Below are 72,089 nucleotides of genomic sequence, written 5' to 3'. Positions count from 1 at the left end.
GTTGTAAGGTGTCATGAACTGGCCTTTTTGATCACTTATACTCCTTGTCTGAGGTCTACTTATGACGTTCACTTAGTTTTTTCATTCAAAAACAAGTAATAGGCTATTTTCTACCCAGGATTTGAGGCTGGCTCAAGAAACGCTCGGCTCTTATGAGCGGGCCGGGCGGCATTGAAGACTTGGAAGCCACTGCTTGACTTGGAAGCCACTGTTATGATTGGATAACAGTTCCAAAAGTCACCAGTGTGCCATGTGATGTACATTTCTGTGTGTCTATTTGACAAGCTACGTGCTTAGTTGGAGCCTTCTGTAAACTTGGTCAGACACGTAGGTTACAGATAATCAGGACATATAAAGCGATCTCTAACAAAGCAAAAGTTACGCATTGACATATATGATTCCAGTCGGATTGGATATTGATGGCACATCATTGCTTTTTAATCTCGGTTTCTCTGCAAATCCAGCATCAACATGTGCCTTGTTCAAGCAAATAAAGACAAGAGGAAAATGAACCTTCAAATGCAAACTGTTTATAAGACCAAATATTCTCAAAATCTGCAACTGACCATTTATTAAGACCTAAGTGCCGAGGCTTTTTGATTGAAGACCAAACAACAAGCATAAAAGCGCTTATTAATAACAAATATGGCAACACAGCAAAAGAGCGCTGTGTGATGCAGCCTTCTGAGCATAAACACAACACGGCGTATAAGAGCAGTTTAGTTTAAACTGACAGACAAAACAAACCTTTAACCAAAACATATGTTGCTATTATTACCAGATTGTCAATCATCACAAATGCGGGAGCGTACTATGTGTGGCTAAAGTCATTCGCGAACCAGTGGGCGGGGCTAGAGTGGAAGAATATCATTTATAAAATTAGGATTATCTATCATATTTCCATACAGTTCTATTTTTAATTTATATTTCTGACTTCACATCCAGAATTTAGGCAAATATTTTGTTGGAGACCTCGAGATGAGTGCGGCCAACCTCATGACAGTTCCAGTTTCCAAACCCTGAGCAGAGCTGATAATGCACCTCGCTTCATTAGGAAACAAAATATCAGCTTTCCACCCCATTAGTGACGTTGTCGTACATGGGACACAGACTCACCTCATCAACAATGCACTGCAATAACTGAAGAGGCTGTGGAAGAGGGGGGTAGAAGAAAAAGAGATTAGACCCCGGATAACGTCCTTACAGTGCAAAAATAAAATCATTAATGCAATAAAACAGGTAGCAATACAGCTTAATCAAATGCACTCTGACTCGGAAAAAGCCATTTGATCTGCAATGTTTTCTTATTTCTAATGGCACCTAATCTGAATACAGGCCGTTAAGACTAAGCGTAATATTGTGTTGTATTAACTTCAGAGGGAAGCAACCAAGCGAGGTGAGGAGAAAACTGCGCGAGGGTTTACGGGAGGGGCCGTCTACATCTCCGAAAATACATGAAAAACACTTACCATTAAGGAGCCCTGGTTCTTTTGAATCTGGAAGGGGAGGAAAAAGAAGAAACGGATTTGGGTGAGAATCAGTGTGGGAGGGTGAGAGCAAAAAACAACAATAGAAAACAGGCTACATGTAATTAGCATGTAATAATCACAAACGTTGCACTTGGACATATTTACGATCACTGGGAGAAGATTATGAAACCCTGTTGGCAAGATACGGGCATGATGTGTTAACATCATTTACATAATGAAAACACAGTTGCTAATAGTCTGATCCTCAATTAGGACAAGCTTCACCAAGCAATGTTTTTTTGTTAATTTTCTATTTCCTGCTTTTTATTTGCCTCCAGGTTTATATGTTTGACTGTACAAGTAGCAACATGATATGCATCTCATAAGACATCACAGTCTAGGAATAAAAGTGTGTTAGTTCTCGATCAGTCAAGCAGTATAACACAACTGGTTTAATAATGATTTTGTTACACTCATGTGAGCACTCATGTCTTACAATTATGTGAAAACACGTTGTGCTTTTCTGTAGCTACGTTTCTATTAGCTCAAACCACTGAATGAGTTCACAAAAGGGAAACCAACACAAAGTATATAAAACTTTCACGCATTTTGAACTTCGTCTATTAAATATTCACAGGTCAAGTGTTAAAGGAACAGTCAGTAAAATGTAGCGACTGAGACAACGTCACGTTTTCGCTTCTTTGATGAAGAACATAACGTAATTACGAAACGTGTTCTGTAGAGCGGTTGGTCAGTTTAGGGCTACTGTAGAAACAACACGATGCAGATAGAAATAGCTAATTCTAAGGTAATACAAACATAACGCTTCATTATGTAAGGTCTTTATACACCTCTAAAGACATGTATATTGTACTGAATTTCTACCATTAGATCCTCCTTAATCTTACAAACTGGTCCTTTGACATTATACCTCAGTATATATAATGATAATAATTCATCAATACTATTATATATAATAACCTTTTCTGTTTTCCAGATCTGTTTTGCATATCTATAAATAAATATTAAAATGCTTAATATGCTGAAACTATGTTTTTTTATCCAGCTAACAGGAGGCCAATGCACATCTTATGTGACCTGGTCCAATCCTCCTGCCTGAAATGCATAGTTTAAACTAACATCTAATGGTGTGAGGCCACTCTTGATGATATATTATGCTGGTCATTGATTCTCTCTCAATTAAACACGGCTCTTCTCTCTAAGTACCTGGAGACTTTGGAGTTTAATGTAGGAACTAAATAACACGCAGCATTGGCTAAAACTGCAAACCCTAGCAATCACATGACAATTAAAGACATCAATATTTGTCGATATGTGTTGTTTTCCAATATAATCAGATGAAATACACTGATGTCACCTCCACGGAACAGTCAAGACCACAACTGATGCCATCTGAAAATGTAACATTCTGATTTTTCCAAAAAAAATGAACCTTTGAAACTAAATGCAAATCAACATTGTTCCCGTAGAGATGTCAATTCTACAAGGCAGTTGTTGATAGAGAATAAATTCTAGCTAGGTGAAATATATAATTCAACACTTTTAACGCACGTCAAAACATCCAGACAAGCATCTCTCACTGAAACGCATTTCAACGTAGTGTTAAATCTCCAGGAGAGCAACATCATATATAGTGTATTCACATGAATATGAGACTCAAAATGAGCTGAAACCAAAACAGCCGGAAAACCGAAAAGGCAACAACAAATCAATCAGGAGGAGAAGCGCTGGAGGCTGTATACACACGCCAGCCAGTCTGCAGTCTTCAAAGATTTTCCGAGCGAGCCATCGGGAGACGCCATTAACTCCTGACAAAGAATGCAAATTAATCCCAACATGGGGTGAGACGAAATTAAAGAGCCTTTTATAATCAATGACAAGATAACATACAAAGAAAACACAGGAATGCACACATACACTAATGTGGAAGCACCCGCTTACAAAAAGCAGCAGATTTAAAGCTCTGGACTAATGTGTGTGGTATGGGGGCAATTCTTAAGATCACCACACACAATGGACAATGACTGCGCCAGCATATGCGTGAGAGAGAGAACAGACAGATGCCTCGGCTGATGTGAGTGACAGGCCAGGCCTGAGGTAGTGTGTGTGCTGGCTGGGTGGTGGCGTGTGTGTGTGTCATGCCTGCAGGTGAAGAGTCTGCGCAGCACCATATGGAGCTGTGAAAATTAACATCAAGAGCAAAAACGCTCTAGCAGTGGGAGGTTGAGCTCTCTCTCCCTCTCTTACTGGCTAACCCCCTCCTTCTTTCTCCTTCATGCCTCTCTCCGTTTTCATTCCATAAGAATTGCACAAACGCAAGAACACGGGGAAAGCAAGATTAGAGGAGGAAGTAATAAATTAATGGGGTGTGTATACATGCAATGCTTCAGTATATTGCGCCTCTGGCTCTACGGGCTGAGAACAAAAGTTTTGCCGTTTTGGTTTCTCGATCAATCACTATCGCTTTATCTGATAATGATGTATGAGGTTCGAGGATGTACTGTGGAAAGAATAATAGACCTGAAAGGATTTTTAAAAGCATGAAAATATAGATTTTTGTCCAATATTTCAAGGACAAGTATGAAGTCTACTGTTCTCAGGGAAAGATCCAGTCGCAGTATCACACAGACAATGTCTGTGTGTGTATGAGGTAGTGTTTGTGAAAAGTGAATACATTAGTTTATGTAATAATACTCTGTGGATTAACATGATAATGGCACTGTTAATAGATAACGCTGGAGAGCAGAGGAAAACAATTTCAAATGAAACAAGCCTGGAGGCCACGGGCTAATGCACACACAGAAAACCGCACGGATACACTAATACACACACCGCCTCATACATGTCTTTCTGTTTTTACCTATCATCTTTTGTATGTTTTCTCAGTTTCTTTAACCGTCTATTATTTTACTGACATATCCGTGCGTGTAACAGAATCTAAAATCTATGATTAATCGTAAAGATCCCAATCACACTCTTCAATTCAATTCAATTTTATTTATATAGCGCTTTTCACAATTTGCATTGTTCAAAAGCAGCTTGACAGGGGGGAAAAACCCAGAAAAACACAAAAAAAGGTAAAACACAGAACATGAACACTCTTCATAGCACCAAATTGTTTTATTGAATTGCACATTAGAAATTCACTGCAAATGTTTTTTTTCGTTGTGTAACTTGGCCAACAGCTTTGCATCAAGCGAGATACAGCACAAAGCACAGAAGTGCCAAGCCCATTCTCTGTGACTGTTCTTCTAAACTCAACGCTCAAGGCAATGGCACTAGACGCAGCCTCAAAATGTTCCTTTCTGACTTCCCCCTGCATGCCCTGAGTGGCTGCTTTGTTTTAATATGCTAATTAACCCAACAGGCATGCTGGGAGTAATTTATTGAGCATTAGTCAACATTTCCCTCATTAAAGGGCCCCTGAAACTCACTGCACTCCAACATGCACAACTTTAACAGCTAGGAGTCTGATTAGAGAAACTGAGGCTTTCAATCAAAGTTAGGTGTAGATGTCTATATGGATGTTAGAAACAAAGTTCAATAAGAACACTGCGCCAAATGTCATGAATTTGAAAAGAAACTGGGATGTTTAAAGGGACAGTTCACCCAAAAATTGTTATTCTGTCATGTACACACACTTGACTTGTTCCAAATCTGTATAAATGTTGTTGTTCCGATTTACACAGAGAAAGATATTTGAAAGAATGCGTGTAACCAAACAGTGTTTGGACCCCCAGTGACTACCATAGTAGGAAAAATGACAATGGTAGTCAAAAGTGCCTCAGAAATGTTTGCTGTCCTACATTCTTCAAAACGTCTTCTTTTGTTTTCAACAGAACTAAAAAATTATAAGTAATTTTTCCTACTATGGTAGTCAATGGGGTCCGAGAAGTGTTTGGTTACAAGCATTCTTCCAAATATCTCTGTGTTCATCAGAACAAAGAAATGTATACACATTAGGAACAACTCGAAAGTGAGTAAATGATGACATCATTTTATTTTTGGTGAACTGTACTTTAAGACAGCTAAACTAGTACAAGATTTGTTGATGTAGACTCACCTGTGGATATGGAAAAGACCCCAGTGCCAACTGTAAATGGAAAAAAAGGAAAAAAATTGAAGTTACTCTATATGTATACATACACAACGGTCAAGTTTAGAATTTCTTTGAAGCTGAAATACCCATCAAACCATTTCAGTTCAGTCCCAATTCAGATGCGAGTTTGCCTTGTTTAAGAAATCAGCCAACAAAACCTACAGGTAAATCACCTGAACTGCTACAACATTCCAGTACCCGAACAAGAATCGATCTCTTTTCGAACAACACAATACAACACAGCACGTTCAATTCTAGCTCATAATAGGATCAATAAACTGTTCATCAACTCATAATAGTGTCAATCCATACGACCCTTGATGTTTCTCGCCCTTAACATCTCAGTGATGATATCAAGCAGTATTGATAAATGCAATCAATGGATTGAGTCCAGGGATACAATAACAATTCATCACAGCCAATGAGAAGCGCTGACAATTACAAAATGAGAATCAATAAAGCTGAAGAGAACTACCAGCACGGCATTTTCAGCACTGGAGTTAAACCACCATATTGAAAACTAATCCACTCATACATTTTATGCTGCTGGTTTCTGCTTATAAAAAACATCCCCTCCACAAAACAAATCTTCCATACCGTACGCACACACCTGTGCTGTGTTCACACACACACCTCTGGGACTGGTGAAGTAGTGGAGGTAAAAAGAACACAGCACTATAATTACTGGACGTTCTGCTGGCTGAGTGATTGATAGCGTTTTGCCACACTGACTCAGAATCCTGTGCTCTCTAACATACACACACTTCCCCTTTCTTTAATGTCTCAATACACATACATTTCTGTTTTTGAAGACAGAAATACACACATACACAATTTATTCCATGTCTTTTTTGATAAACAGAAACCATTGTTCCTGTACAAACAAAGATGAAAAATCTTGTTTCTCAGTCTTATGCTTGCATTAGAACTTTAGAACAGGAAAAAGATGGGTCAAAAAAGACAGCATATAGCATACGAGTGTGTGCTGTGTGTGAGTCAGTGGGAGATCCTGAGTGTGATCCATGCATAGCTGTAGGCCAACATCTGTTTGGACAGGCTGCCGGCAGGGACTATCAGCAGAACTCAGCAGAAACCGTAAGACACCAGTCCACCCAAACTACGAATGCAAGGACGTGTATACAGTATGTTGGTTTTAATGCACCCACAAATTGTATAATATGAATGTTTTACCTCCATGAAAGAGATTCCAACACTCCACACATCTGAGTGAATACCATACTGCTCCCCTGATATCCGCTCTGGCTACAGAACCAAAAACACACAGAGGAAGAATCAATACAAATCAGTGAATAGAAACATAACCTCTGGTTTGAATAGGTACTGAGGGCCAAACATTTGCGCTACCTATTGTGACAACCATATACTGTATGTGTGCGGTCTGATGTGAATTTATGCTTGTAGGTGCTGAAGCATTACTTATTGTGTGAATTACACCATTCACATATGACACAAAGCTTTTTCCCTATTACATGAATGTATTAAGCAGGACTGGCAAAACCAATTTGAAAATAAAAAAGATTCTTCACAGGAATTAATGCCGCTTACTGCCATGTATGCGTTGGTTCCCACATATGTTTTAGCAATGGAGTTCACCAACTGTGGAAGAAAGAAGAGAAAGATAGCCTTACATCTTGGGGTGGGTAAAATATTTCATACATTCTGATGTCTTTGACATTCTGACATGACTTTCCGTTACGTAACAAGGCTTAGTCCCTTATTGGACAATTTTCCAGAAAAGCATGACTCGGCGTGAGAGAAAGAGCAATGTGCTTCGTTTGGGTTACGGAAGTTCAGCTGTGTTTGTTTGTTCACTGCATTTCGGTAAAGGAATGTTATATAAACGGTGGCTATAACGCTGGATTTGGAGATCGTTTGAAATGATGATGGAGCGGTCCCAGTGTTAAAAGATGCCGGACATGAATCGCACGCGGTGAGTGAAACAGAGTCAAATGTCTGTGCTTTGTTGGCAACTGGCACCTAATGTGGCATAATGTTAACAACACAAACTTATAGTGAATCAACAGATATGCAAGAATAATGCAATGATGTATTGTGTGCTCATGCTTTAGTTCCCACTGGATGCCTCTAGGAGCACAACCTTTTTTCGGAAATAATCATACAGCTGTATCTGTTTTTTATAAATGTGATCAAACTGAATACTTTTTGAAGATATGAAGTATGCAGTACAACTCTATAGGTAAGATTAATATGAGATTGGCAGAAACTGTTACTGCCGTTTTAAAAATTATATGAAGTGGACAAATGAGATGAACAAAAACACCAACTTCAGTCTTTCGCAGCTAAACTATTGCCACACTATAGGATTCAATAGTCAAGAGTCATTTACATCTTTAGTATTAATAGACAAGGACAAGTCAAGCACCAAAGTTCAATACTATGGATTATGGCTGCGTTCACATGCCCACCTCTACGTATTAGAAAAAGTGGTCTTTTCTTCGCATATACCACAACTGACAAATATCATAGCTGTAACAGTAAAATTTACTTCCTATGATCAAAGCAAAATAATTATTATATTTGTTTAATCATAAATTCAATACAGATGTAATTGCCATAAGCTAAATGACAAGGCAACAGTTACTGATTGAAATCTCCTGAAAATAATGTGTTATTGAAATGCCAGCCAGGTTTAATTTTAGTCGTTTCTCTCACAGGGGAGAGATGGTGAGATGTGAGCACAATGACACATGTCAGCAATGATAGGACAAACATAATGTGAGCGTTCCCCAGCGGCCTGACGCGTGTCTTTCTCACTGTGTGTAAGTGAATGAAAGATACGCTGGTCCTAAATACAGAATCGCGGTCTGGACGGGAGAACACACGCGCGCGCGCGCGTGCACCTCATCCAGGGGTCAGCTTCAAGTCGAATCTCTACGGGGAATGTGGGTATGAATATTAATTAACAGAGGGGCGCGTGGTGTGATTGGGCTCCATTGTTGGACTCCTGAGTGTATTGGAGGTGGAGAGATGGATGCTGACTTTGTCAGTGTGAACTATTGTCTCCAGCCACAAACGCAGACGCCAGCACACATGCTGAATATCTGGTCAATGTGGTAATTAGAACGATCTGAAAGTGAGAGGAGAGAAGCAATCTAAGGAGTGTCTAGGGAGTTTGGGAGCAAAGACAAGATCTCTCTAGAGGATCGAGACAGGGGAGAGAAGAGAAATTGAGACAGACGGGACAAAGGTTGATATGGCTGTGCTCTCTATATTCTGCACACCCAAATAAGACACATTATAGTATACACTATAATGTATACACATTACTGCAAACAAACACAAACACACAAATAATCTCTTGAAACTGTACCTGTGTGCTGACTCCAAAGTCACACAATTTGACCTGACCTCGAGTGTTCACCAGCATGTTGGAGGGTTTCACATCTGCAAGAATACACAATCAATGCATTAACACAGAGTAAACAACGCAAATTATAGCCAATATTTACTGTAGATATAAAATAGACAGCCACAGGAAAAATTAAGAGGCCATTTCCAAATTATTCTCAGTTTTTCTGAATTTGCTATGCATAGTGTTAAGGTAAAAGTATAGTGTTAAAGTATAATTTCTGTTCAATTCTGTAAACTACAAACAATATTTATCTTAAATTTCAAATAAAAATATGGACTGTAATGGCCACAATACATCTATAAATGCTGATTAAATTACAATTTGGCATGGTCTCTTAATTTTTTCAGTAGCTGTATGTGTGGATGTTTTTTCAATAGATATTGTAAAGTCCCTTCCCCACCTCTGTGTAAAATCTTTAGGCTCCATAGGTATGTTAATCCTTTTACCACCTATACAGACATAATGCATAAAAATGCATTACAACACAAACATACTCATAGTAACAAACATAGACACAAAAGTGTTGTGTGTCTGCTTATCTTTAATTATTCTGAAAAAGGGTTATGAAGAGGTGGTATTAAGGTTTACAGTAAAATGCTGTAAAAATTAACACACACACACACACACATACAGGTCTTTATTGCCAGTATCACTGATTTCCAACTAAACTTCTCTCATATGCACGCAACAAGTCTTATTACTTACAGCTACTGCAATCCTCCCCAAGACGTGTTCAGGAATTTTCCAGTACACATCCAGAGAACCACCTGCACCAATAACAAAAATACTACAATCTGTCGCAATCAAAAACTATAATCACAATCTGTCTATTTATCCCACCACCCCTATCTTTGGTATTTGCAACATTGTGTTTCCTGGTTATGGTCACAAAGACTTCACAGATCTGCTTACTTATAATAGTAAAATCCCACATCTCTTCAAAAATCCTTGAGATGTGAGTGTCAATATAAATGTCAAATATAGTGTAAAATAACAAAATTAGGGGTATATGATTTGAAAGTGAAAAAAGTCATATAACTTTGTAAAATAATAGGAAAGGGATCTTACAAACTTACAAATCTGCCTATGATGATGCACAGTTAAGACAGACCTCTATTACTCCAGAAAAGCATTTATTCTCCAAATAATGGCAATAATATACAATGGGCAAATCCACAGATAATACCTACCATCCATAAACTCAGTGCATATAGATATTCTGTTCTCCACAAAGAATGCACTGTAGAATTGTATTATGTAAGGAGAGTCACACTGTAAACAAAACAATCAAATATATTAAAAGGATGGCAAACAAATTATCAAGCATATGTTTTGCTCTTTATCATAAAAGTATGACCATATAACCAATAATATGCGCTGGTTAATGGTATTACAGTGATGTATAACCCCAGCCTCGCCAGGTGGATGTTTGTTTATACTGTTTGGACTACATACTGTATAGCCTGTAATTCTATAACGGTGGAGTCACTTGATATGTGTCAGTGGAAACTAAATTAAAGGAAACATATCATTGGTTGTTTAGATTAAATTATATTTGTGAGGTAGTTAATAAACATAAGTCAACGTGATAATGCAGGTTAGCATAACCTCGATTATTTTGATTTGTCCGATTGGCCGATTATTCGATACGATTGGTTCATTGAGCAGAAATGGTGATTTGGTAATAAATTAAAGTCTATCTGGCAGCTGTTGTCAGTGTAGGTTACTAGAGTAGATACACTGGACAACATGGGCACTGATCTCTAAATAATTAATGCCACTTCTTTCAAACTTATCACAGTCATACACCTCAAACTTATCTGAAAACTGAAACCACTCTACACCAATGTGTTTGTTTTTTGATAAATAAACTGACTTGCATCCTGATTCCTGAAGCAGTCTGATATCAAATTAGTTAAGTAAGAGGTTTAAACTCAAAGTAATACAGAGAGAACGTCGAGATCCTGATATCACTACAGTACTGAAAAAAGTGCCCACATCAAAACCAGGTCACTTTTCCTAGATTTGAAATGCATTAGAAAAAAGTGATATACATTCAAACTTAGTATTCGTGCAAGGTGAAAAAGAACTTCAGACCTTATAAAGGATCTCAAGTTCGGACATGATCTGCTTCTGCAGCTCCACTGTGATGTCTAGAGGAATAACCTGCGAAAAACAAAACCCCCATTTGAACAGACACACTTACATACAAAGAACACTTGTCTCAAAGCATATCCAACTCTTAAGCAAAAGGTCCTTCAAACACACATGTGCTCATTTGCCTAATTCACAACTGCCTTGAAGGGAATATTTCCCATCCAGTTTATACCGGCAAACATTCGGCACTCATTCAAAAGAGGAACACTGTAATAAAATAAATTGTGATTGATCAGTATGCTTTAAGACTGAAAGTGGATGCTTGACAAGCTACCCAGAAATTTCAATTGGTTTTTGTGAATTAAGAAAATCCACTATTTGCAAAACAATTTTAAACGTCTGGACTTTTAAAAGGATGGTCCAAGGACATACTTTCATTTAATAGTTTTTAAATGTACGCAGTTGCTTAAATGAATGCGCTTCTCTTCTCTACTTTTGTAATGAAGTAGTGACCAGCTAAAATGCTTCTTTAGTTAAGGTTAGATTATCAGCCTCCCACTGAAATAATTGATTACAGGTAAGGCAGTAAGGCAAGGCCACGCAGTTAAAGCTCAGCCGAGATCACTTACAGCCCTAGCCAAAGCCTGATAGCTCTGCTCAAGCAGACCCAGGCTGAGTACAGATGGAAAGATGAGCAGACGAAATGAGAGGAGATAGACGATAAGAGAGAAGAGAGGATGAAAGTAAATCAAATAGTAGCAGTACAGTAGGAGGAGTAGTGAGGTCTTCTTGATCACGTTTAAGTGTCCAAGCCAAGAGTCTTGGATCTGCTCTTCAGTGCCCTTCAATAAACAGAGCACTGTTAACATCTCCAGCAGTTATTCTTCACTTCCTGTCAGAGTTGCGTCCACCTCTTAGCAAGGTGAACAAGAGGAGCAGGACCTCATTGGACCTCTAAGCAGGTTCTTACAAGAGCCATTTACTAAAAAGCAAACTGGCTGTACGAATTTGTTTTCAGTAAATAAGTGGTTGCATTTAAAGGACTGCATGAATTTTCAGAGAATCTAAAAGTTCTAGATGTTCTTAAAATAATAGTTAACCCAAAAATGTAAATTCATCATTTACTCATTTCCAACCTGTATTACTTTCTTTCTTCAGCAGAACACAAAAGTATATATTTTAAAGTAAGTCGGTTAACGAACAACGCTAGCATCCATTCAATTCCGTAGTATGGGCACAAAACCAATGCAAGTCAAAGGGTGCCGGTTAAGAACATTCATCAAAACATCTTCTTTTGTGTATTGCAGAAGAAAGAAAGTCATACAGGTTTACAAGAGGGTATTAAGTATTGTAAATGAAGACAGAATTTTCATTTTTTTCATTTTAAATGTGAGGATTTTGCATTCTTACCTTCACCGCGACAACTCTCTTGCCAAGCAGATGATATGCTCTGTCAGGAAAGAAAGATTTACAGTTAATGCTAATCCAAACCAGCCAATTTGGTAAATGTAATTTACCTGACATTGCATACATTGGCAGTTAAAAACATTTGGACAAAAGAATTCCTAAATTTCACTTCAACATAACAAAATATACAAGTGTAGGCTAACAAAGATGTCAGTTCATATATATAAACATATATATCGGTATAGTTTTTTAAGATGTAAATAACACTGGTCCAGTTTTTTATTATTTATTTTATTTTACTTTACATACACGACTAGGTCTAAAATATGTTTGTTTTACATTTCTATTTAGTTTTTAATGTTCCGTTGGTTGTATTTTGTTTAAGCATGTGTAATGTTGATCTCTTTTTCTCAACAGGTATTGTTCTGGCTTTTGTGGAAACTAGTAACTTAGTCTTAGCTTTTTTGTGAAGAATGATATAATAATAAAAATACTAAGACATTGAAACGTTTCAAATAACTGCCTATGTATTAAAACAGTTGCCAGAAAACTCAAGGGCTGAGGCTCAAGGACAGTTACTATGGCCAGAGTTTTGTTTAAGTCAGAGAAACCTGAGATCTACATCTTTATGTCCATTTAAGACACTCTGGTACTTTTTAAACGTTTGCATTTATTTACAGATTATCAGAGGCTTAATCGCTACCGAAAAGAGCTATGAGGAGGGGTGTCCTCATCCTAAGTGTCAAATGCAGGCGAGGTCAAGCCTGAGTCAGTCACCTGCGAAACCTCAGACATTCTGAGCTGTGGAGCGTTATCAGCTCCGTTCCCATTTCAGCGTAAGCTCTCCCAGACAGGCCTCCTGTTACAGGTCAAATTAACGACAAAGCCGCAATTATTTAATTATGATCCTCGCTCATTCCGAGCACTGGATCTGGTTACTGCAGGAGGTGCTGGAGAGAGATTGGGTTACAATAACCCACGACACGGCCCGTTCCACCAGATAATATACTATAACAACAGACAGCTGTCAAACGAGGGTGGATTTAACACGACAAGAACACTGTGTGCATGTCTGTGTGTGTTTGTCGGTATAAGAGACATGTAAGAAAAGTGATCAGAAAATACTATTTTCATTATGAATGTAAATGAGATATGAGATGTCTGCTGGAACAAATTTCCAATGGTTTGTGACAAGGGGGCTGTGCAGGTGATTTATGGGAAATAGATGGCTGATCTGGTTACAGCTCCAGACACTTCGTAACTCCAGCAAGCCTTTAATTAATGTCGCTCTAAGTGACGCGACGGCTAACTTTCCTCATTTAGGATGGCGACATTCGATCCCATCTCACCTCATTGTCTTGTGTGGGTACACTTACACATTCTGAGCCATATAGGATACACAGTGATACATTTGCACATGCACTAGCTTTCTAGTTTTGGACAATTTATTTAAAGCTACTGAATTTCGGAAAAAAACATTTATCAGTTGTTCCCATGTTCCCTGGAAATCCAACCCACCACCTTTTTGCCTTCTAAAGCAATGCTACAAGAACACTAATGGGAAATGAACAGTTAACATAGCCAAGTGACTTTATAATTTTTAGGCTGGATAAAAGCATGACTTCAATAAACTTCCTACTCAGTAATACCTGCAAACTCAAGTGGTTGCTACAGAACACCTTGATCAATAACGGATCTAACCATGCCCACTTACAAAGTTCACCTAAAGTTTTTGAACTTTGACCACGTTGAGTACTCATCCAGGGATGACTGACAGGCGCACGGTCAGGGTGTGGTGACGTAGAGACGCGTGGTCCTGACCCCCGTAATTGTGTCCCTATACTCTGTTTGTTATTTACACTCCAGAGCCCGGGGTGATGAAAGCCCTGTCATGCAGTATTCATGGACCTCTCGAAGAAAGCCATCCCATGCATGCAGGTTTGCAGACGATACACGCGCACGCAACCACACAAACGGGTTTAGATTACAGCAGCCAATGCAGACCAGACAGCTCTCTCTGTCTCTTTCTCTTTTGCCATCTAACCTGAGATGACCAGTTGATCGTCTCACCTGAAGGAAGGCCACAAAGACACACTAACAAGCCCTGTCTCGGAAACCATCCCAATATGTATTATTTTAATTTTCAAAATGTTCTCATGCAAGCGAGAGACAGGGTTATCAACTCATCATATCTCAACACAGTAACACAACATCAAAAGGTACAGGATTTCCCACAGAAAAAAATATTTCTTAAGGAAAAGCAATTTAGGCAAATACCCCGGGCACCATACTGCATGCCGACTGACAATCACAAAGACGTGTGTTTTGCATAAAGGAGAGCGAGCGAGTGTGGTAGTGGTGATTGAGGACGGTTGTTAAGATGGATGAAAGACTGGCCTAAATGTCCCCTACAAGCAACAGCAGAGATTATATTACATTACATTTCACCTGCCGCTACCCGTATTACACTGCAGCTGTCAGTCTGAACTGGGAACACAATAACGATCATGAACATGAACTAGACACAAAATGAAACAACACCTTTGTAATATCAAGAATGAACGAATCGCACATTTGACATCTTTTGTGCTTTCTGCGGAAAAACTGTGCATTTACTTTTATGAGCATCTTTCATTCAAGCTCTCTGGGTGTTCAGACGATTTTTTTACTTTGTCGCTTACAAAGGTTCGAATTGATAGATAAATGCAAAATTCAGCATTTATTCTGTTTAAGAGGAAAAAAATTATTCCAGGCAAACACATTTAATGCTGAGCTTGTCAGACCAGCAATCTTGTTTAGACTGCATTACTGGCTTTCCAACAATTTCCAACAAACCGAAGGTGGTCCTCCAGTAACAAAAGCATACGGTAAGTGCCTGCATCATCTGCAGAAGCATGCAGACCCTTGTGAAAGTAAATAAAAATGATGATTGTGTTTAATGACCTTGTCCTGTCCTGCGACTGCATCTACTTGGCTGCCGTGCACAACACTACATTATTATTAAATTATTGAATTTTTTCAACTTCCCAAGCTCTGAATGAATGCTGTCCTTTATTCCAATGTCTCCAGACATTTCATAAATCAGAATACTGAGAGAGCGATGAAAGATGTTTGAAAACATGAACACATGTGAGACCCATGTAAAATTAATCACAACATGAGCGCTTGGCTATTCAGTGACATTAATGATTCGATTCTTCTGGCTTCAGTCAAATCCTATACACGCAAAACTTAAGAGTTAAGAAAGGTCTATTGAAAGGGTTGTCCCCAAATGGTCTAATTTAATCTCAAGGTAAAAAGCACGAGAGCAGAACTCACTTGTAAACTGTTCCTCCATTTCCATGGCCAAGCTGCTCCTGGTACTGGAGGTCATGTTCATTTATCTAAAAAAACACAGAAGAGAGAGACAAAAATATTTTTTTCAGATACGGTAGTTATTCAAGGAGACAGACAATTTCTTTATTCCTACTTCTAAATAATCAAAATCATCTTTAAAGGCGTTTGATTTTGTAGTTGTACTTCTTTGTGTGGGTGGGGTGCACACACGCATTCATACCCACCCCCACCCCCACGAGATGTTCTATGTAACCATACTATCACCATTAAAGAGGTTTTATTTCTTCTTCAATAAATGTGTAAATTATGAAGTAAATTAAACTGAACAGATGAACAAATTGAGAAAGATGAAAAAACTGAAAGAGCATGGAAACGCCAAGTGGAGGAAAAGCATAAAGAACTCTGAGACTCCACTAAAAAGTCATTTGAAGTTCAGTAACGGACAGAGAGGAGGATCAATACAACATTTGCCGTCTAATTTATAAAAGGACAACAGCAGAGAAGAGAGTGATGGAAAGTTTAATGACGATTTGTTTGCCTGCACTGTCTTGTTCGACTTTGATAAAAGCTGTCAAAATGGTAATACAATACAGGCCCTTGTGACACGAAGAGGCCAGAGGGACCAGTTTGTTTTCTTGTGCTGTCACTACGATGCACATCAGAACAGTCTCTCTCTCTCTCGTCCACACTTTTCACTACTTGACTGAATGTTTGAATACTATACACTGCTATAGGCTTTACTCATCTTGACTCTCTGACCTTTAGTTTTTTCAACATGCGAGTGAGGAAGATTACTCAATTAGATGAATTTCCTCTTGAGAGATTGAAGGAGACAGTGAAAGATCATCTTCTGACCTGGCCTGTAAATGCAGTTTCTTACTGTAGACTAGAATTTAAGTTGCAACTTTGAACTTCGCAATGAACACATAGTTGAGATGTATCCTTTACTTTTGAATCACTGTCAGCAATGAAACACCAAAAAGGTCAAATATGATTTTACCACAGTAAGCAGAAAACAATAATCCCACACAGCAATTACAGTTGCATATGAAGAGTTTATTTGATAAAAGATATATCTGTTCATTTTAAATATCGTGCATTTCAAGTAATATCAATCAGGCTAGAGTTGGGTTGTTTTGATTCTTAATAATAACTCAAAAAAATACAGATTACCAACACAATGATGATGCCATGATTGCATAAAAAACATTATTTTTCTTTGTCAAAAATGTATAATTTATTTATTTTATAAATTATTTTAGAATTTTAATCGCAAATAAAGTATCCATATACTGCTCTGGAAAGACATCAGTCCAAAGTTATTTTTTTTGTTGCATTCTGAAAACAAGTAATGACATTTTTCATAATCAAAATATTGTTTTTATTTGCAGAAAATGAAAACTGGACAGGCTGGTGAAAATAAGACCTTAAATACTGAAAATAAAACATTCTTACAACACAATCCTAGTGTTTTACTAAATTTGTATTTGATGGAATAAGTCAAATGCTCTCGGTCCTTCACATTACTGTTGGGTCATTCCTTAAGTTTCAACTTCTACAAACACTGGAATGAAATATCCACCATACATGTAAAACTGCTAAATCAATGCTATAAGTGGTCTATTCATTTCCTCCAGAGCTGTAATTCAGCTGTTTTATAAAGACTTCAACTGAGATTTAAATCAATTGATTGTGGTAAGCTAAGTTTTGATTTAGCTTTTGTCATGGCAAATGCGAATTGTTAAGCGTCAATATTCACATCTGTTATTATAGGGTAAGTGTTTCCCCTCGCGAACTGGAGCTGATGTGAAGTCAATGCTCTACTGACAGGCCTCAGCCTGACTGCAAGGGCCCAATACAGGTCCTTTGATTAGACTAAATTGTGGGAGAAAGACATCTTGTGTATGTTTGCATTACAATGTGCCTGTTTGACAGAGAGAGAGATGCAATGAATGTGTGTGTGAGGGAGGCTGCTGGGGCTCCATTAACTGTGCATGTTACAGGTGTCACAGGGGACGTGACTCCCTTAATTGTCTATCTGACACACTTTGGTCGACAAACTGGCCTGCTGGAGGCCTGTGGAGGGGGGTGAACAACAAAAGGACACCCAGATACATCTCTGATCGCTCAAGATAAAGATCTCAACCATACCGTAGGGAAAGGGTCATTGAACAGCCCTTTAGGAGCAATCAATAGACATTTTCTCAGATTCACACACAGACACATAAAACGGGCTAAGTGCTATGAAGCGTCAGATGGTTAAATTATAACAGCATTACTAACAAGATGATCAGTTTAGCCACTTTGACAGAAGCAAAGGAATTTTGACAACATAAACATTGAACCAGAAATCTGTTGAAATGTGGGAAGAAAGGGGGAGACTCTACCTGTCCGTTTGTCAAAATCTTCTTTAGCTCAGCTGAAGACTTCTTTAAACTGATGAACAGAAAATGCAAAGAAAAAAGTTTAAGCTTTATTAACTGACTTTTATAAATTTAATATGAGACAATACAGATATTTATTTCTTCTTTTTTGCTTCAGACTTTAGCCTTCAGACTGCAGGTTTTTGTCCTGTGCTTAGCTGTACCAAGGGTTTTCACCTCTTAAACTAAATCCAATTAAAACTGCCAAAATGTTATACTCTAAAGGCGAAAATGCAGTATTGCAGGGATATATCAGACCACCTTAAGAATAAGCAGCTGGGCTACAAAAAACCCAGCCGTGGTGCTTTAAAACTGCGCGTGTAAACGTTCTCAATGAAGACAAATGTGATCTGGGCTCACTCACCTATCATTGGACAGGGAATCAGCCGCAGATGAGCCCCTGCCACTTGAGGATTCGGGCCGCGTGTTCACCTGCGGGCAAACAAAGACAATCAGATCCCTGTGCTAATTAACCTGTGATTCAACAGCAAACTGCCTGGTCTGGCCGCAAGGTTAATTGGCTTTTGTGGGGGAAACAGAGAGAAATAAAGAGAGAGGCTTGAGGAGAGAGGTCACTTCATCTATCAGGCAAAATTAAATATAACTCTGCGAACATCCTTAGGTTAAAAAGAAAAAGAAAATAATGAATCAACATTGTCCTATATTTGTCATTAAAGAGGATTCATTAGATTCCTTACTGTCAAATCCCCACCAACGGATCGCAGAGGGAGAATGAAGGAAAAGCGCTCAAAGAGAGGCTCTATATAAATAAGTAGATTAATTGAGGTCTGTAGGTCGAATAGTGTGGTGCAGTAAAGCAGCGATTCTCTCTTTAATTAGTCTCTATGAAGACCTAATTTACAGCGGTTTATCATTCCCCCTTTTCAAGCCAAATTAATTCTAAATGAAAACAAAACAACAAGAACAAGATCACCGTGGTCATACTGCTTAAGTAAACAAACAGAAAATGTTTGAAAACATTTGAAAAGATAATTACTCGTTAATTTAGCATTTTCTTATCCGAGTCACCTACAAATGGTTTCAGCAGATTAAGAATTCAATGAATTGCAGTGAGGGGATAGCAAAGGAGAGACAGCCAGGAAGAATCTTGACTTCAATTGACATTTCAATAAGTGGTACGCTGCATAACCGATGCTGAAACAATCATTGAGACACATACCTTCAGGCCATGTATGTTCCGGATCCCTGGGGTCTTACCGGCTGGAAAACAAATTGACTAGATTGTAGATCATGTGAAGCCAGGAAAGAGTGAAGCAGAATGCTTGAAATTTATCAAACGTGACCCTGGATCATATACCCAGTCTTAAGTAGCACAGAAATTTTTTTGTAAAAGCCAGAAATAGATTGTATGTATTTTATTATAAAATTGTATTTTATGCCGAAAATCATTAAAGATTATGTTGCATGAAGACATTTTGTACATTTCCTAACCTAAATATATACAAACTGTATTTTTGTGAGTGGATGGCCTCTTACAGTGCCACTTATAAACCACAAAAAGGCAATTTTCTCAATATTTTGATTCTTTTGCATCTTCACATTCCAGAGTTTTAAACGGCCATACCTTCGACAGATATTGTCATATTATAATAACCCACATGTCAATAGAACGCTTAATTATTCTGCTTTTAGATTATGTAAAATCTCAATTTCTAAAAAAGACGCACAAGACTGTTTTTGTTGTCAAGAGTCACAAATGAGAGTATAAGTCTCTATGTAACATTAAAAGACCTTCAGGGTATTAAGAACTGTCATGTGTGTGCATAGTGAATCTCACTCAACTAACTTCCTTTTACAGAAGCCATGTAGGGTAAAGTAAAGTAAAATGTTCTAACAATGTGGCTTTGCTGAGTATGGGATTAAGTTGTGATCTTGGATCAAGGTAGGCCTCAGGCAGGTTCACTGTTGCAGTGGTAAACTGTAATTCAGACGGACACACATACACACATCACAAACCTCGGGGAAAAATCTGTAAAGGATCAGGTAACAATCCATTGATGCGCTGCTCCATCACCGTGTTGCAGTACTGCAGAGAATGAAGTACAACAATACATTAGAAACTCTGGAGAGACGTAAAGAAATATATATATTACACACAGAATCAATATAACTCAAAGTTGTACAGATAACAGTCTCAAGAACTACATAAAAGCAATTTGACATCTCTCTTTCTATTAGAGTCAATTGCAATGAGCAAAAAGGAATACGCTAAATGAATCGGACACCCTGCTCAGGTAATTTTTCTGAAACTCCAGTCACTCTCTGTATCAATTCATCTGTTGTAATGGCTGCCTGGAGACTGGAAGAGCAGTCTCATTTCAGCCTGACGTGAATGCAATCTGCCAGTAATGGCTGCCTATTCATTAATTACAATACATAATAGGCTGAAATAGAGTCTATAAACACTTTTATATTCTTATTTTATTAATGTGATCTTCTATTTATGTTTCATATTTAATCTTATTAAATTTAACATTATTTAAATTAACATTATTCAAATTAATACCTTAATGCTATTAAAAAAATGAAACCATTAAAACCACAAGAATTGTATAAAAACTGATTATTATTTACTTCAGCCTATACAACAAATCATCCCTAGCAAAACAGTCTTATGGACAGCAAGTACAAAGACCTTCCAATTATATAAAAAACACATGCCACTTTTGCAGATTCTGTCATAGAAATATTCCACCGTGCTCGCTTTCACACGCACAAGAGCTGATCTCCTGTCTCCTGCCAAAGGAACATTCAATAGATGTTTCCGTTACCAGAACCATCTGGTTGCCCGTCCCCTCCTCTCAGTCCAGCACAGGACCTTTGTGCCTAAACACAGGGCCCCAATCACACACAATAAAGCCATTACAAACCACAGAACCAGATGGACAAGTGAGGAGGGGACAATGTCAGTGTTTTAGAGTGAGCGAGAGAGTGAGAGACAAAGCCTGAACAAGACAAAGGTCAAAAGCAAGCGTAACTGAGGGGCCAGCGGTACAGTGCTGTCCCTCCAACGCATGTGAATGTCTGATGAATACGCCAGGGCACACATGAGGACATGCAGAGGAAGCAGTGTTAGAGCAGCTGTTATTAAATACCCTATTTATCACTGTCACCTCCCTGCACTGCCTGCAGGCACTGAAACCATGTAGCTCAACCAAAACACACACACCTTTAATTTTCCACTCGGTTGCGCTATCGATTAGGGCTGCAATTACCTAACTAATCTGTAACAGTGTATTAAAAGAAACCGCCCTTTGTTGGACAATAACTAAAGGCAGTTTGATCACAGGAAGGCAGCTTGAGAGCTGGAAGGGACAGAGGAGTCGGACCTCCGCTCTGTTGGACCCCAATCATTAACGGCGGCTCCGTAATTAGCCGGCCCAGCCTGGGAGATTTGTGTGTGTGTGTGTGTGTGTGGATGTGTGTGTTAGCCAATCACGAGGTGACATCTGACACGGGTAAGTCTTTAACTTTGAACTAACATCCTTTTCCTTCATACTGGAAGGGCTGATGGTAAAAACAATCCTTGAGGGTTCACTGGGGATGCAGAACATCTCCGAGACCTCAAAGTCATGATTTGCTTGCAAACTGCTGAAAAACTATTCAGTCAGTTTGAAGGTCAGATTCCACAAGAGAGCCCTGTGAATTAGCTTATGCACCTGTAAAGCAAGAAGTCATCTCCTAATTCCTATTAAGTCTACATAGCGCTAGATCATGTGGAATTAATTGAAGCAAATTCATAAAGGTCCCGACAGACACCAAAGAACCACGGAGGCAAAGGGCATATGCTTAAAATACTTCCACAATGATGGGTTAAAAGTACGTCCGACCCCCCCATACATGTTAGACGCATATTAAATTCCACCTTTCTCAGCAGCCTGCGCTCTCCCCAGAGGACCAAACGGCATCATGGGAGGAAAAACTCATTTTCAGAAAAAGTGGACTCAGTAGCGCTGATAACCAAAATACCACGGAGAGGCAATCTGCAATGCACGGTAATATTCACTGTCAGAGAAACACAACCTCAACGAATGCCTTCATGATGCGTGACACCACCACGTTCCTTAAGTGGCAAACTCTGCGCTTAAGTATTAACGCTGGTGGCCGAAATAACAAATGAGAACGCTCACATTTCCTCAAATTTCTCCAATGTCAAAATCTGCATTTCAAACATCAGCACAACCAACACAGAATTAATCAAGGCAGAAAGAAAGTTGAATTACACTCTGGCACTCCAGGACACCCCCGAGACATGATTGTCAGTGTGTCACCTTCTGGCCTAAATCTGGCTAATGACTGCAATGGCCTTGAGAGGTACAACATTGATAAAGCATCTCTGAAATAAATAAATATCACATTTAAGTGATTTCATTTCCTGCAGAAGAAGAAGAAGCAGTGGTTTTTGAAGCCCATGGCTACTGTAGAGTCATTGAGAGCTGATGGGGGGTAAAAGACAACACCAGCTGAAAGTGGATTTTGAAAAATTCCTCTACCCAGGAGGCCCTTGCTTCTAATGAGGCGAAACTTTAAGTATTGAATAATAAATAATAAAAGTTGATAGTTCATTTAACTTCCACTGTACTTCACAGAGGGAAAAAAACTATTACGAGTCATTACACTTGGTGTCCACAATGTAAGCAGTAAGTATTGAGAAACAGTTCTAAGGCGGTCTCAAGTGAACACGGAACAGAAAAATAGAAATATGTAAGATTATCTAAATAAAACTTTCAAACAGTTATCACAGATAGCTGCAGAATTGCAATCTTTTTTTAAACAATCAGAATTGTTTTAAACAATTTGCAAACAGAATTTGTGAATGTTTTTGTTAATTTCTTCCTGATGCACAGGGGAATGCAATGCCTGAATAAACAAAACAAAATATGAATTCCAAATATAAATAAACAACAATTTATTATTCTTGCTTGGTTAACACCTGTATCATTTAAAATTCAGTTGCAAGCTAGAGAACAAATGTTGCCATGGAAACATCAAGCGGTATTGCCAAAAAAGGAACAAGTACAGAAAAGTGACAAATGTATCTACATGTCATTTCCCAAATGGTGAACATATCTAGGAAAACTAGGATTTTTAATAGCTTTTTCTGTCCAGCAAAAACACCTCTAGGACTCTAGGACTAAAGGTACAGTATTACAATAGACTGTAAATCAGACCTAAGCGGTTTAGGGTGAGTAGCTATAATTCTTCAAACAAAAAAACTGTCATAAACATAAAATGTTATGCATATTTTTAAGCTTTGCATATATTTCTGTAAAATACTTTCTGTAACAATACAAACTTATTTTTTACTTTTTACTCACATAGGACAGCATGGCTTTGAGCTCCTCATCACTTCGAACTGTAATTCGGTCACCGACTTCATCCTCATCTGAAAACAAAGAATACACACACGAATCATCTTAAGGTTAAACAATTCTTTAAAATGTAAAAAATCATTTTAGTACTCCTTATGCAAACTATTAGTTTCTGTTACATGACTACAGACATTTTTATTAAACAAAGTATTCATCATTTAATAAAATTTATGATTAAATGATTACCAGTTCTAATAAACCAAATTAAAGAAGTGCAAGAATGTCATCGGTCTAAGCTAAAGTAAATATTTATAATCACAGCTGCTTACATTCAAAAGCTGTGATTGTAGCTTCAGGCATGACATCTCTGATCGCCGCCTGTCACACAAGAGAATCATTGAATAATCACACATGTGAATGACAGCTGTCAATCAGCACCACCACTAGAAACCCAATTCACTTCGGGGAATGACTCTACAAACGGGTTCTTCCTCTTAAATATACCGAGATATGAACCTTAACACACTGTAAACCATCTCACCAGTAAATCATTGAAGTTCAGATGTGATGGACAGTCCACTGATGAGTCCATGTCCCCCATGGGTGTCTTTATCCGAATGACTATTCCTTCTGCTTCCATGCTGCACATGTTAGTCAAAACAAGTAAAAGCATACCAAAAGAAAAGAGAGAAACATAATCTTGACGTTTTGCGGAGAGTCCCAGACACACAGCAGCTGTTTAGTAGGCTAGGCGGCTAGCTGCTAACAGTAAGTGATAGAAACATGACGCATTTTTGCCATAAAGCTAACGCGACAGCAGCTCCGTTTACATACGAACCTAATATCATCGTATATGTATACTAAATACAGAGGAACAGGGGTTTTAATCATACAGTTTAAGCAGTTAACTGACTGTCAACAAAGAAAATAAAGTAGAGGAAGTTTAGCGGAAATGTTCCGACATTTACCCGGAAGCAGTAGATACTCGTGACGGCTAAAAAATAGAATAGAAGCCTCAATGATTCAGATTAACCTTAACCTTATCATAAATGGTACTGCGATTTTAATTCGTGAAGGGTATTTTTATGTAATTAATTGTTTTTGTTTTTACTGTTTATTTTGTCCTTGTTTATTTTATATTATTTATTACATCCATACGTGTAACAAGCCAGGTGTCTCTTTTAGAAAAGTTAGAAAGTAGAAAAGTTTATTGTATAGAACTTAAATGTTTTTTTATTTTTTCTGAAAACAAAATGGTTAGATGTTAGTCAACCGTCTTGCCTTTTGCATTGCTACCTCTAGTGTCTGTATCTAATTGTTTTTTAAAAGCCAAAGGCTTATTTCAAAAGTTGGTAATTGGCTTTAATTTTTAATTAATTGAGAGGTACCTTAATATTTATAATATTATAATTAACTTATAATAATAGTTTGCCTCATTACATCTTTATTTTATTTGTTTAACACGTTTTCATGGGTTATTTATTTCACCATTGCTGTATATTAGCCTACATTAGATTGTTTAATATTTTATAGGTTTTCCTCTTTTTGTGCTTTACTTACAAACAATTTAAATAGCATTAGTATTTAAAGATTTCCACTTTGCACAACTCATTAGTGTGTAATTGAATGTACAACACAGAACATTAAGTGCCTTGTTGATTACAGCCTTATCTTAGGGGATGGCTCACTCGCTCAATCATGGTCACAGCCTGATTGCAAAAGCCTCAACAGACATTGATCCTTTGGTAAAGAAGAGTTTTGTTTCTTCCGACCTCAGAGTCCTGCTAATGCAGTCTGGAAACCGCAGGCAGGATTTAGGTGTAATGATAAACAGCTATGAAAGCTATCTCTGATCTGAACTCCACAATGATATGATCACTGCTTTCCAAACAGGATCAGGTTTTACATCAAACATAGTGTCTCTAGCCTATCAATGCCCTTACCTATTGTCGGTCCTAAAGCTGCCCTGTCAATGAAACAAAATTGTAGTCGGAAAGAGTAGAAGAATACCACCTTAAATGTTTTCATGTGCTCATTTTGTACGAGAACAAAAGCTAAAAGCTTAAATACGCATTAAGACCATTCTTCTCTGATAATACAGTTTAAACAGTCAGCTTTGAAAACTTACTAAGAGCTCTCTGTTTAATGATCAGATTGTATTACCCATATTACAATTACCAACAGGGGAAAAAGAAGTAGGGGATTTTATCATTTCGATAGCCTTAACATTTAAAAATACTGTTTGTATGTACAGCTGAATACACATCCGTATGCACGTGGCTCATAAACACACAATCAAATCTAATGAGTGCTTAACCCTCCATGATCTGAGGTCTTCCACACAAAGTCATCATCTGCTCTGCGTGACATTGATTGTGTGTCAAACCACACAATAAGTAATGGCTGAGTTTCATTGTTGCATGTTTAGGGATGGAATTGTAAGCAAAAATGGAGTACAAGAGTCAATGCATCTAGTAAAGTGCTGATTAGAGGAGAGCTGTAAATGGAGGTTTGTCAAACTGTCCCTCTGTGGGCCTGCTGTTAGATCCGTCTGCTTGTGTAGTATTAAAGAAAAAACATGCCAAATCAGCAAGCCCAATTATCAGAAATCAAAGTCTGGACCAGGCTGTACAGAGGTCCATAGAAGGGAAGGGCTGGCCTGAAATTCAGTGTTTGGTTATTAAAAACATTTAATCAACCCAAATGGTCTTTTCTTTATCGCTTTTCTTTGACAAGCTGCTTATCAGAGATGGAGCTCTTTGAGTTGCTGGCATTTAACTCTCTGCACTGAGAGAAAGACGATATATAAACAAGCATTAATCCTTCAAGACAGACAGATTCAGATTTCCTCGTCCGGACTATTTAAAATGAATTATACCTAAGCTTAAACCAGTTTCCCAAATTGTTCTGTAACAAAAACACTTCTAAAGGCAGTTGTTTTCTCTTGTTTGCCTATATTAATTCTCAACCCAACAATTCCAAAATATGTATAGTTAAAAACATACAATAATCTAGAAATATAGACCACTTTATAAAACGTCTTGCAGATGACTTCTGGTTTCAGTTTTTAATAATTTATAATTCGTATTTAAATATAACATATATAATAAAATATATTTGTTTAACATTTTTAATTTGATACAAATGAATGGTTGTATTTCGAACGTTTGTGTAGTGAAACAGCAAGTTTTTCTAGACAAGCGTTAAACACAAATGACTATAAATATATATAAACACTAAAGTAATTTTTTTTGTCTTATTGGGAAAAGTTGAACATCTATTGTTTTTCAGTTAGAACACTAAAGATGATTTCATTCATATTTGCCATATATATTTGTTTCTGTATTTTAAATAGTGCAAAGGCTCTTTAGATCCATTGAATTTGTTTTGAAAGGTGGCCACATGTATGCTCATGAAAACATTTTTTATTGAGAATTTAAACAATTTCTGATAAAGGTCTTTCTAGTATTTGAAATGTTGATGCTGAAAAATATGATTTTATGATTTAATTTTTTAACTATGATAACCAACATGTGTTTAATCTATAAACTTTCATTATATTTCCCATATTGTTCTTTTCTTTAAAGCACTTGTTCCTCAGTTTGGAAAGAATCATTGCATTCATTATTGAATATAACACCACTTACCACCTGATCCACTGGAGTTAGAAAGAGTCAAGCATCACTCGGATTGTAATGGCTAAAGTGTGAGAAATATGTAAATGAGATCCTCCTTGCATCCATAAAGTAGTGATGCACATGCATAATAAATTGGCTTGTGAATATTTTATTACCCGTTTATTTGGCTCATCTATCACCATAGTGGCAGGGTCTACTCTGTTTGCATATTATAAATACATTTTTCTCTTTCAATCTGATAATTGACAAAAGATGAGTGTATCAATTCTGAAAGTGTTTTACAAAGGTTTTATTCAAGTAAAATAGTTTGTTTGTTCTATTTATCATTCAGCAATACCTCACAGTTCACTCTGATCTAACTGGAATTAAATACTGAAAATAATTCTACTTAAGATATTGTTGAACCATGCAGTGACTGACAAAGGCCATCGCTGTCTTGTTAAGTGCCTACTGCCTAACCCGAATGTTAAGGCTTGGCTGTGTAACATCTGTTTGGTAAATGGGATCATTATAAGCATATTAAGAGGTCCTTGGGATCAAGGTTTTGTGTTTAAACTAGTACATTTTCACAGTCATATCAGAGCAGAAACACAGTGAGAGGGAGCTGATAAATCGAGCCTGAGGGGGTCTGGTAATAGCTCTGAGCCAGGTAGCGCAGACCTCAGAGTTTATCCTATTTGTCACCTTAAACGTTCTGCCAGTGTGTATGCTAATGTACTCACACCACTGCCTCTACATCTGACCTTTGCTAAAGACAGTTCAAGCATTTGGCTTTTTTTTACACACCCAATGTAGACCTACTGTAATACTTGCAGTAATAGTCTAGAACACAAGGACACAATTTGTACTTCAAGTATGTACTTCATTGCAATTTCTTTATCAGTTTGGTCAGTACAATAAGGTTGTATTTGTTAACATTTAGTTGAAACATTTATTTATCTTAGATCATGTTGATTTCAGCATACACTAATACATTATTAAGTGTTAACATTATTTAATGCATCATGAACAAGCATGAATAATTCATTAAAATTCACTCTTCATTACAGACCCATAAATAAGGTTGTTTTTGTATCACATACTGTATGCTAGACTATTTTTATTTACTGTACTGTAAATAGTGTGCACAGATCAATGGTATTTCTGTTGTATACAGTATACATCACCACAAATGGATTCTCCTATTCCAGCATCACAGTCCCAGTTATATTTAAAGACAGACTAAAAGGGCAGAATTACACACGTATATATGTTTGCACTTATTGAAGGTATCAGAGTGGGGGAGCCCAGCCCAGTATCGATCCTAAAGCAGGTCCCGTCTGCTTAATCCTGCAGCCTGTGTGATGACCATGCTCAAGAGGGTCATTTACAGTGTCTGTTAGAATCCAAGCACACCGCCTCGTTGTAAAATGTAACAAAAGCAATTGAAATACAATCCCGGACTGTACCTGTGCTCTATAGCGTCACTTTTTCATTAAAAACCACAATCCTGCAGCTGAGCCTCGGGCGAAGCCACAATGCAGCAGCCCTATAACACAAGGGCAAACAAACGAGACCTGATGCTAGCCTTCAAATAATAAAAAAGCAGTAAATAAATAGATAAATTGAGATGGGCTTTCACAAAAAGGCTTGAATGTAAATGGAGCATTGATTTGAGCTGGGTTTGTCCACAAATCTCGGCCAACATCGAATTAATGAATGAGGCATTTATATAGCGCTTTATTGTGTATTGCTGTACACCCAAAGCGCTTTACAATCATATGAGGGGGGTCTCTCCTCAACCACCACCAGTGTGGAGCATCCACTTGGATGATGCGACGGAAGCCACAGTAGAACGGCGTCAGTGCGCTCACCTGGCTCACCACACACCAGCTATAAGTGGATTGGATAGGTGGATTTCCTGAGCTTCATGTCTCTGGGTTTCTTTAATGTTTTAAAAGAGTCTAGCTGTCTTCTGTGCTGAAAGCTAATTCAGTTCACTGTGAATGCTACCACTCATTAGCAGCTAACATTACACTCCGAAGCCACCATGTAAATGTCACACAGAGTGTATAAACGTCTATAAACGCCACATTAAACAGATGTTTGTCTGTTGACTGAGCTGCAGTGTTTAGTGATTTGGGATGTGTTGTGTGTAGCAGTAGTTTGCAGGAGTCTTTACAGTAATTACAGAGAAAACGTTCAGACCATTCAAATCTTTAATGACTTTAAGAATGGTTAATGCATTTGGATGTAACTTCTCATTTACAGGGCTCATTTAAAAGTATATATATCAAAATAAAAAATCTGAGATTATTTATTCACCTATTATTTCATTAAAACAGATATATGCCAGCATGTCTTTCTTCTGAACCAAAAGAAGATATTTTGCAAAAAGACTCAACGGAGCCGTTGTTGTTTGGTTACCAACATTCTTCAAAATATCTTCTTTTGTATTCTACAGAAAAGAAAAATCATACAGGTTTGAAATAACATGAGGGTGAGTAAATCATGAAAATAATTTCCATTTTTGCTTTTTAATAGAATTTGGTCATGATATATTTTTGTTGTAAATTGTGCTGTATTAATAAACGATGAGACATTGTGTTATTTTTAGTTTTTAAACACGACTTTCAAAGTAATTTGTAGTGCAAGGAAGCTACATTCGCTAACTAAAGGAAAGGAAAAGGAGGGACGCTGATTAATGTTCCCGTTCTTTCCATATACCAGCGCCCTCTGGTGGCCAACGCACTGGCACAGAGATTTAACAAAAACATACTGAAGCACAAAAAGGAAACAATCTGCTAAGAATCTGCAAGTATTGTATAAACACAAAACAGCATCATGACAAACAAAGCCATATCAAGATAACCGCATTCCACGATTCTGTGTGGAAGTAAAGTGAGATGGCTCATTAGGTGTGCTGAGTTTGTAGCAGGGGATCCATCTGTAAAACACGAAGCACATGAGGAAACAGGAAGGAACTTTGTGATTGTTAGGATCAATGTGTGAGACATATTCTGTGTTGACACATCCTCAGCACGGATACAATCTCACCCGCTCTCACTCTTTCTCTCCATGTCTCTTATTTTCCCATAGAGTTCCCAGGAGATTCTCTCCTGTCACAGTCCCGGATGGTGCAGCCACTAAAGGTCAGAGGTTAAATCCTAAAAGAGAAATTAGTTTATTGACATAAAAAGACCTGGCAGTTTATTTGATGTTCCATCGCCCCATGTTCCCTCCCTATTCTTGTCTTCTTCTCAATTCCACAGATCCCATGGGACAACCAGAAGCAATATTAATGAGAAATCTATCACAGCGGTTACATCACGTTTGATGTCCCTCGAGGTTCTTGTACTTTAGATCGGATTAAACGGACAAACCCGAAATAAAAAAATTGGTAAACTCAGTTTTAAATTCAGTTTTGATGGCAAAAAATGTATTATAGAAAAAGCACTTTATAGTTTGTAACATGTAACAGTTATGCAGTCATACAAATATGTATGTATTTTGTTGCATATATTCTAGTTTTTTTTGTTTGGCTTGGGAAAGGAACACATCTGCAGTCATTACGTTTTGGAGCACTGATTGGAAAGCGCTTAACCCTTGCTGTACATCGCGTCTGTTCAATCAGATGAGCAAACATTGCAAAGATGAAGTTCCTCATGACAGTTTTTGATTTGATTGATTTAAAATTTGAGATTCAGCTATTGTACAGTAGATGTAAGATCACTCACTGACAGTATATACAAATGTATCCTGAGCACAAAAGGTGATTATAAGAGTTCTGATCATACACAATAGTTTTTTTAACGTGAAAATGAATTTCAGCATCTTGCCATAAATACGAGAATATTGTTTCTCTCTCTTGAAAGCTCTCTTTCTGTTCTGGAGAGGGTGATAAATACCTGTGCAATCGAGTCAATCAGACGATCAATCAGAGGCCAGTCGTCCCTCATCTGGTCAATGGCTCTCTTGTTTCTGCTGGGGGAGAATGACACAATGACACGATGACTTTAGCACTTATGTTGTTAATTGCTTCTGCGGGGGGTCCCTCGGGTTACTAATTGAGGGTGGTCGCACCTGCAGATAGGCACGCTGCATTTATTCACAATTCAATAACTTGAGGCGAGCGATAATGATCATCTGTTTCAGCCTGCCTTAAAGAGCTTTTGCCCTCACTGTTAACCTGCATTCACAGAAAATATTGGTATTCCCTGCTTGGATGAGTAAAGCAACATGATTTTTTAAGATTTGATAACTTTGAAAAATGTTGATTAAGATGTTATTTACAATCCTTTTTCAAGTATTGTTAAAACTCAATTTGACTGCATTCCAAACTACAGGTAATGGGAACATACTGGAAAATAAAATGCAAAATTCTAAATAATACATTTCCATATTACATATATAGTAGAACCAAGTGCTTATATTTTTGAATACATGAAAAATACATACGTACTGTATTATTCAATATTTGGTAATATAATAATGCACGATATCATATATATTTGCATATGGGAACTCAGAGCACATGGTCGAAAAGAAACTGTAGAAAGACGGAGAAAGTTCACATACATTTAGTACTCATTGGTCAGATAATGGCTTTATATTATTACATGGCTCTCTTAATTTGTTTAAAAGAAAATTGGCAATAATTCAACAGCTGAATTTGAGTCAGTAATACATATAAAAAATAATTTAATTATTAGAAAACGTTCAGTTCATCAAATCAATATTAAAACACTCCAAACTGCTATTTGTGATCCATGTGTCCTGAGACCCGTGAGGATGTACTCCTTGGCACGTACTAAGTTTAATAGACAACAGCCAAAATCTTTCCAGATCAACTAAACACATTCGAAGGAAAAAATCAGGTCAAATAAGATGCAAACATTTCTCCATCTGCTCATGCTATTTAGAGTCAGTGTGTGATGAAAATAATTGAGGATACAGCTGCCCACTGCATGTAGTCCTCTAAAGTCAGTGCTATAGCCATAAGTCAGCTCTGTTAAAAGGCCCTGAGGTTGAAACACACACACACTTCAGTTAACACCTTTCCTCAGGCTATTAACCTAACTATCCCCTAATACAGCCAATTCAACCACGGGCCCATTTTACAGGCTCTCCAGTAAAGAAAAAAACATGCGGTTTGATTACCTCTCTTTGTACAAAGGAATTAACCCTACACTCATCGTAGTAAGTTTCAGTGTCTTCCCTCCTGTGGTGTTCCCAGAACAGCCAATAATTAAACAATATGCACACAGGCTGGTGAATAGCAGGGGTCTCTCTCAGCATAGGGCATAACTGGGGCAGGGGAGGCCTAGCTGTGTCTACAGCTGGGACTGTAGCAGTTAACACTCTCAATGCGCCATTAACACAAACTATAACATTTGACTGAACCTACCACGCATTTCTACACACACACATACATACGCTCCATCACACTGGCTGCCCCATTAACACAAACTATAACATTACAATGAGAGACACAAAGCCACTATTACACACAGTATACCATTAGCACGAGCCATAACATTAGGCCTCACCAGCCTTAATGACTGCACTAAACCAACAGTGGAGAATGAACATGCTGAACTGGGACGTGGCTGTTAATACTGGCTGTTTGACTCTGTATAACCTGTGTTCAGATAAAAGCTGACACACAACATTTGTAATGGATTGAATCGCTCTCTGTAGACTTCAGTCTGTATGGATGTACGGAATCGTTGCAGAGAATTGCATTTTTAGCATGGCATATAAGATACGTATTTGTTTTGATGCTTTCATGAAAAAATAGGCGTTTACATTTTCATTTCACTAGGACTTTAACCGGCACCTATTCACTTGCATTGGTTTTGTGTCCATACAATAGAAGTGATCGGGTACCGCCGTTATTCAGTTACCAACATTTTCAAAACAGAACTGCAGAAGAAAGAAAGAAAGTCATAAAGGTTTAAAATGACAAGAGGATGAGTAAATTATGACTTTGAATGATTTTTGAGTGAACTATCAGTTAAATTGAATGCATAAAGAGTTATAACACAGTTATATAGCCAGTTATATATAGTATATAACACAGTTATATACTATGTACAGTTATTATACATATACTCATGTATTTTAGTAAAGAGTGGAAAATAAACATATAACTTTCCCTTCTTAACATTAGCTTGATATTATTTTTGGTTATTGCATATTTCTCACAAAAGCAGTTTGAGTTTAGACAATAATTAGCAGATTTCTGTGCAGTAACCACACGGGACCCCCAGGGGTGACAGACCCCATGCTGAAAACCCCTGATCTAATGTATTCCTCAAATGTAACACATTACAGTAAATAATACACAATATTGATTCGTGCCTATGGGACAAAAACAGACAAACTCACACAAAGGTCCATTTACCAAACAAGATTAAAGAAGTCAAACACAAAAGTTAAAGAAACAAAAGCCAGAGGAAAAAGTCCACTAACACGCAGTGCAATAACCTCTGTTCTCTGTGTCCTGTGAACAGGCTTGCCATTGATTAAAACAGCAAGGTGTGCAATAAAGCGCAGGCGAAGTGCTGGCTCCATATGGCCTCAGACCCGGAGGCTGTGAGCGTGCTCTTAAGCCTCCCCCTGCTCCCCTGTTCCCCACTCTCCTCTAGCTCTACAGATGGTAAAAACACAATTCAAGGCATCAACACAATTGGTCCTTGGCAGCAGTTCAACCATTTACTTCAGTAATTAACATTGCAGATACCCCAACCATTATGGGATGGATACTAACTATGTCACCCTGAGAATTAGAGTGAGCAAACAGACAGTAGAAAATTGCATGCGCATAGGAAACGCTTTCGTAACGTATAGAAAAGATGATGATAAACAAGATGGTTGCAGTACACCATCATTACCTAATAATTAGTTTACAAAAGCTTCCCATCTAGTGGTAAAAAGCAGTAATTAAACCACGCAGAAAATCAAAAGCTGCTTTGTGAGTGCAAGAATAATTTACATCTCAGGCCGTTGTGTACTGATTACATATGAAATCAATGCGCCGCTAAGCACAAATAAACCATTCACTGAAGAGGCTGTTATTGTAGCAGAATGTAGGGCTTGCCTCACTTTCCTTCACTGTGGACAGAATGACATTAACAAAGGATTTTAATATCCATTCCCAATCTTGTTTGCATTGTCCATTTACAATCAATTTCCTGTAATCGCTAGATATAGATCAAAGTTATGATCCCGATTATTACACCATTCAAATGATCCCACATATAATCTTCTAATTCTCATAAGGATGCTCAATTTATGTTACATGTCTGAAAGGTTTTTTTTATCTGGACACTAATAAGGTATCGAGCACTCTTTGTGAGATAAACACATACAATACGTTGCAAACACAGGTGTTGAACCACTTGAGCCCACATATTACATTATATCTTATCCTGATTGTTGGTCTATTATGCAAATTAAAGGGATAGTACACCCAAAAATGACAATTTTGTCATAATTTACTGACCCTCAAGTTGCTTTAAACCTGCTGCATAAATGTTATTGTTAACACTGTACACGAAAGAAGATATTTGGAAGAATGTTTGTTAACTAACAGTTCTGGGGCATTAATGACTAGTACGAAATGAAATTGCAACTGCAGTCAATAGTGTCCCAAAACTATTTGGCTTCCCACATGCTTCAAAATAATTTTAGACATAAATTATGTCTAAATTCTTATTCCAGCAGATTTTATTCGATATGACCAGTGCTGGAGATTCACGTGGAAGACTAAAAGGGGGCATAGCATTTGGAGGCTATCATATAGATAATCCACTCCCTGGACTCATTCTGTGATCCCTCTATTTCCAGCCCTATTTCTGACACCACAATGCATTATGAACAAAATTATTCTGTCATGGATGCAAATCCACACAAATGCACAATTTCACCCCCCTGACAATGTGCAGCCATTAGTCAAGGTAAACAATCAAGTGGCTATATGTGCATGCAGGCTTACCGTAATCCTATTAAAAAGTTAATAATGACTGTATCCAACTTTATTGTGAAGACTGGCATAATAGGCTGTCAAACACCACTGCACACTTTACAGCCTGTTATACAGCTACATTTTGGTTAATGCCGTTCTGTCCTATGGAATGCATCTATGCCCGATGGAAAAGGCACATTACACAAGACCATATGCTGCCAAAGTTCCAACAGGGACTGCATTACCGTCTAATTTTGCATTGCAGGAAATGAAGGAATCAGCACTGGCATTGAGTCTGATTAACTCTGCATGACTCCATCAATACCCCAGTGAGCTGGTCTGCTTCTGTCTCCACAGGTGAGCTTCGTGTTCCTGTTCCCCGCAAAAAAACATGCACACATCTATACTAAGTGTCCATTTGTCTCCAGAGGTGAGAAGGAATTGTGAGATCTGCAAATGATGATGTGAGATTATGTTCTGCATGAATAATAAATATAATTGTGTGTGATGTCAGAGAAAGAGGCCGCGGCTGTATGGCAAACATACTGTTATTTGTCAGGCTGACATTAAGACAATAGAGACTCCTCGGATTACGGAATAAATGTAATCAAATGATCAAATTAGCACTAATTAACATTAGGGCGCTGAGTCTGACTATTAAAGCACACAAACGTAGACTGGAGAAAAAACAACAGCTCAACTAAACTTCTTAATTATTCGTGTGCATGCAGCACTTCCAAGACTCGTGCGCCCTAAGTGCAGATAAAGACACCATCTGCTGGTAATTAGAGCTAAATAATATCAGACATCGTAGCTAATCATTTTGACTGCAAATTTGATTAAAACTTGCATATTATTCTCGCTCGGTTTTGTTTCCGGCGCCAAAGCCGCACGTGTCACAAAACCACGGTGGAGAAAAAAGCAACACATTAAAAGCAACTGATTTTGCTTTTCCATAAACCTTGGGAAACATATAAACATAAAAAGAATAACACGCACGGTCCTAATCTTTTATAGCTCATTTCCACTAAATGAGAAGGAATTACTGTGTATCGCTATGGCCTGCTACAACAGCGAGGCGTTGGCCTTAATGTCTTTTTATTAGCTTAATCTCCAAATTAAATGGTGTTTGAAGCCGAAGATGCTCTCTCTTCTCCACTGTTATTACCCCCATCATCATGAACCCATTTTCCTGCCGAGACCAATTTGAATAAGACGAGAAGGCTGCCTCAAATCCGCAACGGCTGACCGTGCATGCGTGCAAGCGAGTGTGTGTGTGATGGACCTGGAAGCGAGAGACAGAGAGAGAGACCCATAATGAGGGATGCTGGGGAATTGCCCTGCTGAAAGACCTGATGTGTTTCCAGTTGGCTGCCAGCTGCCGGAAATCAAGACAAACACTGAACATTGACAGGGGGATTAACACAAAAAACACCTGAACACGCATACAATGTGAGATGCTTTAACGGGAATGCTTAAAGCAAAAACTGCATTAATTTAATTCATTACAGGCATACAGACTTCTTTGGCTCATATATTCAATTACTCATATAGCAATATGGTGTAGCTAGCAGGAGGACATAATGGATGTAATTAACAACGTATTAATGTTTAAATTAGATAAAACTCTCCAACACTCATGCCTTAAAGACATAAGCCCATACCACTACATAAATAAAAGAATGTGTTTAACCTTAAAAATGTCCCTTTCCAAAGTTAGATAGTTAGTTAGTGGGTAAAAGTTTAGTTAAACCAGAGTTTTACTTCATAGTAACCATGTTTTTACTGGAGTAAAACAATATTTTATTTGTTTAGAAATGCTGTGATTTATTGTACGTATTAAAGCATTTTATTAAAGCTTTAAAAAAAGAATATGAATAAAATTGAATGCATGTTTCACACTAATAAAAACATATTATGTCAAAGGTGCTTAATCTCAAAATCAAGATGATAACCTGAGTTTATTCCATATGCGAACTATTTCGCAAATCCCTCTGCAACATAATTAAATTTAGACTGAAATCTAATTATGACACCACCTGTGTTTTAGAAAACCACAAATCTTCAGGTCATTTGTCCTTCTAAAGGAATATAGGAATGTAAAACGTCTGTGTTATAGTGACAAGGGGACAACATTACATGACATCACAGCTACACTGTAAGAACATCACCCCCTCGGTGCTTCATTATCCAAATGCTGTTTCTCTCCTGCTTGGTTTGACACAGAGGTACCACAAAAAATGATTGAACAAATTGGCTCGAGACTTTCCTGTCAACATTTCGTTAAGTTGATAACAGTGATTCAGAAATGATTTTGTCTTTGGTAATAAATTGCATTGACAATAAAATGGCTAATTTAGAAATACAAGGTTTTGGAAGGACAACAACAATGTCGAAATGAAATACATCACAATATTTATGTTATAATACGGTAGAAGTTTTACAGATCTGTCTGCTGTTTTAGAGCACAGCTCAACAAGCTTGGGACTTTGTGTTCTTGTGGTGCCTTAATTCAGCCAATAAGCATTTTTATTATATCTTATAGAGTGTTACGAACCCCTTTTAGGTCTAGGACTAATATGAGTTTGTAACAAAGTAAAAAAAAATAATAATAAACTGACGGTCACTCAATCCCCTGATTCCGAAGTCACCAAACAAGACACATGCTTGTGCAAAATATATGGTTTTTATTTTGCAACCAGGAGCAATGAGTAGGAAGAATTCCTTCAGGAGAGGGCAAGGCCAACACAAAAAACAAAACAATCTAACTTCCAAAGTAAGACTTAAATAACCTGCATCCAAAAGAAAAAATAAATAAACAACAAAGACTAACCTTCCTCCTTGACTAAACAAAAAACATTGACAAAAATAAGATTTAAACAAAAGGGCACCCTCTCCCTACCTCTTTCCACAATCATAACAAATATAGTATTCACATAAGTTGAACATATACGCAAAGAAATACAAAGAAATAATACTTTATTAGCTCACAATTCTAGTCACTGCTAAAGATTGTTGACTCCTTTCACCATCTTGAGAGACATAACCACACTTGGCTGCGTGCGCACACAAACTCTACACAAGCTAATTGTTCGGAATCAGGACAAAGAGTGAAGCGTGTTATCCATCAGCTCCTCAGCATTTCTTCTTCTCCACTTATAAAGGCTTCAGTCCTCCAATGAGCATCAGCTGGTGTACAATCAGCCGTCCCAAACTGAATGAGAAGATCCAAAATAAACAGCAACCACACAATACATCCACTGGGTGAAACCAGTCCCCAATATATATACACACAGTCTAAATACATCCACAGGACGTAACATAGAGCTAAGGAATCAGTCACATTGCATTCACAATTTAAAATCCTGCAAATAAAACTTTTAAGTATTATACTGAACACAGCATTTAGATTTGACTGACAGGTATTTAAAAATACTGTTGAGAAAAGATGAATTATGTAAGGGATAATCGCTATAGCTAGCCATGCGTTAAAGTGTGGATTATCCCGCTTATACCATCACTCAAAAGAAAATGGTGCTAAAAGTGGTTCTTTGCTCGTAATCATGGGGGAACCACTTTTAATACCATATAGCACCATATCTTGGGGCTTCAGTGGTTCGTCAGAAGTTCTTTGGTGTGATTGAGGTGCTATATAGCAGGGGTTCCCAAATTTTTCAGCCCGCGACCCCCAGAATAACAGTACCAGGAACTCCAATTATCCTCTGAGGTAGCTAAAGTATACAAACATTGTGCGCAGATGTGCACATGTGCTAATTTGGTCCATCCAAACACAAAAGAACACAGTCTAACATAATATGACTTTATAGTTATTTACTCATTATTTGACTAGATCAATACATACATAAACCATGAAGTATTAAGTCGAATTTCACCAAACTGATTCGAGTTCTGGTGGATGTCATCTTTATGCATATGCCGGCCTCTTTTCGTACCTGAGGACTATGGCCTTTCTGTCTGCAGAGCTTATGGGAATGTTTAACGTGGTGCTGTAAATTGACTTGCACCTAACCTAATGCGGTTGCCAATGTGATGTAATCACCTCAGGGGTCACAATCGTGGGGGAGCAAATTCCAAAGGCTGATGGCTTTTTATTTGCATGTATTTATTTTTAACTTAACTACTACTTTTGTGGTTCATTACAACTATTGATTAAATACGCTATTCTTCATAATAAAATAATAATTTCATCGGGGGTCCCGACCCCTATTTGGGAACCCCTGCTGTATAACACCGTTTCCGAAGAACCTGTGAAGCACCAAAATATGGTTCTATACAGCACTAAGAGTGGTTCCCCTATGATTACGAGCCAAGAACCACTTTTAGTGCTATATAGCATTACAGCAATAAGCTCCAAGAAGCAGTGGGTTCAATAAGCCCCAAGCCCACAACGCCCCTTAGCTGTTATAAAATGCAATGTGACGCACTGCTTCGCGGGGCTTATTGCTTTTATAAAATGGTTATTACATATACGTAGCAAGGTTTCATAAAATAAAGTAAATAAAATAATTTTTATCTAATTCAATCAGCCGTTATAAATCAGGGTATTTTATAACGGCTTAAAACTCGGCTCAGCCAATCAGAATCAAGGACCAGAACTGACCGTTTTACAATCTTAAATAATCAAAGATCACAATATGAGAGCATTGATAGTCAAACCTATGTGTACAGTAAGTGTATGTACTGTAGATCTGAGTTGTATTGAGACAAAACCTAAATGTGATCTCAGTTTGGGTACAATCAAATAAATTATTAAAGTCATTGTATACAGTGCACACGGTGGTCACGCTGAAAGGTTAAATTATGAACCTGTTCTCTTGCCTCACATACGCTTCACACAGTAAGCACTAGTGGTCTGTGCGCTCAATAGATTGCTCAAGTAGAATGTTATTAGTAATGGGTCGCTGTCTTGATTTCTGTCCCACTCAAATGGATACTCTTCATTGGGCAGACATTGAGCAGCCATTAATCAGGAGCCTGGCAGCTGGTGGACTAAAACTAAAGCTGTTTGATTTGCAGTGTGTGTAAAGGGGAAACTAGTCAATATGCCTTTTTCGCAAGCGGTGTGACATCACATCCGGATCTAAACGCAGGGTAGGCACATTTCAACCTGCGTGTGTAACAGATTTGATAAATCAGTTAAAATAATTCAGCTGAATGTGACAATATTTGTCGCAAGAGATAAACTTGTTGACAGATTTCCACAGTCTAAGAGTAAAGCAGAAATTATTTCTGTAAGATGCCCTCAATTTAACCGTGCTAAGTTTCTTTTAACAGTAAATATGCCTCCATCTAACAAGCGTAGCCTATTTCACGTGCCGCTAATTTTTTGCCATTTTGAGGCTCAGCTCTCCAGAGACCAAGACATGAGGCCTTAAGTAGAACAGGTGTTCACATTTTTAAGGCAAGCGAAAGACTCTATCTTTGTCGCGGACAGAAGGCCTGCGCAGGTCCGGATGGGCAGAGATCCAGTGCTCGGCAGTTGTCCGGAGACAGCTGTGACGCAGTAGCGCGTGGCACGAGTCACCTGAGCGGAATGCTGATGGCGGGAGAATGCGACAGCATCCGCAGCGCTCATCACCACACACTGCCAAGCGTTACAACAAAGGGCGACCTTTAAGAAGATTAATTTGTTTACCAACAGAGGTGGTGTCTGTCACCGGCTAGGTGACTGTCATGATGCTGTCAGGAGAAGAGTTTAATAGTCATCTGTTAGGTTACTTTTTCTGTCAGGCTTTCATCAAAAGCTACAGTATAAAGACATGTGATGTAATGTTAAAACATTAATCTACATTTAGACTGTTTTACAGCAGCCTACACAGAAATAACAGTTTTACTGGAAGCAGTTTGCCAGTAACTTACTGTAGATTTACATTTATGTAATTTACCGGCAACAGTTTGTTCAAAGATAAATGATCATTAAACACTAACAGATCTTTATCCTTGCAGAAAAAACTGTAAATAACAGCCTCATGCAGAGCATTCTGGGAACCAAAATTAGAAAAAAAACTGAAACAGGTTTATGTAGATTTCTGGTTCCCAGAATGCTTTCCATGAGGCTGTTGTTTTATCATTTTTTCTGTAACTATAAAGACTTCATGCTTAATGTTAATTTATTTTTTAACAAACTTTTGCCAATAAATTATATATATATATATAAATCTACAGTAAGTTACTGTCAACTAGCTGCATAACTACAGCAAAACATTTTACAGTGTAGGCCTACTTATGATTACAATACACTTTTACTCTTACTTTTTAAAATGTTATTTTTTCCATTTATTTAAATTATAAATAATATTACAAAAATGTATAATATTATGTAGCTATATGGTACATTGTCACTGAATTTGAACTCTTACGAAAAATAACCATGGTTAAAAACATGGTTGAGTTTCTAATATGCCCGGAACTGTGACTGTTGTTAAAAAAGTAAACTTTAACGGAAGGAACCAGATTGGCTGACCTGCTCACTTGGAGGGACGAACTGTCAGGATTACGTTACCTCCAGTTAAATGGTCTGACATCTACACATATCCCATAGAGAAAGACGGCAAGTGCGTATAGTCAAACGAACCGAGAGAGAATAATGTTACATCTTTAGATGCCTATATGTACTAACAATGGCAAATGTCAGCAAACAGACACACAACATGACCCTTCTCAACGTCCCTCTCCCGGGTTTCTACTTTTACACTTATGAATACTGTAGAATTAACGATGACAAACAGTTTCCTTTTTGTTTAATCTCTGATAGTTGGCTTACTGCTATAGTTGTTCAACAAACAAAGTTAGCTTATATGTGCACTTAAAAAGAGGTTACTGTTACGCTACAAATAACTTAAAGTAATATTTCACTACCAAATCTAAATTTCCCCATGTTTAACTCACTCTCAAGGTATCCTAACTGAATATGGATTTCTTCTGGAAGAATAATCCAGTCGAGAGTTATAATACCACGAATGTGAGTGAACGGGTGTTGATTTTTTGAAGCTCCAAAAAGTGCATCCCTCGATCAAGGCACTACTCGACACAGCGCCGTGGTCTTAACAAAGGTCTTCTGAAGAGAATCGATGCATTTGATGTTCACAGCAACGGCAGTTCACAGATCCTGTCTCTCAATGGCACTGGTTGGAGGCAGGGTGGGCAAAGCTTCTGATAGGGTGGTCAACAGGAAAGACCAGGTGTAACATTTTTGGTTGAATATAAATCAAGAGAGATGTTTAAACGAACAGTGAACAGCGCAAAAGAAGCTGCAGGTTAGACACATTCATCTCCTGTCTGACTGCTGCTTGAATAAACACACCCATGCAGTAACATGACATGACAGAGGACGCAATGCTTGTGTGTGTTATGCATTACTCTCTTGTGCCCACAGAGGCCGCCACAGCGAGATAAATAATTCACCACAGAGCATTACCTAAAATTCATGAAACAAAACCTAGAAGGGAACTCAAATTCAGCAGCCTCACAAATCTGAGACAGCCTTTTTGAGACAGTAGCGCTGCAGCAGCACACACTCGAGAAGCTGTAAATTAATGATTCATAGAGCTCAGCGTTAGTAGGTTTTGACGGTCCGAGCTCATCTTTAATATTTCAGCAGCTGGGTTAAGAGTTTGCGCTAATCTTCCAGTCTGCTTTCTGTCTACGGTGTCTGATCCACCAGACGCCTAGATACGCTATATTGTACAGCAACTTTGTATTGAATGATCCATTTAATACCTTGTTATTAAGCTTTATTCATGATTATTTACAGTTGAAGTGATTTGCACACTGAGAGTGTTTGAAGAAAGATCAATGACTAAGCATTGAAGCTTACCATAAAGTATATGCGCACACATCATTTACCTGTTTAAGTCACCAAACACCTGGACTTCCTACCTGTGAGCAAGTCTCTCCACCCTTTTATCTGTAATACCAACAAACAAACAGTTGAATAAGTGTGTGTATATGTGGTTTGAAGACTTACAGTGCCTCCCTGCCCTTAGGGTCCATTGAACAAAGAAAGCTTTCATATTTCAGCAAGAAAGAAGTGTGTTCTGTAGGTCGCAAGGCAGGGTGGTGTTACTTGTATCCTAACAATGCACATGTAATGGGGGAACCTGACTGATTTTACAGCATTGTCAAAAGTTTGACAATATGAGACAGGAAAAGTAGGCCACACTCAGATGTCGTTTCATGTATAGGTTTATTATAAATTCAACAAACAATGATTTTTATTTTCTCCTGGCAAAACTTTAAGGATGAAGAGAAATGATTATATACTTGTACAAATAAGAAATCTAACAAGAGACAAGCACAACAATCATCACTAAGCCACAGAAAGTCACAGAACGTGAGAGGTTACACAAGCACAATAAATGCACATTACTTAAAATATATTCAACAATTTGTTGAGAAAAAGAAAATTGATTTTTCCTCTTAAAGAAAACAGTTAAATGTTTGCTTACATGGACAATAGATTATTTTCTGAATAATATCAGTACCTTCTTTTTTTCTTTGCCAGATGACACAAAGATGCTATAAATACATTTTGAGGAATCCTAGTAATACATACTGACTCTATTGAAGTCTCAGAGCATCTATATCACACAACACAGTATAGACTTATACTGTATGCAAACATGTCGTATATCTAATGTCAAGTACACATGAGGTACCTAAACACTAAATTCTGAACTTCATGATTCCTTTGAAATAAAACATCAGAACATCTTTCCCCATTTCAAAAAGGCATGCAAGTGCTTGCAACCCATCGCAAACACATCAAACAGAACTAACCAAAAGTACTGTACAATATCAAATTTCACAAAGCCCATTGTAGGTAAACATTTCCCTTCTCGAAGCCCTTCTCCATATCCTATGAGAATCTGATGTATAAAAAATACAATAACCTTAAAAGAACCTGCCAGCAGTACCGCTCCCTTTCAGTGGTTGCAAACACAGAGGTAAGAGCATTTGCTTTCCCATCCCGCTTCTGAAAAAATATTTGGTAGCAAAATAGATTTTAACATTACAAACGGCATGAGTTTCAGAAAATAGGCATGCATTATCAATTTTTCAGACATATTTACAAGTGCAGCTGAAAACCGATCTTAACCCTGAGCAGTCCAACGCTGGACCACCCATGTACTGATCAATATGAATAACTGGCTGTGTAGATGTCTCTAATATACTATATACAGATGACAAACTCTTGATGTAAAGGCACACTCAATTCAGAGTTATCCTGGATAACTTAAGGAGAACATGAGGAGAACATTAGAACCTGCAGACATGAATGCATATGCACAAATGTATACAAAGATTAATGGGTATTTGCCAATTTCAACATATATCAAGGAATAAAATGTATAATGCCAGAAAGCGTGAATTTTGGAGTACACTAAATTTTGTAATGCCCATTAATGTTTTTTGTAAATCCACCAAAACAAAGATTTATTTTCCAAAGCTAAAAGCCACATTTGTCCAAACCTTGAACAACTTCTCAACCACTCGCCCAAGACAACAGGGCATCAATAAGGAAAAAGCTCAAACACATTGATATTCAATCATTCCAAACATATAGAAGCCCAGTGTCACAGTGGACAGCCGTTTCACTGCAGACTGAATTCAACTTTGAGTAGATAGTACAAAGACAAACAGTCATGGTACGGCTGATGCACAGTTTACAACCTTTCGGAACATGCATGCTTAACATACTGTAAGTCCTGCTTTGACACCTGAACAATGACAAAAGCCACTTGCGTATCAACAAATATAGCTCCAAAAAATATCCAACACATAAACAATTATGTGTACATATGTAGACAAGGTTTCCTATATTCTGAGCAGTGAATTGCAACTATGTGTTATTTAATAGCTTAAGTATGATTCTGAATGTATCATGCATGGGGTAGGTAAACCTGACTAACAACAGTAATTGATTTGTCAGTGTTTGAACACACTGCTAAAAGAAGTCAGAGACATCAAAAGCTTTAATATGGGTTGACACTGGGGAATCAAGCATGTCACACGTTGATATGCTTAATACAACATATGAGGCCCATATGTTTGCAGTTATTGTGCCAAAACAAAAAGATGATCAAAAATAGTTTAACTGATATCCTGAAAACGTCATATCTTAACTTTACATAAAAAGCACTTTTTTCATGTTTCTAAAAATCAAGTCAATCTAATACCCCAGTTATAGTAAACATTTACCTAAAAGAATAACAAAAGACAAGAGAGATCTTACATACACTAATGCTATAAAACACAATATATCATAAATGACAAATTTTACAAAAAAAGTATTTACACATTGATAATACGCTCCTCCAAAGTGAGACAAATGTAAAAGTGCTACAGAGTCTGAAAATGGCTGTGGAACCCACCAGTGGGCGAGTATGAATGTCTTCAGCCTTTGATTCCTGAAGGAACTTGTTTCCAGATTTCTTGGTTTGTACATGTTGTGTTTGTACAGAGAGAGTTTTTCCTATGACACACTGGAGCAGCGGATGGAAGGCGATCCCATCTGAGTGAGCACTTTGTCCAGCCACTGCAAAGGACCATTCAGGTGCAGTTCTATCCAGCAGGGGGTGCTAGTCACTGTCTGCCGCCTTAACAGAAATAAAGAAAAGAGAGGTGAGAGAAAGGGTGATTCTCACAAAACTCTGGTATCCAAGACGTCAAACACATTCTTTTGTATGCATTGAAATCAAGATCTGACCTGTATTTGAGATCGACATGATTAGAAACATACAATAGTGCCAAAAGTATCCAGACACATAAGTATCTATTAGAACTGCATTAGAATGCAAAACAGCAAATCAATGGCATCTACCTCAAATGATGTCAGGCCACTTTATTTATTTATACCACTTTATTTATCACGCATAAAATTTGGTTCGTTTCAAACCAAAAGTTTATTGATTTCCTTTCTAGAATCCTGAAAAATGTGTCCATTATTGTCGTTTACTGCACTGACATAAGTGCATATGAGCTCTGTGTGTAAACTCTGCTCTGCTGTTATTCCCAGTTCATATGTATCAGATCCACAATCACACTTACATTCCATAATGCTTACACAACTCCGGTCTCAGTCCCCCTCGCATGTGCTTACACACACACGTGAGCTAGACGAGTCCCGGAACCCTCACGACACCTCATACTTTTCACTTTTCACGTTTCACTCCTCACTGACAAATCCACAAATCTTTTCCTCCCACACACACACATGCCAGTTTTTTCTTCAGTCACTACAGCACATGGAAAATCACATTGAAAAAAGAGTTACACCATATATGAGGGCAGTGTTGAATTTGATATACTTTCATCACAGCTTTATTAAAAATGACGTCCTTGCCTTCTGTTCTTCTCTAATAGCTGCAAAGTTTGTCTGTCTCTCGCTTTTTGACATGAATTTCTCAATGAATCTTTCAGCTGTCTGTGAACAGACTCTTTACGAGCCTGTGCTGATTCTGAAATATAGCTTTAACGCTGACCGCAATCTCCATTGGTTTACAGAGTTGGGCAGGGAGGAAAACAGATTAAGAGTAGTGGAAAGTTAAAAAGTGGAGTAAGTAAAGAAGTGAAAGAGGAACACTCTTCCAAAACACGAGCTTTACCTCGTCCATTCAGGTTACTGTATTCAGATGACCATATTTAAATGTCAGGATTTGAATGCCAGACAACGGAGACGATTGAAAGAATATGAAGCTGTTGCGCTCTCCTACGTCATGTTTGCTGTCTGGATTGTGATGTCTGCTGAAAGGACACAATCTAATAAACTGCTCAACTGGGACAACAGAGAGTTTGTTTAAGCACTTACAGAGAGAAAGTTAGACATGGAGGGGTGTGAGAGAGAAAGAGAGAGAGGGATAAAAAGAGTGAGTGGGTGTCTGCTGAAACCTGACACAGCTCAGATTGTGCCTTCACGGGCCAAGCTGTCTGGAAAGCACAGTCCCACACTCCTTTCCACTCTGTGGATGTCCCTGGTCAAAACGCACAACTGCTTCTGATTAGGGTCTAGGTTCCTCGGGCTCAGACAATGAAGTTACTTACGTGAGCGGGAGGGGTACAGAGCAAAATAGAGACCAGGAAACTCTGACATGTGAAGCACACCATATGTGTGTGTTCAGTGTGGCATTATTTGCCAGCGCAGACCTAACAGTTTATATGACGGACACGCTGAGCTGGTGGACACCGGGTAATCATGCTACGTCAAAGCTCAAGACCACAGCGTGCCAGACCAGGCTGTACACTGTTACAAAACGCAATGGTTTGCAATAATGTGAATTGAATTACAAAATTTTTGAAAAGTTAAAGAAACAGTTTAGCCATAAAATTTGCTACATTTGCTGAACCTCAAGTTTGGTCCAAATCTATATAATTCAATTTGTTCTGATGAACACAGAGAAAGATATTTGGAAGAATGCTTGTAACCAAACAGTTCTTGGCCACCACTGACCACCATAGTAGGAAAAATTACTTTATAAATGTTTTGTTGTATTGATCACAAAAGAAGATATTTTAAAGAATGCAGGAAAGCAAACAGTTCTGGGGAACTTTTGACTACCATTGTCATTTTTCCTACTATGGTAGTCTATGGAGGCCAAAAAATGTTGGGCTTAAGGAATTCTTCCAAATATCTTTCTCTGTGTTCATCACAGCTTTGGAACAATCTGAGGGTGAGTAAATGATGACACAATTAAAATTTTTGGATGAACGGTCCCATAACAGTGTAATTTTTGATCAGACTTTTTATTTAAATTTCAAATGTTGATCAAACTGACTGTACCTGCATTTAATGCACACCTTCCAGCCAATCAGAATCGAGTATTCAGACAGACTATGGTATAAAGCACGTAATTGCATAGCACATTTTTCTTTAAAAATTGTGCAGCCCTACAGAACACTTATCTCAGCCAATCAGATTCTGCCATGCTGCCACAGGTCTGTCGGAACTAAAACAATTCCTCATTTAGCATTTCGCTTACAGCGACTCCTGTTATTGTACACAGCAGCGAAAATATCGTTATGAATTTGTTCAAACAACTGTTATTGTCGCTGTCCATTTGTTTATTCAAAACAATAGCGCTGAACAACTACCTTGCTTGCTCCTTAAATGTACAAATGTACGTGTAAATGTACAGAAAGGCAAATCAAACAAACGAAAACAATCCTGCTTGTACACATGAAATCTTACTTGATACCTTTGACAACCATTTAAACTTTTTAACTGTGGTAGTCAATTATGTCCCAGAATTGAGAACTTTCTTCCAAATATCTTCCTTTTGTGTTCAGCAGAACAAAGAAATGTATACAGGTTTAAAACATCCTGAGGGTGAATAAAAGATGACATCATTTTCCTTTAAACTGGAAGCGTTATGGCTTCTGTGGCTTCGGGTAACAACAACACTTCATAGGTGATGCAAAACTCTTTGTACTAGTCAAAACAAGGCCACATTCCAAGAGTGGCAGTCGAGATGAGAGATACAGTGGAAAGGGTTGTTGTAGTACCTGTACTCCGCTCCCCAACCCTTCACAAAGCTCATGCGAATGGTGCACATGCGAGTGAGCTGGTAAACCGCCTCAAATCCCTGATTCACAGACTGAGCCAAGAGAGCTGCAAACTCCTGATTATTGAAGATCTTCAGATTACAGCCTGAGTGGACACAAAAAATTCATTTAATAAAAAAGGAGCAAAATACTGTTACAAAACTGAATGTCATGGTATTCAGATCAGAAAGGGAGGTCTGCTTACTGTACCTGGTGGGATCTTGCAAACGGTGGCAGGATGCCAGCCATAACGCTGGTTACAGTTGGGACTCTGAACAAAGATGGCGCTGTCACTTAGACACTCTGCAAACACCTCACCACCAATGTAGTACAAACGCACACCCCGGCCTGCCAGAAAAACATACATCAAAACACGATCTCTAAAAAGTTTAAATAAAATATTTGAATTAATATTTGACACCTACAGTTAATCCAGGTGATGAACACAACAGTACTTGTTCAAAGCTACATTACATGCACATTTCACATATAGGCCTACATGTACTCTTGGATGAAAGGCAGAAACAGCGCAACCTTTCGCTAATGTTGTCTTATGAATGAGTGATGGAGGCAGATGTGTGTACCGATGTGTCTGCGCGTGAGCTCCACAGCAGCGTTCCGGTTAACGTTGGACAGCAGGCCCAGGCAGAAGCGCTCCGAGTTGGATGGGTCTGTGAAGCCGTCCACTGTTAAAGAAGGCTGTGAGGCATGGAAAGTCTCACCGACTCTCTGGTTCAGCTCATAATATGATATAGAGCACCAGAAAGCTGGTTCACAGTATGTCACTGGCTGGAGATCTGAAGTACAGAGAGAACAGAACAATGAAATTTGAGAATCCCAGCACAGGCACGGTCATACACATCAAGAGGCGGTGGAAAAGAAACGCGAGTAGGAAAAAGTCAGGAAAAGAAAGACAAACAAATGGGTGGGGATACGGAATACCTAAAAAGACAGCACGCATGAGGGCTGGGAACTGACGACACTGTGATGTCAAGAGCAAACAGCAATTCCCAGAAATAAAGGCTGAAACTCGGAAATCCCATCATCTCTTGGAATCAAAACGACAAGAAAATGACAGCCTTACATCACAAGCCTTTTTTCTCGGACACACACGCACATCACTGCTTTGGAGAAGAGAAATCGCTTAGGGATCTGGGCTGCGTCTGCAAACGCACAATCCGATAAACAGTGAACTGTCGGCCCCCTCCCTTGCTAAGTTGGTAACTGACAGGATGTTTTTCTGAATGTTTACTGTGGGCGGTTTGTCTAAGATGTTTTGGGAACACACAAACAATCCATTTCCTACAAGAGCCTGAAAAACACATTTCCAGAAATACTTCAAAGCAAGACGTGCATATTCTCAGACGTTATTAAGGGTTGAATAAGGTGGTATGGTAGTGTTGGGACGATCGGACGATAGCTACAGTGAAACATCACAATGGGCGATGACATTGCGTTATAAAGGCGTGTCTGGCAAGAGCTGCGCAGAGACACATCTTCAGTGCGAAATGGGCCGTTATAAATTCAGGTGTGTCATCTGTACAGAGCGAGCCTCACAGTTAGTGAGGGTAGATTGTATTCTTGTTCTGAAATAACATTCAGTAAAAGTATTATAAGCGAGGCGCGTCTTCTTTAAACAACCCGAGCTGCGCAGATACGAGTCTTCTTTATACAACTCAAGTTGCGCAGATTAGCGTCTTCTTTATTCAATACGGGCCAACGCAGACACCCATCTTCTTTATAAGGTACAGTTATAAAGTCAAATGGGTCTGCGCATCCTCTTTAAACAGTGTGAGCTTCAAAGTAATAAAGTCAGGCAAGTCTGATCTGTACAGCACAGAGCAGTGAGCATCACGTGACAAAAGTGAAACATTTGTTGGAATCACGATGCTGGCTTAACATCGTCATGTCTATCAGCCATCGGCGATGGCATAGTCTGTCGGCTGTATAGTTAAATATACAAAACAAAAATAAAAGTTTCAGTTAATAAAATTGTGTTATTATCACAACCAAATTGGTCTCAACATGTATCTTTAACCACTCATTGTTATATGAAAAACCAGCCTCACAAGACTGAAGTACTTAAACCACAGTTCTCAAGTCTCATCTGGAGTCCAGATGAAAAGTAATGACCAGCAATACAGTGAATAAGTCAAAAACTGATTTAATCTGCGAGTGCATCAATACAAAGCTTCAAAACGATAACTCACTAGACTTTTTGGCCAAAGGCACATAGAAGTCGTACATTCGTGAGTCATACTACACCGCTCATGATGCACATTTATTTGTTATTGCATGCTTTATTTGATCCTCTCGTGGTGCCTAGACTTTCTCATCACATTAAATACTGACAAGCACAATTAAGCTACAATACATGAATTCATGCTATTTAAATTTTAGAATGTTTGTGCAATGCTCTAACCGAATCAGAGAAATAGATTTGATGAAAATCATTCATTTTAAATAAATCAAACTGGTTCCCCTTTCCATATAACATATTAAACTTCCATGAAATGATGACTGATGGTGAGAATTACCTAAATTATTGTGGACAGGAGACACAGGGTTTGGTGAAAGGTTTGGAGAACCTGAAAAAAAGAAATCAGAGCAATGATGAATAAATGTACAACGATCCAACATAATCTTTCCTTTGTTTATACAAAATCCAGAGCGAATATTTCATACAATTTGCAACTTCAAATATTTTGGGTTTTCTACCATAAAAAGCTCTTATGTTTAAAACTACTAACATTCATCTGAAATGGTTGACATTTTGTACAAATTTAGGGCAAACTTGGGACAATGTTGTAAACAAAAATAGAACTACTTTATAGACCGTTTCATCAGACGCGTGCGCACATTACCTCTATTTTACTTCCGTTTTGTGTTTGGCTAGTGTCTAATAATATTACTATTTAAATAAATGTGTGTTCATGTTAATTTGTATTATTATTTTACTGTATAATCCTTTTACATAATAGTTTGTTTATGTTGTTAAGATGAAACCGTCTGCAGCTGTACAGTTAAAAAATTAACACTTAAAATGTATGTCAACCAATAAGAATCAAGAATTCAACCATGTTGTGGTGTAAACTGGATATACGCAGAATCACCTGTGTCCATGCTGCGGTTCATCTGATGGTCACTTGTCTCTCCATCCTCACTGATGTAACCTGGAGGGGGCGTCTCTGCAACACACACAAACACACAAATGATACACACCCATAATACAGTAACCCAGCTGATGGATAAAAGATTAGGAACAAATGCAAACACATCTGGCAAAATCCAGCAGGTGCAACTAAGACAATAAGTCACAAGGTTTTTACTTTTCTACCCTGAGATTAAGACACCTGATTTACAAAGCTGTGGTCAGCTCACATTAAGCCCAGGGATGTGGAACAACACATCGTCCTATTACAGTAACAGACAGCCTCTCGAAATCAAATACCATTCGGATGGAAATATCCCAGCCAAAGCCACTCCGAACAGAATCAAAGCGACAACTTCGGGTAAATACCTCTTGATTAGACCTACAAACAACAAGAATATTATCTATTTTTTCATTCTGTTGTTTACTAGTAAAAAAAAAAGACCTATGTGGGGAGTTACAAGTTACTTTGTGCAAGTTACTTTGGATAAGATGCAAAAATGTTTCATTGAAAAATATAAAAAACGTCCAGTAGAGACACTCTCTGTCATGCTGCACTGTCCCTTTACTGTGCTCTGTCTGTTAAGAGGCCGGTGCACTGGACACTTCCATGTGTATGTTTGGTTTGCCGAGTTCCGGCTATTTCTTGCCAACTGAGAGATCCACCCGCAGACCAAGGCAACTGGAGCTACAGACTAAACTTGTTCTTTTAAAGGGATAGTTCACCCCTAAAATGAAAATTCTGTCATCATTTACTCAACTTCGAGTTGTTCAAAATCTGTATAAATGTCTTTGTTCTGACAAACACAGAAATATATTTGGAAGAATGCTTATAACCAGACAAAGTTTGCCCCCATTGAGTAGGAAAAAATACAATGGTAGTTAAAAGTACCCCAGAACTGTTTGCTGTCCTAAATCCTTCCTAAATGTCTTCTTTGTTTTCAACAGAAAAACATTGAATAAAAGTAATTTATCCTACAATGGTCGTCAAGGGGGGCAAGATCTGTTTGGTTATAAGCATTCTTCTAAATATCTTTCCGTGAGTTTATCAGTGATTTATAGTGGCTACAAAATCCCTCACAACTTCCCTCTCTTAACACTACAAAGACAGCTCACCTATCAAAGTAAACCACATAACATGAAGAATGAAGGAGTATCACGTCTGGAGCACCGGGAGTCATCCCTGGTCCGCTGCTAATGTGAACTGCCTCTGGACCGCGATCGCAAAAAAGGGGATGATCAAAAGTTCAGACACTATGCCCATGATAAACAATGTAAAACTTGCTTCACTACTGACTAGTTGCTGGCCGTAATGATTGCTTTTTTCTTTTACCACTGTAAAGTGACTTTTACTTGTGATACTTTACAGTTGTGCTGTATTTTCATCACCTAACTTTAAACCTGTTTTCTTCCAAATTCCGGTCCTGAAAATCATAGCGCGCAGCCGACTTTAGATAGCCATAATTTGTATTACATACAAGGTATGTGCAAATAAAAAACTGATTTGGAAAGGACCAGAACCCAGCTCTCTTATGGTATCAAAAACGGGAATATGTACATTTTCACCATGTGTTGGGTTTTCCCACATGCATCCCAACATGCATCACATGTTGATTTTGTCCCTGACGTCAAAAGTCCCTTGTGGTGCAGTTTCTAACGTTACTGCTTTGTTTTTCAAACCTTGTTCACTTTCAACATACCGTACATTTTCATGATAATTAACTCACCCCTGTTTTCATCCAAGATGTATATGTATTTTTTTCTTTAGTCGAAAAGTAATTAAGGTTTTTGATGAAAACATTCCATAATTATTCTCCATATAGTGGACGTCAATGGACTCCAAACAGTTGAAGGTCAAAATTACAGTTTCAGTGCAGCTTCAAAGGGCTTTAAACGATACCAGCCGATGAATAAGGGTCTTGTCTAGCGAAACGAACGGCCATTTAAAAAAAATGATATGCTTTATAAACAAAAATGCTTGCCTTGCTCTGTTCTGTGCGATCACAACTTCACGTAAAACTTACTTACGTTGAAAACGTCACGCTTGACATAGGCAGTACAGAGTCAGTGTTTACAAATGTGGAGAAGGAGGACCGTTCAAAAGTTGTTGAATGTTCAATGACACATTCAATTGTCTTTGTGTCAAATTTTTGTTTAAAATAGTAATTTTGTGTGCCTAACATGGATTCCGCCTATGTCAAGCGCGACCTGTTCAACGTAACAACATAATGCACTGAAACTGTAATTTTGACCTTCAACCGTTTGGAGTCCATTGAAGTCCACTATATGGAGAATAATCCTGCAATTTTTTCATCAAAAACCTTAATTTATTTTCGACTAAAGAAAAAAATGATGGCAATGTCTTAGATGACAACAGCGGTGAGGAAATTATCATGAAAATGTATGCTGAAAGTGAACAATTCCTTTAAATTTTTTAATTCTCCATCAACATTCACAGCGTCAATGATTTGTAGCAACTTTCTTTGTCTTCTACCTGGTATGTAGTTGCTCTGGGGCTCGATGCCAGCAGGAAAGATGGTGTTTTCTGGGATGGAGTGACTGTAGTCATCCAGTGGAGGAAACTCACTGGGGATTTCAGTGTGCCGAGGAACCAGGACCGGAGGAAGAACTACATAGAGAGAGTTGACATACAGTAAAGAGACAAAAGAAGAATCAGAATTTCCATTATGTCCAAACTCATGTTTTAATGATTAACAACACAGCTCATTTAATTTACATTGATATTATGAACTTATTGAATATATATTCAAACATGTTTGGCAGTAAGCATTACCTGGTGTCTCAACGCGCTGGTAGTGGTAGGGATTGACGCACACCTCATCCTTTTTCATGTGAAATGCAAACTCACAGAGTTCAATGGCTCTGAGCTCATGGTGAGACTGTAGATCAGGCCAGCGCCATAGGCGACAGTAGATCACATGAGGAAGTCCTTTCCTATGAGATACCTGCAACCGACCGTCCAGCGACCTGGTAGAAAAAGAACACAACACTAGATTTAGGCACACAATGCAGACATATTGCAGGGTTGCAGTAAAAAACTGGAGAAAATGACTACAACACAAACACTAAAGATGCAAAGATATAATGCGGGACCGCAGATAGAGGAAAAATGGCTCAATTTCCTGTTAATGTGGTGCTTTCGGTTACACACCACACGTGATATGAAGAAAAAGAAAGAGGAAGTCTTAAAAAAAGGTTTCAGAAGTGTGAGTAGGCTTGGTGAGAGTTTTTAACTAGCTATTATTAACTTTATTTCAGAAATGCAAAGAAACCAACAGTAAAATCAGTAACATAAGATTTTTAGGCACATCTGTCAGAGAGTGAAAAGCTAGGGCACCCCCAAACCCCTCCTTTTTTACACCGCACGGCAGACAGCAGCACGGGTCACGTCTGCTCAAGGCCTCTGTAGTTCCCCAGCAGCTAAATATGCTTTTAATTTTTCATAAGAGAGCTTTCGCTTCACAGGCTGATTGGGAGAAAAAAGATATAATGTAAAATCCAGACGCCATGCCCCATGGAGAGAGTGTGCGTTTCAATGTGTACAAAAAATGAAGACAAAACAAAAAGACAAAAACATAATAAAAAAACTGAATTCTGAGTGTATTTAGGTGTGAGACTATGGCCGTTTCCGTCTTGCGCCTCGGAAGAACGGACTTGGATGGACGCGCCGCAGTGACTTCAAGCGAGTTCCTTTCATGCGCAAGGCTGTATTCGATGCATGGTTGATATCGAGAACACATCTGGGTAATTTCATACATTCTCTGTCCTTGTGTTCATGAGTATTGGAACCGGACTTTGACGGTTATTGATGAAGTAGAGCGAGAACACGAGGACACAAGACCACTGAAGAATGCATATTGAGGAACGGCCTGAGAGAGAAGGAAGAGAGAGACAGAGAGAGACGGAGAGAGAGAGAGAGAGAGAGAGACAGAGAGAGAGAGAGAGAGAGAGAGAGAGAGAGAGAGAGAGAGAGAGAGAGAGAGAGAGAGAGACAGAGAGAGAGAGAGAGAGAGAGAGAGAGAGAGAGACAGAGAGAGAGAGAGAGAGAGAGAGAGAGACAGAGAGACAGAGAGAGAAATGAAGAGCTGGGAGAAAAAGATGCTGCACTACTCAAATATTTATTATGAATAAATTAGATATTATATATGCACAAGTGAATGCACGTGTGAACTTAAGGGGATAACCTCTATGTCCATCCAGTCCTATATGGGTTTCTTTTTGTCACAGCACAAAAGAAGATATTTTGAAGAATGTTGGTAACCAAACAACATTGGCCACAACTTACTTCCAGTGTATGGAGACCAAACCACAAAGGCATTCCTCATTAATGTCAATTAGACAATTCTGTTTTGCTTCTCAGAAGAGAGAAATATATACTGGTTTTGAAAAACATGAGGGTGAATAAATGATGCCAGATTTTTTTGCTGAATGATCCATTATTTAGGTACTTCAGTACATCCCTTAGTTATGTACTTAGAATAGTTATATTTCAATATTCAATGTTGCAATAACAACATGCTGTTTGTAATGCAATATCCTAAACCGACTTAAACACTGAACATGAATAAGTCTTTGAGTCATTAAAGCAGCAAGATTTCACATTTTAACTGCTGTTAATTTGACATAAAAATGTTATACTGTCATGGTGAGTGAATATTGTAGAAAGTTTCCACACTAGTATTATATACGTAGGTTAGTAAGTCCCACAAAATGATGCTGTTTATAAAGAGGTGGCAATCATGATGAATGGAAGGAATCAGGATGCATGACAGTTGCAGTCAAAATACCTGATTTAATTTTAATTGTGCAGATTTCGCAAACAACTTGTAACTACACAATGTAAACAATCCCCTTCCCCTATAATAACTGATATGTTCAGACTTCTGAAATAAAAAGATCTTCATAAAAAAGGCTGAAATTAGATATGTGAGAGGAAAGTAGATGACAATAGTGCCGTGGCATAGAAAGACGCATTCTGCGTGAATGGCCGGTCACAATGCAACAGTGAAATCAGACCCTGCTGAAACAATATCGCACTGCGATCGATATTGAGTTCGGCACATTGTTTAAGCGACATACACCGGTATTGTGGTATATTAAAAATACATATCATAACAAAAATACACACCGGTATTTGTTATGAACCGGTTTACCGCCCCGCACTAGTCATTATTACAACCAAGTTTAGTAAGTTAAGTCCGCTAAGTTATTTAAAATGAATAAATGGCAACATAAAGAGGACATATCTCTCAAAAGACAAAAGCTAAATAACCGATTATACAAATAACAAAAACATTCCACTAGGCATTTGTTTGCTGTTTACCCACTTCTCATAATTTTCTGCAGGCACATCAGGCAGACCTTTTATGTTAATGGCCTAATTTTGAAAAGGGGCATAATCATGTGTTAGAATGTGGTAAAGGCCTCAGGCAGAAACAACCACACGGTAAACTTCTCGTGTGTTATTCACAGACTCAGAAAAGATGCCTGTTCAAGTCTGCAGACACAATCGAGCGCACAAACATATCAAAACTCATATTCACGTTAACCTCATTCTGCACACCTACACTGTTTATCTACACATTCACATGCATTTGAGCGTCCAAAACATTTTCATGATGCCTATCAGGGTAACAATTCCTACAACGTCACGGTCAAGATCAGACAGGCCTCAGAGATTCTAATACACCGGAGGGCTGCACGCACTAGTGGCGTGCTGAAACACACCCGTACAGTTCTGTCACAACCTCTCGCAGTGCTCTATTATACATGATAGATCTACTGCATGTTTGAAATATGCAACAGTGCTGGGGGGATTGGGGTGTGGGCACAAGTTCAGCAAACCTCTCCAACCCTTAAAGAATCCAGGCCAACGATACCATTCATTGCATGCTTTTCATCCACAACAGACAATACACAAAAAGTTGACATATGAAAGTAAATGAAAGAGGTGAGATGTTTTCTTCCAGAATATAGATGCTTAAAATTCACACATAATAATGTATGAGTTTCATTACGTTAGGTAGCACAATATCAAACTGATTGGCATATGCAGATAATATTACTTATAACCAAGAAGCCTTAAGTCAGTACTCTAACACCGGTGTCCTGGAGAATAGCCAAAATAAACACGTATTTTAACGCTTCCGGTTCCTTTGCCCCAAAGTCCACAGGTTTTTGAATGGGTTTTTGTTAAAGCGCCTGAAATAACATCTGTGGTTAACAAAACCTCTAAATATTTTCACGTTTCAATCTAACTCTCTTCCAGGTTTTGCCCACAAAAATACGTCATCTCTGAGGTACTCTAATGCAATAGATTATCTTTTTATACTAGGTAGGAAGATCACACATTTTCATAACATGTATATTTTTGTTCCGATATAATCTAGGACATAAACAGATTAAATAAATCATGGCAAAGTCTGCTCAGTCCTGGTGGCTTGGACTGCGTCAAATGTATAATTCTGAAAGTATTGTATTCAATGTCAGTTCTTCACTTTTCCATTACATTCCACCGCTCAATGATGAGCGTCTGTGTCCGCTGCCACGTGGGCAGACATCATGTGAAAAGGAGATACTGAATAACTATTGATTGAGCTGCAGAGGGCAAAATTAGGTCAGTAGTGAGACAGATAGAACCGACTAAAATGTGCATATATACACACACACCCACCCACCCTAGAGGGTGGGTCAAGCCCGCTCTCCCCCTCCTCCACATGCCGGCTGTCACTTGAGTAGAGACGGGTGAGATCTGGACAGGGAGGGGTTGAGGAAGAGAAAGAGAGCAGACAGGGTGAACTGGAGGGATGGAGGGGTCTCTTACAGGCTGAGCCATGCTGGGTTGCATTATTCTAGAGGTTGAAAAACACAGACGCCGTGGGCTGTACATTGTGTGATTTGTGAATCAGTCCAGGCATCCCCAACTTGATCATGGCACACACCCTTCCAATGAGCACAAACGTACTCAACTTTCTGCTGATTAAAAAGGCATTAGGTTTATTTTTAACAGGTTAACTTTGTTTCATAGAACAACATAAACATGCACACAACTTCAGTATTTCTAAGAAAGAAACTTAAATCAATGTTTTTGTAACTTTTGTTACACCTGCTGAACGTATGTGTTCAAACTCTAAGCAAGTTCAACAAAAAATTGACTTAGTAAATTGTTGCATGCAAATTTGATGCAAAGTGAGAGCAGAGGACAAAAGCAACTTTGACGTCATACCGTCTGTGGGACCACTGCACCCAATGAAATATACGCCAACCCAGCCCCCACAGCCCCCCTTTTAAAAGACTTTAAGACCACTGCTATTCCCCCTCCCCCAAGCTAAACCCAGACAGTTCGCAACAGTACAACAGACTTGTGGAATTGTTCACTTTCAATATACATTTTCATGATAATTTACTCACCCCTGTTGTCATCCAAGATGTTTTGGGTATTTTTTTCTTTAGTCGAAAATAAATTAAGGTTTTTGATGAAAACATTCCAGGATTATTCTCCATATAGTGGACCATATAGTTTGGATCAATGGACTCCAAACGGTTGAAGGTCAAATTACAGTTTGTATGTTGAAAATTCCTTTAAAGTGCACATTACCTGGGTGTCCTAAAATTGTCTTTATTGCCACATGTGACATAGCTTTCCTTCAATGTAAACAATCTGCAAAGTTGTTAATCAAAAAGTCCATGATAAGAAAAGATACTGTCTCCCAAAATAAAGAGTCGACTGCCCGACCACCCCAACGAGGCGATTCGTTTTCGTATTTTTTGAGGATAATTTCCAGACGTCATATCTGCATAATCCCCGCCTGCCCGCGAAACCCAAACACACTGACCTGCCCGCAAACAGTTCTGATAGTTTGTGTGTTACATCCTGTCGAGAAGATGCTGTGTTCTGCGCAGCAAAATAAAACACGTAGTTGTTTTCACTTCCAAATCCGAAGGATGATGATGTAAAGAACCAGAGGATACAAATATTTTCCCTACGATTGCACAGCAGTATAATGAAAACTTTAGTTATTTACCTGTCATTTTACTGACTGTTTCTCCAACCTTGGCGTGTTTATTGTGGCATTTGCTAAACGCTTATCCAGGAGAGTTGGGTCAGCACGACTTTATTTCGACCAATAAACATCTCTGAATCACAACCTGTAAGTGTGATTAATAAGCCATGTGCATTATGTTTTATTGAATGTATAATGATGCATGGATGCATTTAAACTGTTGTTGGGGACTCCAATACAATATTAGGACACTTAAAAATATAAAATACTGTGCACTTTAATACTTTACAAGATAGTGATACACCGTGGCGGACATATACCTGCTTATTAAAGAAATTATTATCTTGATGACCTTGAGTTTCTTTTTACATTTGAATTTTTCCATGAATACAAGCATATAATCAACAGTGGACTGACTGGTTTACATGACAAAACCAGCTGCCAGATAAAAGTATAAAACCTGATAGGAAAAACATCTAAATAAATGTTGTCTTCAAGAAACTCAATTCACATGGAAACTCTAGCCTCTAGGCTCCATTTGGTGTAATGCTTATTTAAATTCAATTTTATATCAATAGACCTGCTTTTCCTATCATAATGTGAGTGCGGGTAAAAATGTCAACTAGTATTATTTTTTGAAAAACTTTGGTTTTCCTTTCTCTGCTGAAGTCATTGGCCCCCCGCTTATGTAAACAGAGCCCTGTGGGGGTCCATGTGCAGGTGGTTGGATGTGGATACAGGGGCCCGTTCTCTGCAGGGGAGCAGAAAACACTGCAATCATCACAAAAATGTAAATATGTGCAAAACACTTGTAAAATGTGAGTAAAGTTTGGAAATTAAGTAGTGATTTAATAACCGGTTTAGGCTCGGTTTAAACGGCAGTATAAAAACAATAGTCTAATCTTGTTAGAATATTGTTTTTATGTCACATAAACCAATCTCAAATAAATATATGACCTACTGAAGACATAAGACAAATTTTTGATTTCTGTCCATAATCAGTTGATTAGGCAGAGTCTGTAAGATTGTTCCACCAGCAAGGAACAGTGAAAGTAAATAAAAACGTTGAGATTTTCCACATATATACCACATATAATATGATTGTGGCGGTGGGGAAAAAAATACAATGGCTCCAAAATGAACTTAGACATACATATATTTCATTTCTGGCTAACATTCATGGGGTTCTGCAAATAGAATAGAGTTAGGTATCGAGAACCGGTTCCTGCGCTTGTTTTAGATTACTTTTTGTCTTTTTCTTTATGACGCAATATGACAGGAACTTCCTTTGTAGTTCCAGTTCCAGAATCATTTGGCAGAAGTACCCATTTTATGTTGTGTTCACCACTGGGCATAATTTTTTAACCAAGGAACAAAGTCACCTCTATCTCCAAATGGTGCTGTGCCGAGCCACGCTCATGTGGAAACTGTAACCATTTCAGACCGGGCTTAGAAAGGTTCGGCACGATGGTGGAAAAGTGCTCTTTGTTACTTTAGAGCATTTTGGTTACTGTAGTAACACTGCCTATATCACCACCAACTACAAAGAATTGTTGTGTTCTTCTTATAAAACCTGAATCAAAATTTGCTGTCTAATAAAATTGCAGAAACTGGCATCGTCTGAATTCTTATTCTTATATTGAAATGTATATTGCAATACGAACACTAAATAAACATTTTATATTTAAATGTTTAACTTTCACTGTCAAGTTAGAATCAAAATGGGATTCGATAGGATTGGGAATCAATAAGCAGAATCAAGGTCATAAAGACAGACACAGAGACGTCCTCTGTCTTTCCAAGTTTTGTTTATTTGGGTTACACATGTGATCACAGATGAATACATAAAATGCTCATTTCATAAATCACATAGATCTAACACATGCATTTTCAGTCTACTGTGATCCAAGCCCATTGAGCCGTCTCATTAAAACTCAGCCCATAAAGCGCCGTTTAAGCAGGTCTTCTAAAACTCCCAGACAAACTTCAAAACATTCTGCACAAAGTCTATACTAGCGCTCTTCAACACACACAAAGCTCCCGACTGAAGAAGGGCTATTTTCTCACGGTGGTCAGAAGCAGTCTGAGGGTCAGCGGTTGTGTTCGTGATGACAGACTATCACAAAGCAGTCTTGTTGTCTGTTGTACAGAGTGTCTATTATTCCAGCAGATACGGAGGCGGCACAGAGCTTTTCTAAACCTTCAACCCCGGCAGGAACCACAAACCCAGAAGCGGCCCACGCCCTCCCCTGGGCAGACGGAGCATTCCTGAGTGCTGACTAACCACCTCAAACATTACACACACAGGAGAGATGCACACATGAGACTTACACTCAAATACCTGCTTTCAATGCAAAGACACGTTAAGATAAAACAACCATGTCTGTACATACATAAATAACACGGTGCACTTCCACAGCACAGAGAATAAAACAAATCAGACACACAATCTCACAAACGACAAACTGTTTCACTAATCCTCACCACAACCGCAGTCAGACTTGGCACACTCGCTCTACTCCATCAATTGGGTGCTTCAGGCCTACTCTACTGCCCTCAGCGAATCCACAAACACCCACAGACACACTATCAGTCAAACAGGACAAAAACACAAACACAGTTTTTGTGGGTCGACACATACAGTTTGTGCTGAACACGCAACAGCCCTCTCTGGAAAGTTTTTATAAAGAACAGCCACGGGTGCCGCACACACTCAAACCGGCATCTTTGGGCACTGTTTTTTATGTTTACTATGAAAGTTGTGCTTTTTTAGCAGCATGTAAAAACAGTTAAAAAAATATCCAGTTCTGTTGAAACAACATGGCAAAGTCCATGCAAGGGGACCCGTGGTGTATGCACAGAAATAGATTATAATGTAATAAAAACATAACGATTAATTATGTAAGGTCTTTATACACCTCTGAAGACACAGTTATGTGTATTGCATTGCATTTCTGTCAAATATAAAATCCAAAAAATTACACACAGCACCTTTAGGACTAGTCAGGCGACAAGTTGTTCATCCTATGTAATGACTAGTGAATCTTAAAAATATGCCGTTCGTACATCCCCCACACAGAACAATCGCCCCTAAACAAACAGATATATCCGCAGATTGCTCCAGGGCTGTCACTCTAACTAGAGCACTGTAAGTCACTATAAAGATAAAAGCGTCAGTTAAAAGACTACGACAGTTCTGAAACCAGTGTTGCCTGTCAGTCTAATACTGTCTTAACTGTCAGTTTCTGCCATTACTTCAAAGGGTTGTGAAATTCTGTCATGCCGTCTTTCACTCTCTTACCATCAGCTGCCACACGAAAACCGTGAATCATCAGACAGACTCGCTTCCCTCAGTTGCATGGAGCTTTTGAAGGCATTACCCTTGTCAAAAGAAAACCACCCTCGGCACATCAATTACAAGCCAATGACATCCAATCTCCTCGGTTTGTCAAAAGCGCCTTTGAATTGCTGTATACTGTATAGAGTTTCAAGATGCCAGACTTAAAGCCAGACATCTCTTTAAGGCACAGACACTTTCAGTTTTTAGAAACAATAAAGTCTATCGCCACGACACATATACTTTCTTGATATGCGACTTGTTTGGGAAATTGGTTGAATGCGCCCACACAATAGATCGAAGGTCTTACTCACAGTTCAGCCGCCTTTGAAGTCATTGTGAGGAGAGTTTTAAAGCAAATAAAGACTGTAGGGTGAGATATGGCAGGCGTCTCGAAACACAAACGTGCTGCACATACACAGAGCAGACATCCTCTCAGGAAGACTCTAATAGGGCTTCAACAGGTGTATGACAGGCCTGAGTCAGGAGAAGGAAGTGTAAGTCTGTGGTTAATTATATTTTCCGTATCCTGTCTTGGACAACTTCAATCTGTCTTGTGTCTTCTATCGCTACGTTTCCACTTTGTCCTCCGAACTATGTCCAGTCCCACACTTATCATCAAATGGTTTCCACTGATTTTCCTCTTTGTCTCTCTGTCTCTCAATCTCCAGCAGGCTCAGACAGGCTTTCAGTGTTAACCTCATGCGAGGACAGGACAGGGTTGTGCGGCCTGAAGGTGCATGTGTCTATAAGCAAGTGGCAATGACTGAAGAATCTGGATCTTCCAGCAGGGTAAGGTAGAGTATTGTCTCACAGATGTGAAGGCTAAAGTCTTCAAGAGTCCTGGATTAAAAACTTGGTTTATAGAGATGAAACTACTTCAACCCCATGGAAAAAATTACTAAAATCATAACCGATTCATTCGGTCTGAACCAATAACGGTTTTGATATGTTTTTTAATATTACAATCTTATAATAGGAAAAAATGAGCATACTACACACTTAAAGGCGGGTGTCCACTTTCCGATTATGCTTGTTTAGAAGTCGGGCCGAGTACATAACCAACCTTGTAGCCTATCAGCAGTAAGGTGCACAGGACGAACATTAGTCGAGCTGACGAAAGCAATAGATGTGGTAGGGGTGTGTTTGTTTTGGTGATTTGAACATCAACAACAGCTTAGAGAAATTGGAAAACACAAGAAATACTATACTACTATCTTGTACAGCTGCTTTGTAAAAATGAAAATTGTAAAAAAAACGCTATTTAAATAATGCTGATTTGACTTGAGTACACCAAATCAAACCAAAACACTAAACAGTTCAGAAATAGTTTTTCAGATTTTTATAAGACTGTCGCTTGGCCTTTTTGTCTTGCGCCATACTTTTAAATTAAAAAGATAGATATGGTTATGCTATATTGCAAATAGAGCTCTTATAAATCTACAAAAAATGCAAATCGATACATGTTTAAGGAATAGTTCAAAATGAAAGTTCTCTCATAATTTACCCACCCTGTTGTCATTTTAAACCTGTGTCATTTTTTTTTCTGCAAAACCAAAAGAATATTTTCCAGAAAATGTTGGTAACCAAAACCAGTTGGTCCCCTTTCACTTCTTTTGTATGGACACAAAACCAATGCAAGTCATGCAACAGTTTCTGTTACCGACATTATTCAAAATATCTTCTTTTGTGTTCTGTAGAATAAAGGTTTGAAATAACAAGAGTGTGTGTAAAATAATGACAGCATTTTCATTTTGAAGCTGAACTATTCCTTTAACCAAGAAATGTATGTTACAGTACTCTTATACAGTGGGTACGGAAAGTATTCAGACCCCCTTAAATGTTTCACTCTTTTTTTATATTGCAGCCATTTAGTAAAATCCTTTAAGTTAATTTTTTTCTCATTAATGTACACACAGCACCCCATTTCTTTTTTAATAAATCTGCAATAATTTCAACAATTCTGTGTTTTTCTGTCAAAATGGGGTGCTGTGTGTACATTAATGAGAAAAAAATAACTTAAATGATTTTAGCAAATGACTGTAATATAACAAAGAGTGAAAAATTTAAGGGGGTCTGAATACTTTCCGTACCCACTGTAAGCAACCCAGTAGTTGTGCTCATCATATGTTATGGTTCATTTAACCATAGAAGCACCAGTGGGTCACACCACAAAGCCACAGGCTCAGACTTTCTCTCACTCTTGGTGACTCAGCCTGATCTCTGGTTGCAAGCCCTGCGTTCACTGATGTTTGGAAACAACAACCAACATAACAGGACACACAGCATCACTGCAAGGCTCAGCCCACAGCTGCTCAGCCCACAAACACCACACAATTAAGCAAACTTTAAACTTGGGAAGGAATACTCCAAGGTAGGGGTGTAACGATACACTTCGCTCATTATTTGATACATATCTTAATGCAGGGTTAAAGATACGATACACATTACAATATTTTGAACAAAATTTGAAAATGAAACTGAAATTCACAGTTTCAAACAGATTTATTTAAAAAAATTTACAATTTCAGCAACTTTCTTGTTGCACCAACACCTTAAAGAATTGTAGCATCTTAAGGTTTAAGTAAAGGTTTTTTTTCTGCAAAAAAATGCAATTTAACATAAGATTTGAATTAAGATCAAAACATACGCTGAAACCTAAGACAGAACTTTCTAAAGTAATTACAGTGCAGTAAAAACTATAAATAAAGAACGGTGTTCTGTTCAAGTAGGTTTAAATTAACATAAACAGCTTTAGGGTTTGTTTAGGTTACTTGTAGGCAAAAAGACCGTCATATCTACATTCTCAGGCAGAAGCTGGGATCTTTGGGCATTGACAATATCCCCTGCTGTGGAAAAAACACGTTCACTTGGAACAGAAGTTCTTGGAACTGTTAAGTAAGCCTTGGCAAGAGGGGAAAGAAGTGGGTACATTTGAGCACTTTCTTTCTACCATTTCAGTGGACATCTAGTGAGGGGAATAGAAGTGTCCCGTTTGTACATCTCAATCTCTACTTCTCTGATACTTTTCGACTGGCCGACTGCTGGTATAGCAAAAGTTGCACCAAGGAGATCTTCCAGTGCTGTCTTTTTACTAGGTGGTTGTTCTTGCTCAACTCCAAGATCTTTTGAAACAGTGCAATTTTCATCATTGGCACCTCCCTCTCTCTCTTCTGCATGCTCCACAGTACCGGCCTTAAAAAAAGAATAAAATAAATGAAGGGGATGTAGTATAGTTTAGTAGTAAAGCACACATACACACACGCCCAAAAGTTCAGCACAAATTACACAAACATGCAAATGACAAACACACAAATGCAAATATATATTACTACATAAGTAGTAAATGAAGAAATACCTGCTGTAGTCGGTTTGATTTGTTCTTCAACCGGTGAAAAACCTCTCTGCGTTTGTCAGTGAGTAGGTGGGGCAACGACCAAATCCTGGGGTCCAATGCGGTACCCTGCAGCAGATAATCCTGTACATCTGTTTGAGAGGTTTTGAAGGAGAGCTATTTTCATGTTAGCTATAGTTGTGGAGTCTTTCTAGTCCAGTGTCATGCTCTCCTTGATCATAGATTTCAGAGGCACAATGGGTGACAAGGTTGCGTTCTTTATATCAGACCGGACAGTGGTGGCTTTTTTTAGCGTTTTACTTTTTCCTCTGCATCACTGATGTCGGCACGTTTCATTTCCCATTCTGTGGTTAACATGTGCCGTAACTGTAACGTAGCTCTGAACTGCCCTCGAAGTCCACCCGTTGTCCACCAGTTGTTATCGCCACACTCTCTGCCTTTTCAGACCATCCATCACATTTTGTTTTGGTTACAGGGCTCGAACTACCTCTTGACTGAAGTGTGGGCATGAGGTAATATGGTACCGGGGCTCCAGTACTCCAGTACAAATTCCAACATTGTTGACCAGAGAAAATGGTCTCATGTCTTTCGCCATAAAAACTCAGATAGACCTGGTTATTTCTTGAGCTCTTGCACTGGACTGAGACCACGTTGCAGCAAAACTATGCTCTTTGTTTGGTTGTATGGCCTTCTTTTACTTTTTTTTCCGCTGGGGTTTGCATTACTTTGTTGTTGTGGTGCCGTTTTAAATGACACATCATGTTCGTAGTATTTGATGTTGTGTATGCCAGGCTTTTTTTTACAGTGTTTACAAACTGTTTGCATTTTGTCAATTTTTTTTTACCGTCCTGGCGTCCTCGTCCCTTCGAGTGACAGGAAAACCAAAATGCTGCCAGATCTTGGACATAAATGCTGATGATAGGGCATCCTCTATTTCAATTGTAGTTTCTTTCGAAGCCAAATTTGCTGTAACGTTTTGTTCGAGCTGATGCAGGTGATTCAAGCGATGTCTATGACTGGGTTGAAATTACACGTGACGCGATGGCGCAGAGTAGGTCGCGTCTCCACTGCTCAACGAATAGAATTAAAGGAACATTGTAAAATTTCCCCATCACTTTACGATGCCCCTCATAACATATTTGCATCGAAATCTCGTAATACCAAGTATCGTTACACCCCTACTTCTATCTTCTTTTTCGTAACTAAGCCTAGCGCAAGCCAATTTAGTAAACAGTACATTCAGTCAGGCAACCCAAATGTGTCAAACTAACAATGACATTTAAGAAAGGAATGAAAAAACTCAAATCCCTCAAGAGGTTATCCAGCACAGTTATTCTGTAGAATCTGGTCCCTTGGTCCTCACCTATAAGCTCCACCGCATATCATTATAAAGCTGTTTTTCTAAAGAAAGATACGATTGTCTGGCCATTACAACATTCATATGGGGTTTAACCACCTTTAGTGTAAGAACAAATTTAAATCTACAAAATTAAATTGCAATCCGAGTACTCGATCACTCTATATGCCTGAGCAATTCTGAATTCTTCTTCTACACAATTTGTAAACCTTATTTCACACACAACATTTGATCAAAGTTCGCAATTTTAAAATGTTAACGAAAATTGTTCATTAAAGATCTGTTGATGGAAATACAAATACTACGTCTTGCTTGCCTGTACTCAATATGTAGATATCTATTTAAATAAATAAATAGACCTCTGCATTCCATGACCACGAAAAAAACAACCAGTAGGCCTATGTGACATATTAGAGGCCTGCAAGGTATGTCATATATTTTGAAAAGTAAACATTTACAATACTTTGACTTCTCAAGCACACAACACACATCAAAAACAAAAGCAGGCATGCGCATACACACACACACACACACACACACACACACACAATTTGAATACATCAAAAGATCTATAGATACGGATAGACCTATAGGTATGTTTTGTATACAGTAACAGATGCCCTTACACATTCTGAAGCCTCTTATGTTCATAATGAAAGAATGTCATCTATTGAAGTACTGCATAGTATAAGGACCAACTTATATATTATATATACATATATATATATATGACTACTTTCAAATGGCTCATACGAGCATGACTGTGAGTAGTTGGCCGGCATCAGACTGTGACATAACAAGATTAACCAGTCATTGCAAAACTGAGTTGAAAAAAAAACAATTTACAACAACAACCCCATCACACAGCCAACAAAACACAGTTATTTAAAATACCATATCTGCACATCCTGCGCCAAATATAACCACCATCTACAATATAAACACCGTTTACCCCAGATACAGTTGCTTCAGCGCTTCCCAGATTAAGGTCGTGTTATATAACCTCATCAGACAATAAGCTAAATGACAACATTTGAAAAGGCAATATACAGATATATCAAATTAAAATATATAGTGGCAATAAATGAACATAAACAATAGCATAAGCAGCTAAGAAAATGAATGCTAATCCACGCATGAGGATGGAGATGCTGTTTGTGTCACTAGCTCTTTCTAAACAGCAGGGGCTCTTCTGCTTTAACTTTAGTATGGTGACTGAAGGTGTTTTTGCTTCAGTTCGATATCTGTATATCTTGCACTGTCAGCCTCTGTCAAAATCACGACACTAAAGCAGTAAACACATTACCACAAGCCGATGTTTTTACTGGTAAAGTCCAGTATGAGGCATGTAAATGATGGATGGGTTGTTTTAAGTGCACTTACCGCGGTATGGTGATACACTTGGTGTTGACACTCTGAGTTGTGATGGCTTTCTCCAGCTCGTCCAGCTGTCCTGTCTTCTTCAGTTTCTTCACCAGACTCTTCACGGCCTTCTCGCACCATTTCTCCTCTTGTCCGTTCTGCTCTCCCTTCTTCCAGCCCAGGAGCCTCTTCACGATCGGCGGAGTGAACGGTAAAATGGACATGCTGGATTCGGTTGAACGTTTCTCTATTGCGCAGTGTCTCACGCAACTCGGAGAGAAATTTGGTTCACTTTTTATGGCAAAAGTAATCCGAGTGTGCAAAATAAGAATACGCGGTTTAGAGATCGATAATGAAATGAGGAAAGTAGAGGGACTTGAGACGTGACCGGGACGCGGTCTCAAGTTCAGCGCTCAGCTACGCTCCGTCTCTGTCTCCCGGCCGAGATCGTAGCACTTAGCGCGCGCAACCACACAGCACGTAATAAGGCTGTTCGTATCACTCCGCGCGAAGACATAGTACCATATATCCTGTCTGTGCGGGGTTAAAATAGATATACTTCATTAGAGTAATGAGTGCATTTTTTTCAGATGGTAATGTAGCGCACTTGTTTGCGCATCCACACTTCCATCAGGTAAAAGTGCGCTATAGTCAAGTTTAAACCCATCCGCTACACTGTGTGCTGAGGCTTTCGTGACGTGTTGCTACAAGTCTGACTGGCTAAATCGGTCTAAAACTCTAATAAACAATACTCACACGAGTGCCTTTCTAAGTTGTCATTACTGTAGAACATTGTAACAAACTTGTCATGATCAGAAAGTCACCAGCATGAGTTACACAACACTTTTTGCTAGTGTAAAACTGTCAACTGCCTGATAATGTTATTGTTCTCATTGCATACATTATATTTTTCTTTAGGGTGAAAATGTGATGTAACCTATATAACCAAAATAATAATCAACATGTATAAAAATGTGTGTATCATGAGTAGAGTTAAACTGGACTTCCTGGACAGTTTTATTGCACCTCTTCCTGTGCCATTGTAAACACTCATAAAACAAGCCCAATCAGCACTATTAGACAGTGACACCCAGGAAACAAGTTATACAAAACCCAACAGAGAAAAGAATGACGTTCTGTGTCTCCCCACCCCCCAAAATTACCTTCGGCTTCATTTAGAATCAAGTGGTTGAGGGGGATATCCCACTGAAATGAGTTTACAGGATTTAATTAATCTGATACAGGGTATGGGCTGCTTTTTTTGGTGAGGGAGTGGGGATGAAAGACGCCAAGCATGCAAGAGCCCTGCCTCTGCATGACAACATTCAATTATACACATCGCTACTGTAGGAGAGATAAACATGTTAACACACAAATACTGAGCTTCATTTAAATGGACAACAACAAATATGTATTTTTGCAAATTGTTGTGAAGGGATTTCACTGCGCATAAAGTGATAGTTCACTCAACAATTATAATTCTTACATCATTTACTCACCCTCTTGTCATTTGATACCTGCATGACTTTCTTTGTTCAGAAGAACACAAAAGAAGATATTTTGAAGAATGTTGACAACTGGTCCCCTTTCACTTGCATTTTTTTTTGGGTCCATACAATAGAAGAGAATGTGGGCCACTGCTGTTCCATCACCAACTTTCTTCAAAATATCTTCTTTTGACAAGAGGGTGAGTAGGCTAAATAATGACAGAACTTAAATTTTTGGGTCACTTTAACAGTGTTAGAGGTTAATTAATGATACATAAACCAAAATGGCGTGAAATAACAGTTTTTTTTCTGATCTTTAATATAGTGTTGTGTTTAGTGTTTAGTATTGTATTGTAAAACAATACTATAGAAGATGTTGATTTGTTTTTGCTTTACACAGTATATTGTGAGACTGGCCATCATCTTTAGGCACATGCACACATAAGCATATGCAATGGGATCTTAAGGTCAGAGGTGTCAAAATAAGTGTGCTCAGTTAAGAGACAGATGTTACATACAAATTCAAAAAACAAGTGCATAGCTGCTTAGACTAGATTGATCTTTATCAAATTGATCCTCAGATTTTTGTCCCTCTAAGCAACACTCAGTATAACCTAATAAGGCCCATGGTGAAAACCATCGGAAAGCCTGTTGTAAGCAATAAAGGCTGCGTTGCCGTTTTATGCTTTTTCTCTATTTTCTTATTTTGCAATAATCGCATTTCTCGAGATTTCATTAAATTATACTACATCCATTTTATTAATTTGTAACAATTTCCAATGCAGGTTATCAGAGTCACTGGAAACCAGTTAAACTGGTGTATGATCACCATTAGTACGCCCCTAAAAAAGTTCACTAGCTTTGTTAAAAATACCCTAGACCTCAGCTCAGCATGGAACTGCTTCTTTCCTTTATCTATTTTAAAGAACCTCTGATGTATATTTTTACAGCGTTTCCTTTGTTTCCCATCCTCCCACATTGTTATGGTCAATACTCAAACCTCATCTAAAAATAGATTATCCCTCAGGAGAGCATGTGCTGAAAATGACATTGGTTGTTCATGTAGTTTAATAAACAGTTTTATTTAAAAAAAAAAAAAAAACTTGTGGCCTGAAATGTCATGTGCATTTTCTGAAATTACCCAATATTTCCACAAGGATCTGAACAATAACAAAAACATCATCTTGCTGGTTCTCTCTCTCTCTCCTCTTCTCTGTGTGTTTGTGTGTGTGTGTGGTAGCGTGTGGCAGGATGGAGCTTATGAGTACTATCATGTGCAGCTTGACTGCGG

At 38.3% G+C, this 72,089-nt stretch overlaps 2 protein-coding genes across 2 annotated transcripts in view; both read right to left on the bottom strand.

Annotated features, from left to right (window-relative positions):
* map2k5 (mitogen-activated protein kinase kinase 5) overlaps positions 1-24,560 on the bottom strand; it is a 38,930-nt gene extending 14,370 nt beyond the window's left edge. Inside the window, exons 1-19 of the mRNA XM_079467421.1 lie at positions 24,121-24,560; positions 23,909-23,957; positions 23,586-23,653; positions 20,224-20,293; positions 19,427-19,467; positions 18,611-18,678; positions 18,211-18,259; positions 15,806-15,870; positions 12,491-12,530; positions 11,081-11,149; positions 10,174-10,255; positions 9,689-9,750; positions 9,384-9,432; positions 8,942-9,015; positions 7,156-7,206; positions 6,781-6,852; positions 5,554-5,583; positions 1,470-1,496; positions 1,117-1,149 (exon numbers count right to left, since the gene is read on the bottom strand). Coding sequence (XP_079323547.1) covers positions 1,117-1,149; positions 1,470-1,496; positions 5,554-5,583; positions 6,781-6,852; positions 7,156-7,206; positions 8,942-9,015; positions 9,384-9,432; positions 9,689-9,750; positions 10,174-10,255; positions 11,081-11,149; positions 12,491-12,530; positions 15,806-15,870; positions 18,211-18,259; positions 18,611-18,678; positions 19,427-19,467; positions 20,224-20,293; positions 23,586-23,653; positions 23,909-23,957; positions 24,121-24,252 — 1,131 coding nt within the window. The 5' untranslated portion in view covers positions 24,253-24,560. The remainder of the gene's footprint in view (positions 1-1,116; positions 1,150-1,469; positions 1,497-5,553; positions 5,584-6,780; positions 6,853-7,155; positions 7,207-8,941; positions 9,016-9,383; positions 9,433-9,688; positions 9,751-10,173; positions 10,256-11,080; positions 11,150-12,490; positions 12,531-15,805; positions 15,871-18,210; positions 18,260-18,610; positions 18,679-19,426; positions 19,468-20,223; positions 20,294-23,585; positions 23,654-23,908; positions 23,958-24,120) is intronic.
* Positions 24,561-43,353: 18,793 nt separating this feature from the next.
* smad3a (SMAD family member 3a) lies at positions 43,354-69,767 on the bottom strand. Its single transcript, XM_079461865.1, has 9 exons — positions 69,333-69,767; positions 54,671-54,864; positions 54,371-54,505; positions 51,839-51,913; positions 51,263-51,313; positions 49,310-49,522; positions 48,936-49,073; positions 48,687-48,831; positions 43,354-45,784 (listed from the first exon to the last, which is right to left on the bottom strand). The coding sequence occupies exons 1-9, from the start codon at positions 69,533-69,535 to the stop codon at positions 45,661-45,663; spliced, it is 1,278 nt and encodes a 425-aa protein (XP_079317991.1). The 5' UTR covers positions 69,536-69,767; the 3' UTR covers positions 43,354-45,660.
* Between the last annotated feature and the right edge of the window lie 2,322 nt (positions 69,768-72,089).

This window comes from Barbatula barbatula (assembly GCF_947034865.1).
Source record: "Barbatula barbatula genome assembly, chromosome: 1".
NCBI classification, from domain to species: domain Eukaryota; kingdom Metazoa; phylum Chordata; class Actinopteri; order Cypriniformes; family Nemacheilidae; genus Barbatula; species Barbatula barbatula.
This window is presented reverse-complemented; position numbering and strand designations above follow the sequence as displayed.

Bases quoted from the DNA above. Each gene is read 5' to 3' on its own strand.
- smad3a (XM_079461865.1), bottom strand. From the start codon at position 69,535: ATGTCCATTTTACCGTTCACTCCGCCGATCGTGAAGAGGCTCCTGGGC. The intron at 54,506-54,670 runs GTAATGCTTACT...CTCTCTATGTAG, and splicing joins CCAGCGCGTTGAGACACCAG to TTCTTCCTCCGGTCCTGGTT. The intron at 51,914-54,370 runs GTAGAAGACAAA...TGTGTGTTGCAG, and splicing joins CCAGAGCAACTACATACCAG to AGACGCCCCCTCCAGGTTAC.